Source organism: Eschrichtius robustus, chromosome 7 (genome assembly GCF_028021215.1).
Source record: "Eschrichtius robustus isolate mEscRob2 chromosome 7, mEscRob2.pri, whole genome shotgun sequence".
Lineage (NCBI taxonomy): Eukaryota > Metazoa > Chordata > Mammalia > Artiodactyla > Eschrichtiidae > Eschrichtius > Eschrichtius robustus.
In genome coordinates this window covers 119,975,741-120,036,688 of record NC_090830.1, presented here as the reverse complement: position 1 = coordinate 120,036,688, position 60,948 = coordinate 119,975,741, and the positions used below count along the sequence as shown (strand labels likewise).

Sequence of the window (60,948 nt, the reverse complement as noted above, 5' to 3'; positions counted from 1 at the left end):
CCTGAGTTGGTCACACTCATCTTGGGTCGTGGCTCTTGGCTTTCAACAAAAGCTCCCCAGAAACCTCAGGTGTGCAAGGAAAGTATCAGGGCAGCAGGGAGCAGCTGTCAGGCCCTCTAGCTGCGTCCACTGCAGCACCAGGGCGGTGATTATCCCCCGAGGGTCACCCTTAGAACTGCTGGCAGCAGGCACGGACCCTCAGCTGGGAGCCTCCAGGCCCCTTCTATTGAGGAAGCCCGTGAGTCAAGCTGGTAAGTTTAAAACTACTCTCCGCTCAAGACAGGAATTAGTTTAAAGCGCCCAAGTCCAGTGGGGGAGGTGGAATGGTCCTGAGGCAGGTCGGGACGGCGGCGGCTCTGGTCTGCCAGTCGTAGGGACCTCCCTCCCACCCACCCCCCCTGCAGCCAGCTGCCACCCACTCTTTACCTCGGTTCAGATGAAAGTTTCATTTTCCTCTTTGGATGAAGCATAACCAAAAAAGTCTGCTGCTTTCCTTTGCATAGACGCCTTCAGAAGGATTTCTCCCAGGTCACCAGCCATTCTTTGCTCCAGAGGTCAAGGCTTTCAACAGGCCTGAGCCCACTCTGTGAGGCCCGTAGATTTCCCCAGTTAACAGGCAGGACCTGAGGCCTTCCTGCGCCCTGCCCCAGACCTGCTGATTTAGAATCTCCAGGGGGAAAGGCTGGAGAAACGGCATCTTCCAAAACCGCTCCAGGTGGGGAGTTCCCTGGTGGTCTAGTGGTTAGGATTTGGGGCTTTCACTGCCATGACCCAGGTTCAATCCTCGGTTGGGGAACTGAGATCCTGCAAGCCGTGCAGCATGGTCAAAAAAGAAAAAGAAAAAGAAAAAAGGGGGGGGGGGGCGGGATTAAAAAAAACCCACTCCAAGTGAATTTGATGATGAGGCAAGGCCTGGGTAATATAGGTTTCTGTTAGAACTCCGCCAGGATATGGGGTATTCATACACTTCTCGTCAAACTTCTACTAAATTATTCCAGCTTCTTCCCCAGCCACCAGGTTCACCCCTAGGGTGGGGCAGAGTGGACCCCACAGAGCATAGCCTTGCCAAGCATCCACGCCCCCTTCTCCATGGGGAAAACCCTGTCAAAGGGAACCAGGGCGATGATAGAAGTAGTCTGAGGGAGAAGTCGGAGGGGAGAAGCAGCCTGGGGTGTCCCAGGACACGGCCCGCAGGCAGGAGGAAGTCTCACTGACGGGGAGGCACCACGTGCCTGTGGACCTCAGAGGAGGACAGACCTGGGCTGGGGTCCGGCTGCCCCCATGTAGAGCTGCGTGACTGGGGTTCGGGGTGGGGAAATAGCCTCTTTGAGGCTTGGTCACCTTCTCTGGAAAACGAGGACAGCAGTTCCTCTCTCAGGGTTGTTGTGAGGTTTGTCTGCCATAAAGAATATAAGTCACTGAGCACAGAGCCTGGCACATAGTAAGTGTTCAGTAAGTGCCAGCTGCTATTATCAATCGTTCATTCTACAAACGCTCTCTGCATAAAAACGGCAAAAACAAACAGCAAAACAAAAACTTAGACATGGCCCCAGTCCTCATAGTGCTTACAGGGTAGAGGGTTTTAAAGGGATTTTACTCTAAAGTAAGGCAAATAAAAGGATTTGTTAAAGTGACAGAGGAAAAGAACTTTGGGGAAAAGCACAGGTTTGATTCAGATGAGAGTTCTGCCCTTGCTCCTGCTTTCAGATTCAATCTGTTGGAGCAAGAATAGATTGTGGAGGTCCCAGAAAGGGGGCCTGACTTCCTGAGACTGGAGAACCTTTTCAGCCTTGAAGAACAAATAAAACTGTTACCCCCGTGCCCTGCCCCTGCACTAGTGTGTCTAAAAGCTTGGTCACCGGGAACTATTCTTAGTTCTATCAACTTCCAAGTCTGCCTCTACCTCAAATGTCTAAAGTTACTGCTTTAAAACCTTCCTGTACCTGCAAACTACCAAGTGAAGACTAATTAAATGGATTTGAGAACCAAAAGAGAAAAGGGATGGTGTGGGAAGGGGCACAGAATCACACACAGTCCTGCTCTTCAGAACTGGAAGATAAGATGAATGAAGACTGAACCCAGGCTCTCCTCAGGGAAAACTGAGCTCTAAGAGGCTAGGGAAGAGGGGTGGCAGTGGTGGCAGTGCTCAGTGTGCAACCTTTGCCTTTTTCAAATTGGGAGCAGAGAATAGGGTTGGGGGATTTAAGAGGAGTTGATGGTTAACTGCTAGAGAATACCAGAGTCAAAAGCACTCAGCCAGCATCCTCCTCTGCAAAGATGCTTGTGTGATACAGAGTCGGGGGAAAAGGGGGCTCCTGGTTTTGGATTTGCAGTTCCTTCCCGGGAACCACCTAAAGCTAAGAGCTTGCAGAACGCAGGATGGTGTTTCAACAAGACCTTCGGCTTTTGTGGCCTTGCATCCCTGGGAGACGGGCTGGGGTGGGGGAACAAAGCTGCAGGAAAAAGCAAAGCTCCACAAATACACGTCAGATTTGCAGACGGGGCTCTGAAACCAACCGGTCCAGAGGTGCTTTCACGCTGCTCTGTGGCTGCTCAATCTGCAAGTGTTGGCACCAACTTTGAGTTTTAAAAAGGGTGTCAGAGAGGTCTAGTGAAGTAGGAGAGACCAGGGCTCTACTCTCAGCCCCACTACTTTCTAACAGGAATTTTTCAGCAAGTTACTCAACCTCACGGAAGCTTTATTTCCCTTTTCGCAGACTGGTTTACACCACCCACCTCAAAGTTGTTGCCCTTAAGTGAGATGATAGAAGGGTCTGTCTGGTACTTAATAGGTAATTAATTACTATTAACTCACACAAAGTTAAACTGTGTAAATCAATATCTGGCAAAGATGCTGTCTCTGAAGACTGTAATCCCCATGCTCTGCCCCAAGGCATCAAGTTGACCACCTGAAGTTGAACTTTTTTTTTTTTGCCGCACTGCGTGTCTTGCAGGATCTTAGTTCCCTGACCAGAGATTGAACCCAGTGCCTGGGCAGTGGGAGAGCAGAGTCCTAACCACTGGACTGCCAGGGAAGTCCCCAAACGTTTCTTTTTAATACCCAGCCAAGGGCAGAGGTTAAACAGACACCCCAGGAGCGTGTCCACAAGAAAAGCAAAGAGTCACTGGAAAGACCTCTTTGGCATGCAGCTTCAGTAATTTCTTTCTTGAAGGTTCCAGAGCTTTAATCTCACAATTGAGATGAAAGACAGACACTCTCACCTCAGAAGTGAAACACCATGTGCTTATTTCTCTACTTGTACCTTAAACTCCAGTGCATCATAAGGCCACGCTTGGTGCCAGTATTTGCATCAGGGTCATGGATGGAGTGTTAGGGAGGACAAGATTTAGGCCACTGTGTGACTCCAGCTGAGGAACAGAGGCAGGGCCATGCATGTGCACAGGCAGGCACACGTGCTCCTTCACACCTGCTCACCGAGAGGATGAACACTTTATTCTTCAGCAGTACAGAAACTGGACTTCTGGGAAAATCCTAAAGAGGACAATAGTGCTTTCTCCAAGGCTACAGCGGTGCTAACTAGGTTTCTAACAAGAAAACAAATCATTAAGTATTGTCATCACTCTGTGAGAGAATGTAAGAGATCCTAATTCTGACTCAGAGTAGTGTTGGGGAGATGATGCTGAAATGCTAAACTGAAAAGCAACGTAATAGGTGAAGGTGTTTCCATTAAGGGATGCAAGGTGTGAGTCAGAAATAGGAAACAGGGAAAACGAAGACAATCTCTTCTGGGTCTACAGAAGGATTCAGAAGGCACCGGCAGAAAAAAATGCTGCTCTGAGGAGAAACAAGTAGGGCTGTTGGAAGAAAGTGTTGCCATTTTGTTAACAAGATCCTATTAAACAGCTGCTGTATATCTTTCTAAATAGCAATACAACCTGTTGCGAGCACTAGGTACCTTGGCTGAAAGCATCTGCTTTATGACTGAGTTGCAAGCGGTTATAACACTTTGCTCATAAACTCCAGCAACAGGGCAATCTCAAGAATATCACACCTTGACCTTCTCATTGCTCCTGGAACTCTACTAATGAGGAACTAAAGCGGAAACTAGTTTGAAAACTAGACTGGAAAAATGGAGGGGTTGGCATGCGTCAAGGGCCCCCTCTAGCGGTTCTGGAAATAAACAAAGTAACTTGAGATTTAGAATATCAGGAGAAAAAAACAGCTGCATAGACAAAGCTGAAGCAAGCCTTTGCAGTCATCATTTCTAATTCTGAGGGCGTATGATAGATTCCTGTTTGAAAAACCTCTCCTAGCAAAGGCTTCTGCCTTAGAAGTGGCATGACCCTTTTACTATGTCACACATTAACTGCCTCTGTGACCTTAGTTCCAAATGATTTGGTCTCACATCCATGTCCATCAAATTCAACTTTCTACTGTCTGTTTTTCTCTCTCTCTCTCACCTATATGTACTTCTGTGTTACCAGTCTTTATAACTATCAATTTTAATGAAGGAAAAATTTCAGACTTATGAGGCTAAAGCAGGACTTGGTATCACTGCACACTTGACTGCTTGTGTATTATATAATCAACATGCCATGCACTGGTCTGAAGCACACAGAATACATAAAAGATGACATTCAAATGTTAATGTCCTCTTTGCAACAGACTTATACCAACCAATGTGATGACTCGAGAGAGTAAATATATCCACATTCTCCTTGAAAACCTAATCTCTATGCTGCCTCCTATCCCTGTGCAGTTACTGGCTGCCACAAGGGCTCTTACACCCAGGAGACTCTCTGTCTCTAGGAAGGGGAGACTCGGTGCCACATGGTGGCAGATTTATGGAGCAACACTGACATCTTACATGCAGAAGTCTGGCAACCGGGCGTAACCCAATCCCCCTAGGACATTCAGGGACACAAGTGATCAGAGTGTACCTAAATGGGTGAGGGCGAAAGAAAAGGGGAGAAGGGTGGGGAGGGAAAAGGTAAAGAAAACTAAAGATGGTGGTAACTCGCCCTTAAAATCTGTTACTGGGTGTAACGAGGAGGACCAATCAACACTGTACAATTATGGTACAAAATATCTCTTACTTTCATAGTTAACCAGGGGGAACAAAGAGCTAACCATTCCATATTTTACATTTTTTAAAAAGGTGCAAAAATTATACAAACAACTTTCTATCTTGGGAAAATAATCCCAAATTTCCACAGTTCTGTGTAAAAATGCTCAGTTTAAGGGGGTTTGTTTTTGGCATTGTAGCCAAAAGGAAACAATCTAAGCACCCAATAGGAGGTATTTTAAGTAAATTAGGCTACTTCTATTTGACAGAATTTTGTGGCTATTAAAATTTTGTTTCTGAAGAGGTTAAACAGAGGAATATTTTATATTGTATTACTAAGTGAAAAATTCAGGATATAAAATTATATACGCACTTCAAATCTACTAATACTTGGTAACAATATTAACAAAATCTCAAAGTGGAAAAATCAGGACAGGACTATCCAGCCACAGAGAAGCACTTTTTAGATTTATCTATCACTGGCTAATTCCTTTGGTGAATTTCTGTCCTTCCTCTAAGTTTCTCAGTTAGCCGGAATAGAAAAATGTGACAATCCTGGACATACTTGGCTAAGTATGTCCAGGATTGTCACATTTTTCTATTCATTTTCATTAAGAATTAATAATTTATAGGGAATTTCCTGGCAGTTCAGTGCTTAGGACTCTGCACATCCACTGCCGGGGCCCAGGTTCAATCCCTGGTCGGGGAGCTAAGATCCCACAAGCTGTGCAGCGTGGCGCAAAAATAAAAATAAAACAATAAATGTATGACTGAGATATAACAAGGAATATGGGTTTTATATTTATATTCTATGTTTCATTATCTAGGTGCTTATTGTTACAAATTCACTGGAGTCTCATTTATACTGATATTCTTGGGGAGATGCTTTAAGATTAGTAGGAAGTTCTAGAATGATGGCATGCAGGTAACATCCCTTGCCAAATTCTTTATTATAGAGGGTGGGTCATATCAGGGCAAAGTTATAGATCATAAACTATATACCATTTCAATCTCCACAGGTAGTGACTCATAATGAATATTCTTGGGGAGATGCTTAAGAAACATTTTCGGAATATCACAAAGATACTGTGCTTACATAACCCTTTGAATGGGGTCTTAGAATATTTCTTATACCAAATTCTCTGTTAGGGAAGATCAGTTATATTATAGCAAAACTACAAACAATATACTGAACATTTAAACTCTACAGAGATTCAGCTGGTCAAAATGAAAACTCAAAGTGAATGTACATTTTAAATTTAAAGTCACAATACTTTTTCCTCATTTTAGAAGTGCCTCTTTAGGGATTTCTGGCTCCCACCAATGGAGACTCCTAACAAACCAACCCTCTGGTAGATAACAACTATAAACTCAGGGAAAAAAAAAGTCAGCAAGAAATAAATGGTATATATATTAAAAAGGAAGAAATAAAACTGTCTATTTGCATATGACGTGATTATGTAGAAAATCTCAAAGAATCTACAAAAAAGACCTAGTAGAATAAGGGAGATTTCCAAGGACACAAGAGTATTCAACCCAGTATAGGCTGTACTGGTGACTTGTTTCCAAAGGAGTGTCAAAGGGGGAAAAAAGTAACTATAGTGAAGAAACCTGACAATCTTGGGCAGGTGATCGAGGTAAACATCACCAGTGATAAAGCATGTTAATAACAGGCACTGCTGATGTGAGGTGATGAGGACATTTCACCTCTATGGTATTATATATTTAACTCCAGTTTAACCATGAGAAAACTAGCAGACAAGCCCAAATTGAGGGACATTCTACAAAACATCTGAAAAGCAGTCCTCAAAACTGTCAAGGATGAAAAACAGACTAAGAAACTGTCACAGACCAGAGGAGACATAACAAGTAAAAGTAATGTAGTATCCTCTGTGGGATCTGAGAAAAAAAGGCATTAGTGGAAAAACTGGCAAAATATGAAGTTTAGTTGAAAAACTAAATGTACCCACGTTGGGGGAAAAATGTACCACGGTGACTGTTATGGGCTGAATTGTACCCACCCTCCAAATGCACATGTTTAAGTCCCAAACGCACTACCTCCAAATATCACTACTGTTCTGGAGATAGGACCTTTTAAAGAGGTGATCAAGTTACAATAAGGCTGGAGAGAGTGGGCCCTAATCCAATCTGACTGGTGTCCTTAGGAGGAAATTTGGACAAACAAGCTTATTTCTTTTAAATGTTATGCTTCAAGAGATACCATTAAGAAAGTAAAAAGACAATCCAAGGGCTGGGGTATTTACAAGTCACACACCTGACAAGGGTCTTTCGCATCCAGAATACATAAAGAACTCTCACTTCTGTTATTAGTATTCTATAATAATGCAAACTATGATTCTATAATAAAAACACGAGTAACAGAATTTAAATATGGGCAAAAGATATGAATAGACATCTCACCGAAGAAGATATATAAATGACCAGTAAGCACATAAAAAGATGCTTAACATCATTAGTCATCAGGAAAATGCAAATTTAAACCACAATGAGGTACTACTTCACACAAGAATGGCTATACTAAAAAGACAGAAAAATAAGTGTTCGTGAGGATGTGGAAAAATCATAACCCTCATACATTACTAGTGGAACTGTAAAATGGTGCAGCTCCTTTGGAAAAGTTTGGCAGTTCCTCAAAATGTTAAACATACCATATGACCCAGCAATTCCAATCCAGGGTAAATACCCAAGAAAAATGAAAACATATTCACACAAAAACTTGTTCATAAATAGCAGCATTATTTATAATAGCCAAAAGGTAGAAACAACCCAAATGTCCAACTAATGAATGGATAAACAAACCATGGTATACAGTTGACCCTTGAACAACATATAGGTTAGGGGTGCTGACTCCCCTTTGGAGTTGAAAATTCATGTACTGTTATCTCTGCCTCAAAAACAAAGGAATTGATAAATTACTCACCCAAGGGCAGGAAGCTAAAACAGTTTGGATAGAATAAGGCCTCAAACCCTAGATCTTTTGATTCCACATATTATGAACACAATCTCTATCCTCATACTTAAAGATCAATAAAATGACAGTACAGGTGCTATACTGAAAAAAACCCAAGTATAAGTGGACCTGAGCAGTTCAAACCCACGTTGTTCAAGGGTCAAAGTGTATATTCATACAATGGGATATTATTCAGCAATAAAAAGGAATCAAGTCCCGGTATGTGCTACAACATAAATGAACCTTGAAAACATGCTAAATAAAGGAAGTCAGTCACAAAAGGTCCCAAACTGTATGATTCCATTTATATGAAATGTCCAGAATAGGCAAATCCATAGTATGAGACACAAATTAGATTTGTGGTTGCCAGAGGAATGATAAGGGGAGAGGGAGATGTAGAGTGACTGCTAATGGGTACAGTGTTAACTTTTGGGGTAACTGAAATGTTCTAAAATTAGATGGTAGAGATAGTTGCACAGTTCTGTGAATAAACTAAAAAGCACTGAATTGCACCATTTTGATGGGTGAATGTTACGGTATGAATTACCTCAATAAAGCAATTTTAAAACACAATAAGCAGCAAAGCTCTAATCTGGGAAAAGACCAATGTTTCAATAACAAGGTTTTCCAAACTACTTATCCAGAAAAACAAGGAAATTTTATAGCTCAATTTCTTGGATACTCTTCCCAACTTCTATTAAACACACTGCCATTTTAAATTTAAAATACTTTTTAAAGGACTGTTACATTGAGTTAAAGCAGGGGTTCTAACCCTCTCTGAGGGTCAGAATCACCTTGCAGAACTTTAGAATTAACAATGAACAAGACCCTATCCCTTAAAAGATTTCGATTCAAGTGGTCTAGGGAAAGATTTCAGCAATGTTATATTTTTAAAAGCTCCCTTATGGATTTAAAAATGCAGCCAGGACAGTGAGGGGCCCGCGCACCGCGATGAAGAGTGGCCCCCACTCGCCGCAACTGGAGAAAGCCCTCGCACTGAAACGAAGACCCAACACAGCCAAAAATAAATAAATAAATAAATAAATTTTAAAATGCAGCCAGGATTGGGAATCACTGCTGTAATTCAACAGAGTATTAAACTGTGTTTTAAAAATCTTCTTTTAGGTGAAGGCAGACCTTTTCTTAAGCAAAACAAAAGGTAGATATTTAAGAAAAATTTGTTTCTAATCATAGAACCATAAATAAAAAGCCACATAAAACACAAAGTTAGTCATAAAACCAATTATTTAATTGAAGCTATAAAAAAGAGGCAATATAATTGATAAAATAATTAGGAAAGACTATTTAGCTCATTTTAAAAGATTTAAAATAGGAGGACACTTTACAAAAAGTTGTGTGGGAAATAAAATTCTTAAACTATAAGTAGAAATGTAACATTACAGAGCATGTTATAAAATACAATGACAGAAATATAAAAGGGCTATGTATGCTCTAAGTCTGAAAACTATTAATAACGACCAGATATTTAGGTTTAAATTTACAGTTCCTGGGTATGAGGATATTACTATACACATCTTCCAAACCAATGGGAAGTATTTTCCAATTAACCATGAGTGGTATCATCTTCTACAAAGTCTTTGGCCATCTCTGCTGTGATCACATCAATATGACTAACCTGAAGAATAAATGTTAAAAACAAAATCTGTTAAATCTTAAAGAAATATATCAGTGTTCCCCTGTATAGGGTAATATTTTAAAAATACACCCTATCACCTATAAATTTTACATACCAAGTCAAATGACTCTAAAACACTGACTGATAAAACCTTTATTTACAATGCTGTTTGTTCAATGCATGAGTTTAAAAAATATTCTGCATTTTAATGCTCTGAAGATATAGGTAAGTACTAACATCTAAACATTTGAACCACATTTTTGTTCAGTTTTTATTACTTTGCTATTTTAAAGAATCTTAAGGCTGAAAGCACCAGAAAGAGTTGTGTGGTCTAACCAAATATAAATGAATTTATGTAACTGTTTAAGACTGTGCATTAAATAAGCACTAAACAGATAGACAGGAAGATAGTGTCTCTTAATGCCAATAAAAATAAAACCAATGCAATGAATGCCACAAAAAAACCTGATAACCTTCATAGGCATTTTAAGTTTTTTTCAATAACTTTCTAAATTTTCTTTCATGACTTAAGTAACATAAAACAAGAATTCAACAGATATAATGGATTATATACTACGTGAACTTAAACTTCATATAAAAAAATTACCTTATTTCTGAACTTTACACCATAGAATTTGTCAGCTGACTCAAGCAGTTCAGGCCTAAAAGTAGTTGTAATAAATTGAGCATGTACAGCAAGTTCCATAATCATATCTGTAAAAAGAAATAGTAATCTAATAAAACCCTTTTTTCAGTTGAAGTGAAAATTTAGAAAGCAACTATCTTTACTCTTACCTAAAACTTAAAACTGCCTGCATGCATACATCTACAAAAAATATCAACTTGTTTCTTAAACTAGGGATAAATCTTTAACACAAATAACTTAGTTACAGAATATAAAGAAGCAACACCTTCTAACACAGCATTAGAAATAATGTCAGAGCAAAGTAAATTTTCTCACACAAAAAACCAAAAGCAACCTTTTCCTGCTACCCACACCCCCAACCTGTATACTGCATTTGTTTGCATAAACTTACTAAAGACCACATATAAATTATTTAAACACAGAATCAACATTGTTTATGACAGGGACTATTCAAGCATTGAGAAGAAGTGTTAAGAGACGTTTGTATAAAAGTTTAACTGGAGTAGGATTTTCAATTATTACATCTATTTCTCACAGAACTAAACTTTGTAGTCTAATACTAGATTTTTGAAAACCTGTTCAAAGAGAAATTATTTTATTTATTGACTAATACCCTGTCCAGTCTCCCTGGATATCTCAGGCAACAAGAAATATACTATAAAAGAGGTAAGCTATTGGGGCTTCCCTGGTGGCGCAGTGGCTAAGAATACGCCTGCCAATGCAGGGAACATGGGTTCGAGCCCTGGTCTGGGAAGATCCCACATGCCACGGAGCAACTAAGCCCGTGAGCCACAACTACTGAGCCTGCGCTCTAGAGCCCGCGAGCCACAACTACTGCTGCCCACGTGCCACAACTACTGAAGCCTGCGGGCCTAGAGCCCATGCTCTGCAACAAAGGTTGCCACCTCAATGAGAAGCCCACGTACCGCAACAAAGAGTAGCCCCCGCTCGCCACAACTAAAGAAAGCCTGAGCGCAGCAACAAAGACCCAATGCAGCCAAAAATAAATGAATAAATTAAAAAAATAAAAAAGGAAAGTGAGGGAATTTAGTGGAGTGGAGATGAAGGGAAAAAAAAAAGTAAAAAAAAAAAAAAAAAAAAAAAAAAGAGGTAAGCTATCATTTCTACCAAGTTACTATGAAACCAAAACTGTACCTGACACAGCCTTTCTGTGCTGAGCATCCAGAGCCTGGTCAATCTCATCAAACAAGTAAAAAGGAGCTGGGTCACATTTCTGAATGGCAAAAATCAGAGCAAGAGCTACCAAGGATTTCTGTCCACCTGAAAGCTGTTGCATTTCTCTCATTTCACCTTGTTTTCCTGTAAATGACACCTAAGAAAATATTTAATGAGTTAATATCTCAAAGGGGTAAAATCACCATCATCTCTTAAAATTAAATTGCATACAATGCACCAATTTAGATTTGCAAAATAGTCTACAAATTCTACTATGATAATGCTCTGGGGAAAATTGAATGTAAAGGTACTTTACCCTAATTCCAACTCCAGTGAACTGGTCAACTGATGGAACACTGCTCTGTGACCCAGAGCCCCTCTCACTTTCACCACTCCCTTCTCCTTCATCCTGAGACTGACTGCCTTCCACATCTCCTTTCTTCATCACCAAAGTAGCTTTGCCACCAGGTACCAACTTCTGGAATACTTCACTGAAGTTTTTGGATACCTTAAAATAAACAGATAGATAGATAGATAGGGTGTCAACTGGAATATGTATTTTTTTAAAAAAAGATAAAAATTATTTAAAAGCAATCAAAAATAGTTTTATTTTTTTAATCTTAAGAACAAGAATAACAGATTGGATCTCCTTTAAGAGCTGTATAAAACATTCCAGTTACTATATTTGCAACCTATATACTGGATTTGTTTGCATGTTTTAGATCCAATTATCAGTGGAAAAAAAGTTTTAAAATCTTTACAAATTGAATAAGAGACTGAATAATATCCGAAGATTTTAGCGTGTGTGTGTATTTACTACAAATAGAAACATACCTGTTTGAAAGTTAACTGAATAGCTTCATATTTTCGAAGTTCAAGTACATTCATCAGTTCCATGATTGATTTGTACCCCCTATCCAACTCTTCCTGTCGCTTTATTAACTTTTCTTTCTGCTCAGAGAAATTTACAAACTGATCTAAAGCTTTTTTGTTAACATGGCTGTACTTCTTCAATTCTGTGTTGCACTGTTCAAGTTTTCGAAACAACTATAAAGAGGAAAAAAATGTATAAATAAATCCACATACAGGGAAATTTGCAACGAGATTTCAAATTTAAAACCAATTAGGTTTACCTGTTTGAGGCTCAGTGTTTGGTATTTTTCAAATGCTTCCTGGGGAAGTGATCCAAGTTCTCGAATTTTCTTCATACACTCTTCTTTCTTCTTCAGTAGCATGCCTTGTCGATTTGTCATCTTTTCTAGTTCTTTAGTGTCATGATTTATAGCATCCATGTGTTCTTTTTCCATATTTTTCCAGCGCTCCATACTTTTCTGCAACTCCTTAATTCCAGCTTCTGTTTTATCAATGGAATTGTCCAGATCTAAAATGGGGGGAAAACCAAATTAGGCCATAACACCTATTTTATTATTCTTTTGACCGAGCCGCGTGGCCTGCGGAATCTTAGTTCCACGACCAGGGATTGAACCCAGGCCCTCAGCAGTGAAAGCACAGAGTCCTAACCACTGGACCGCCAAGGATTTCCCCATAACACCTGTTTTAAAGCCAGAGTGTTAGCTGACCAAAGATTTTAAAGGTCAAATCTATCAAAATAAATAGGTTTAAATTTTACTGTGAAAACTTATGAAAAACTTCAGAACAAAATTGGGAGTGTACATGAGTCAAAGTATACAGTTTATATTTAATGTTTATGTTTATAAAAGCCTAAAATAATTTTCTTCTCAGCAACTAGTGATAAGAAACTTGATTCAGCTATTTCATACTTTTGTCAATGAAACTAATAATGTATGGTCTCTCATAAAATTGTCACAAACATTTCAACAAAACAAAGGTTACTATTTATAATCAACACCCTAAACTCTGTTCACTATAAACTGTTTATGATGATGGAAAACACATAAAACTATTGGTACATGCTTTTGCCTATTTGGATATTTAATTTTGTAATCAACAATCCTATAAAACCAATAAGCTAAATTTAACTAAATACCAAAAATATCTTTACTAAATAAAAATTCACCTTCTGATCGTGCCATAGTATCTTTTACTCTTTTATTGATGGCTTCAAGTTCTGAGGTTGTAGCAGTGAGAACAGTACCCCCTTCTGTCTCTCTCAGTTCATTGAGTTCCTATAACACAAAAGGAACTTAAGAGCATTAAACCACAAAAATATGAATTTTGTTAGTTTCAAAATGTTATAACTGCCAACGTTTATATAGCTGTTGATATGTCTGAATAAACACTTAAGAAAACCAAAACACATACTTCAAATAATTGTAAATACTTAATGTATCCATTAAAGGGGAAAAACTTACTAGAAAATTTCTCAGCATCTGACTACTGATGAGAAAATATTCATAACTAATATTTACTACCTAGAATGTGCCAGATAATCATACAAAACGGGTACTACTGCTATGCTTATTTTACACAAGAGGAAACTGGAGCTGAGAAATATTAAATGACTTGCCCAGTACCGTACACTAGGTGGCAGTGCTAGAAGTCCAAGCCAGGGCAGGTGGTCAGACTGCTAGGCTTTCTGTCCCCAGAGCCCATACTCTAAATCAGAGTCTCTCATATAAGCATTATCAAAAGGTTATGCTTGTCAAGGAACCCTCGAAAAAGAACATACCTGTTCTACTTGGTCCAAGCGCTTTCTTAAATTCTCATTGAGGTAAGTCTCTACTCGAGTAATAATACCTTCTAGCTTAATTCTTTCATTTAGCAACTGTCTATTTTCCTAGAAGAAAAAACAAAATTCTTTGTCTACACAGCCATGCACATTTCACATACAGGAATGCTATCAATCTGTTGTTTTCTCCATTATTTTTGTTCAAATGAGCTGAAATAGAGTTTTACACCTTTCCAAAAAGCCCTATATTTTCTTCATTTTCCCTCTTACCTATTCAGAATGCTGTTTCTGTGCCTGGTTCTTTTTATAAGGCATGTTACCAAAAATATTTTTCTTTTCCTGCTTTTCATTTTTTGAACTTAGTATTAATTGCTTACATCTCTGTATTTAAAAATCAAATGTTGTTAAAATGTTTAATCAAAACAGTATTATTAAATATGTAAAGGTGGTCAGGTCAATAAATACAGCAAAGCTAACAAGCTCCATCTTACTAATGACAAATGGGCATTAAGTAAGATGAAAGAAAATAAAGATTTCTTACACAATCCCAACGTATGGTTTGGAAAAACTTATTAAAACCTCATTTACTTTTATGGATATTAGAAGTCTAATAAATCTTATATTTTCTCAATAATCTCTTTCACATTCCTTTATTAGCGAGAAAGACACTTTTCACAACAGCGAATTGTCAACAAAAAATTTTTTTCCTGTCAACTGTACTTGCCTGCTGAAGTTGACGAATTTCATCATTCAGTGCATCTACTCTCTTCTGATCTTCCAGACTAAGTTGAGAAAGCAAATCAGTTCCAAGTTCTGCTTTCAGTGATTCTCTGGTGGACTCCATAGCGTGCAAACTTGCCTCCAAACTTTGTAAGCTACGTTGCTATATGACAGATTATCCATTTATTAATAAACGTACTAGTCAGTGTATCACTTATAATAGTGAAAAATTGGAAACTATATCTGATATTAAAGTGAGCTAAGTAATCATACTAACTCAATTAAATATTAGATATCCATTATATTTGATAATTAGAACTATGTAGCAACAAGAAAAATATTTATGATGCAGTATTTGCAGGATGTGTGTAACACATCATATTCCATGGTCAAACTATAAAAAGAAGTTGCTAGAATGTTAGGGTGGTATAATTGTTGGTATATATATATATTTTAAACTTTGTTGTTTTAGTACTATTGATGTACAAAATTAATAGTTTTGTGTCAAAACTGCTTCATGTTTATGACACCAATGTGTATTATCATTTGTAATAGCAGTAATAGTTTACTTTCTACTCATTTTAGCACAGTCTGGACAGAATGCAATCAAATAAATCCATAAATGGTACTTTATAGACAAAAATGGATATTGGCTGACTACTCTCAGACAGTACTATTATGCCGTAGCTCAAAATGCCTGTTTGTTTAATGAAGTTGGAAAGTCTGAATGAGGCCTACAAAAGGAGCCTCTGAGTACTCATGGGTAAAAGTGTGATAAAGATACATGTAGATTCCCAAAAGTATGGGCCTAAATGAAAATGGAACAGAATGTATATGTTATATAACCTATATAATATATGGTCCACCCCAAATCTTTACAATTAAAGCAAATCTATAAAAAAAAGCATACTTAACAAACCTTGGGCATAAAGGTTTTCTCTGACTGCTGCCTCTTCTCTTTTAACATCTTCATTTCTGATAATATACTATCTCGAGATGCTTTAAATTTCCTTTGCTGAGTCTCTATCTGCTGCATTTGGTTCATGAGCTGATCAATTTCGTTATTAATCCATATACAAGGCTAAGGAAAATTCTCTTTGGTGCCTGTTAACAAAACATTGTGTATCCCCCTTCCTTTTCTTTATCCGTAAATAAAGCTATTTCCACAAATTTATGGACCATAACAATGCTGAATTAAATACTACACTGTGTTCAGTCATAAAAGAAGCTTAAAACATTTCACCCCACTTCTCTCTCAAAATAACACACATACTGTTTTACTAATTGCTATACAAAAAAATAAATAATAAATACAATCCTGGGAAGTCCTAAAGGAAGTATATTTTTTCATTCAACAAATATTTACTATATAATCTATTATGCTTAAAGCACTATATAAGGGAGTCAGATATGAAGAGGAGGCCTTGCCCAATGTAGAAGAATAACTCCATCTAGCTGGATTATCAAATACAGGAAAGTAGTTGGTGCCTGCTGTCAACCTCTTTTTTATTAGTATTTCCCCATGCTTCGTGCTCACATCTTGCCAAATTTGGGCAGTTCTCAAAGTATGCTATGCAGACCCCTGCAAAGTTAAAACTAAGATGTTTATTTACCTTTTTCTCTGTGCTTTTGCTTGCAACTGATGACAGAAAAGCTATAAACTCACATTTTAAAAAATGCCAGTTCCAGTAAAGAATATCCAAGTAATTATTTTCGCTACTTGAGTACCTGTATTTAATATTGTGTGACATAATGCAAAGTACACATAAAGCACTTCTGCCTTATACCATGGCTGTTTTAAGAAGATGCATGTGGAGGCGGGCGGCTGGGCGGCTGGCTCGGCGCGGGCCGACGGGAGGCGTATTCTGGGCACAGGGCGCCAGGCCAGTCTGGCCATGCCGGGCGGCAGTAGTGGGAGGCTGCCCAAGGCCTCGCGCGGTGCCGCCCGTCAAGGGGCGGGCGGCGGCATACAGACCGGGCCGTCGAAAGGCTCAGAAGGCTGGTGGGCCGGGCTGGGCCGCGCGGCGCAGCCATGCCTGGCTTTACGTGCTGCGTGCCAGGCTGCTACAACAACTCGCACCAGGACAAGGCATTGCACTTCTATACGTTTCCCAAGGACGCTGAGCTGTGGTGCCTTTGGCTTAAGAATGTGTCCCGTGGCGGCATCAGTGGGTGCTTCTCCACCTTCCAGCCCACCACGGGCCACCGTCTCTGCAGCGTTCACTTCCAGGGCGGCCGCAAAACCTACACGGTGCGGGTCCCCACCATCTTCCCGCTGTGCAGTCAACGAGCGCAAAGTACTGCGCAGACCCGCGGGGGCCGCAGCCGCCCGCCGCAGGCAGCAGCAGCAGCAGCAGCAGCAGGCGTCGCCGTCCGCCTCCACTGCCCAGACCGCCCAGCTGCAGCCGAACCTGGTATCTGCTTCTGCGGCTGTGCTCCTCACCCTTCAGGCTGCTGTGGACAGCAGCCAGGCTCCGGGATCCGTGCCTCCAGCGCCCACCACTCCCACGGGAGAAGATGTGAAGCCCATTGACCTGACGGTGCAAGTGGAGTTCACGGCCGCAGAGGGCGCAGCCACTGAGCTTGAGGCTGCTACAGCAGGGCTGGAGGCCGCCGAGTGCCCCACGGGCCCCCAGTTGGTGGTGGTCGGGGAAGAGGGCTTCCCTGATACTGGCTCCGACCACTCGTACTCGTTGTTGTCAGGCACCACAGGAGGAGCTCTTGCGCAAGCTGAACGAGCAGTGGGACATCCTGGTGCTGATGGAGGTGAAGATGAAGAAGATGAAGGGCAGCATCCGTCACCTGCGTCTCACCAAGGCCAAACTCCGTGAAGAACTACACGAGAAGGATCAGCTGCTGGCCATGGCTGTCATCCGCAAGAAGCATGGAATGTGAACGAGTCCCCTTTCGGCCTTCGGGACTCCCAGACTCCTGCCAGCTTAGAGAGATCTGAGGCCGCCACTGTTGAACTCCCTCATACTCCTGGGGCACTGGTTGGCAGTACTGAGCCTTAGGGCAGCTGGACTCTTTTGCTGGTGACCAAGCACCCTCTCTTGTTTCCTCCTGAAGCAAGGTCCTGAAGTCTGGGATCTCAGACTCTGCACTGGTGACACCAGCAATTATGACTTTGTCTACCCCTCCCCACCTTCACTCCCCAACCCCAAGTTTATGTTGCAGGTTCTGGTTAAGCAGAGGCTTCAGAACCACTGAAACTTGAAACATCCCCTAGGGATGCAGGCGAGATGCCCAAGGACTATGGCTTTGGGAAAACAACTAAACCTTGAGTTTGGCCGGCAATCAGAGACAACTCTTCTGTGTGTAGTGATAAGAGATCCAAGTAACATCAGTTCTACTTTTTGTGCTTTTCCTTCTCAGGTGCAGCCTCTGATTCTGTTGGGGACTGGCAGATCTGTGCCTCTGCCTCCTAGGACCTCCCTCCCAGGAGGTCATCGACAAGGGGATCTAGGTGATCTGTTGATGGAGATCCAGCTTGCCAGGGACTTAGGTCTATCCTGTTATGTTTGCTACTGGTTACAAATTCTATTTTCTGTACAATTAGTCAGACTAAAGTTTTCACTGTGTTTGTTTGGCAAAACAGATTAAACAGAAAGTAAGGCTTTTTAAAAAAAAAAAAAGATGCATGTGCACAAGTGTCTCACACTTGTGAATCGAACTAGTCACTCTTCACAGAACACCATTTTTATTTGAAAGAACTAAGAGAACTATGGTTACTAAGACTTGCATTTTGATGGACATTTCCTCCACTAATACTAAATCTGAGCCTCAAGATAATAACCTCTAATGGACATTTTTCAACCCTTATATATTTAACTTCTATGTAGTATGTGGCATTCCTGATACTGTCCACCCTTCTTCCATTGAAATACTATCCTGGTTTTCCTCCTATAAAACTGTCTGACAAATACTCCTCAGTTCCCTCTATAACCTTAAATTTTTGTGTTCCTCAGGTTCTTTTCTCTCAGAAGTAGATTTATTGCTATTAGCTATTTAACAGCTAAGCAAAGGATGTTAAAATAGTTTTTAGTTTTCTCCCTGTCTTCAGAAGTTAAAGACATACTACATAAGCTCCTGTGCTTAAATAAAAGTCAAAGTAAAACACATGGGATATTTTCCCCCACTGCATATGAGAAAATACATCTAACATGCAAAAGATTCTATAATCCCAACCAAAACAGTTATTTCTCTACAGCAACACAAGACAAAAAGATATTTTCAATATTTCTGCGCAGATTTTCATTGAGCTTTGCTTCAAGCTCACCTAGTTCTTCTTCTGCTTTTCTAACATCTTTTTGTAATTCAAGTCTAGACTTCCTTGTATCATAATAGCCTCCAGTTAAAGCACCCCGATGACTAACTTGGTCACCTATAAACAAAACATAAGAAAATTAGTAATCCTGTATAACAACTTCTTTATTCAACAATAAATTGATTAATAATCAAATGACTAATCTAAAGCCTTTACCTATTTAATAAGAATGTAAAAGTTAAGAGTTTAAGTCACTCTGGAAAAAATTTTGCTTTACAATATTAACATTTGCATTTAAAAAAATATACCTTCTAGGTGAGCCTGAACATCTGCCAGAAAGGAAAGAAGTGTTAAAGACTAATAGGAACATATCGACAGGACACAGAACCTAGCTTGAAATTCCCACTAGCCACAACTGGGAAAATCTGAAAATCAAAAATAATGATGGCAATGTGATAACACATTGAATTAAAAGAAGAAGTGAATCATAGCAATACATAAAAAAGAAAAAAGGAGGGGGCTCTTTACAGAAGAGTGACAGCTAATAAATATAGAAGCAATCACAGAATTTTAGAACCACCATTTAGAAACCCCCAATGTATTAACTTGAGTCAGGCAAGGGTCACCAAAGGATACGAAACCACTGGTGAAGAAGTTTTGGGGGAACCTGATTTTCATGTATTCTTAAAGGATAATCCCACATATCACTTATTAATTACAAAGGGGATAAGGCATCTTTACAACCAAGATTTGCTAGTGGTCAAACCTGGCATCAGTAACAGTGGGACACATTGTGTGGTGCAATAAGAAGTACACATCACTCATGCCAAGAATGCTTAACCTAAACCTAATGAAGAGAAAGCAGTAAAATAATCCAGAACACAAGACTTTCTTTGAGAAAGTGAATTTCTTGGGGTGGGAGGAAAACAGGAGACCTGTCCTATACTGAAACTGAAAGAATCTAATGAAAAGGCATTGAATGCATCCTTGATTGGATCCTGGATAGAAAAATATTTTTGGACAACTAAGAAAACTTGAGGCCTTCCCTTGAGGCGCAGTTGTTAAGAATCCGCCTGCCAATGCAGGGGACACGGCTCTGAGCCCTGGTCTGGGAAGATCCCACATGCCACGGAGCAACTAAGCCCACGTGCCACAACTACTGAAGCCTGTGGGCCTAGAGCCCGTGCTCCACAACACGAGAAGCCACCGCAATGAGAAGCACGTGCACTGCAACGCAGAGTAGCCCCCGCTCACAGCAACTACAGAAAGCCCGTGCACAGCAACGAAGACCCAATGAGGCCAAAAATAAATAAATAAAATATAACATTTTGAGAACGGGTCCAGAGGCTTCACCAAAGAACCAAAGGAAGTCCATGGTGCAAAAAAGGTTAAGAAACTCTACTATACATCAAATGATTATACTTAAGAGACATCAACTAAATATAAAGAGGTGACCCTTTTTACATTCTGACTTGAATAAACCAACTATTTTAAAAATGAGAAATAAATGGACATGAATTTTCAAACACTCTTAAAACTAAAATGGAATTTATTTGTTCAAGGCTAAGAATTATTACAAACCTTCCAGGGTAATGCAGTCCATAGTGAAAGCACGGGCCAACTGGGTTGAAACTTCCATACTACGACAAATAAGTGTTTTTCCAAACACATGTTTGAAAGCTTTGTCAAATCTGGGATTGTACCTCAATTTACTTATCATAGGAATAGCATCCTAAAAATGCATATTTTGCAAGCAAGAGATCAAAACACAGTTCATTAAAATGTGTTAGCAGAATCATGAATTACATCTTCCTGAAATACAAATCAACAAAGTACCTTTATATTTCAAAACTGTTGGTTTTTATACTGAAAAAGTTAGAAAAATCATTCTACTGAAATACACTGGAAATTGTGCTCATGTAAATCATCCAGGTTTTCAATACTAGAGCACAGTGATAAAGAGCTTAGTGGCTCTGGAGCCAGACTGCTCAAGTTCAAATCCCAGTTCTGCTATTCAGATGTGTGCTCTGGACAAGTTGCTTAACTTCTCTATATGACAGTTACTTCATCTATAAAACTGAAATAACAACAGTACCTTCCTGACAAAGTTGTTACATCTAGGCAAGTTATATATGTGAAACACTTAGGATACCCTCTGTCACATAGAAGGGCCTAAAGTAAACTAGTAGTATTTCCTCAAAATAGTTTCATTTTATTTTATCTCTATCTACAGATATATAACCTAAGTTAGATATTCAGAAAAAATATTTTTCAGATAAAATATATTTTCCCTTTTTTCTCTCTCAACTGGCAGAACAGAATTTTTAGAATTTTTAAATTAAGAAATACATCCTACATACAGAAAAACGCAATAACATGTTAAGCTTAAATTAATAATTACAAAGCAAACACCAATATAACCACCATGCAGGACATGAAACAAAACACTACTGACACCCAGAAGCCATGAGTGTAACCCTTTTCTAATCATAGTGGTTACCATCAATGGTTACCTGCTGGGGATGACCACTATTAAAAGTTCATTCGGGTTTTTCCATAACCTGTTATGGAAGAACCCGAACGAACTTCTTGGCCAACCCAATATAACTTTTGTGGTCACTACTTCCTTGCACTTCTAGTTCTATCATCTAAGCTTATTTTGTTCAGGTAGTGTAAAGGGAACCATACTTACATGCATTCTTTTGTGTCTTGCTTCATTCACACATCACATTTATGACTCAATTTCTCCTCCCCAAAACTTCAAAGATAATTTGTAGATTTAAAAGAAGAAAAAGCTAACCACTTAAATAGCTTATAATATTCTCACTGTTCCTCTTAAATTGTAGATCATTCTCATAGGGTTTTAGCTTTAACCTTAAAAAATAGTGAAATAGTTGCTACTACCATCAATATTCTGAAGCCAAACACCTCAAAGCAATTACATTTTTTTCAAGAATGATGTCTAGGGAATATTTTTAATCTGTTTAAAAATATACCAGCTAATAACAAAAGCAACAGTATGCTTTCTGAGCCTGTCATTTTGCTAGATATTTTTAATCTAATTTATAAGCTATTTAAAAAAAGTACATTCAGAAAACTTTAAAATATTTACTTTAAATGATAGTTCCTCAGGAAATTCCTCTCCAGCTATTTAATCTTAATTTTGTCTCCTTGAGATACACTCTCAAAGTATCCTGTGCTTATGTATGGTTTGGCCAAAAAGTTGGGGTTCTTCCGTAACATCTTAAGGAAAAACCCAAATGAACTTTTTGGCCAACCCAATATTTTAACACTTTGCACATTTTGCAATGGTTTATGTCTTGGCTGTGACCTCTGTCTCCCTTCCTTTCCTCATCCAGCACTATGCTCCTCGGTTAAGACAGGAATGTTTATCTCACAGACCACGTGAATCCCAATGTACAGTGCCTGTGCACTAGGATGTGCTAAACACAAGAAAAAACTTATTGAAAGAAAGATAGACCTTAACACACATCAACTCACATTGGTTTCAGGATAGGCAGTATCCCTTACATCTAATTTGTTAAGAGGCAGAAAAGTAACCTCTCCAGGTAGGTTCATTTTATTAAACTCCATCAAAATCTTCGTGCTGACTTCATCTGAATCAACAATGTGATAAAACAACCTACATGTAAAGAGAACAAGACACACCTGAAGTGCTATAAACATTTAAGCAAACAATTCACTTTTTTTCTATGCAATCCAATTTGTATGGAGAGGGCTACTTAGAAAATTTCAATGGAGGGAGAGGAAGTACAAAAAAGGGAAATTTCTAGCTTCTACAATTAGGAACAAACACTTAACATCTACATCTTTAATTAGAAAGTTAAGTAACTGAGGATACGGGATGATCATGGGAGACATTGTATTAAAACTACAAAAAGTTGTTTTCTTAGGTTACTCTTATTCCCTCTTTCCTTTAAAAACTCAAAATATCAAGCAAAAAAATCTCACCTATTTCCAGCAGTGACTTCCACGCATGTGTAGAAAGCAGGCTCACATTCAAAGTTATTCATCACGATACCATGATAGCCATTCTGAACATGCTGGTTTATTCCCTTTCGACGAAAGTGGTCTAGCACTTTGTTTATACTATCTATTCCATTTAAAATGGCCTGTTTAGAAGTGAAAAATATTAAAATAGTGCCAATGGCACTCCTCCATTACTCTAAACATTAAAAAATATACCAAATTGGGAGAATGGGATTGACATATACACAAAATAGATAACTAATAAGGACATACTGTATAGCACAGGGAACTCTACTCAATACTCTGCAATGGCCTATATGGGAAAAGAATCTAAAAAAAGAGTGGATATATGTGTATATATAACTGATTCACTGTGCTGTACACCTGAAACTAACACAACACTGTAAATCAACTATACTCCAATAAAAATTTAAAAAGATAAAAAAATTAAAAATATACCAGAGATTAAACACTCTCCAAAAACAGGTCACTCCTTGAAATATGCCAACTATGTGCAATACTTTACATCATGGATTCTGTTCTATGACATCAGCATTAAAAATGGACTCGCCATCTAAAAATCAAAAGTGCTATCTTTAATAGTATGGGTGCTTAAATGATACCCATTGTTCCGTATTTATAAGACAAGTAATTTGCACTCTACTCTTGAAAGCTAATAAATTCTTGTGCAATAATAACTGACAATGCAAACTGAGGTAACGAAAGAACCTGCCCACCTTTCCTGTTGCAGCTCTAAGAAGTTGCTGTTTCTTTTCAAGATCTTCTCTTTTAGCAGCAAGTGCTTGCTGTTCTGCATTCTCCTCTCTCCATAAGTAACTAATGAATAAAAATTAGACTGTCTTTAATTCTAAAAATATTAATACTCTAATAGTATACAATTTTGAATAAATACTGAAATTAAACTTCAATACTTAATTTATAACTTAAAGACTGTTTAACAGCCAGTAATTACATTACTCAAAAATATTAAGACATATTTTAGGCTATACTAACTTTCTTTCACTTTGTAATTCATCTTTCTTATTTTTTACTTCATAGTATTTTCTGTCCAGTTCTTCAACTCGAGCTTTGACTTCATTAAGATCCTGATCCAGTTTCTATGGAAATAAAAATAATTCAAATTTAAAATCCAATTTCATATAAACTAATCCATAGTGACAGAAAGCAGATCAGTTGTTACCAGCGGATGGAGGAGGAGGACAGGAAAGGAGGGAGGAAGGAATTACCAAGGGGTATGGGAAACATTTTGGGGTGATGAACATGCTTGTTATCTTAATTGTGGTGATGGTTTAACAGGCATATACATATATCAAAACAATTAATTTGTTCATTAATGTCCTTACTACTTCTATAATACAAACCCTAGAATTTTAGAAGAAAAATACATTAATAAATTCTCAAAACACTGCAGTGCATACTTTTCGTACTTCCCCCTCTAAACACATACACTAGAAAATAAGAGATGTAGGAATATACTAAGAAGCAAAAAGGCTGTTTTGTACAATTAATTAGCACTGTAAAATCATCTTTATCCATTATAAAGCACAGAGTTCACCCTCACAAGTGGTCATTTTGATACACTTAAGTGTGACTAAAATATTGAAAAATAACTTCAAGCTTGAGAAAGAATGAATAAAACCTCTCACTGGAAAATCTTGGTTTATCACTAAACTTTTTCAAAAAGGGCATCTGTTGAGGTTGATATTTCCATGAACTCAAGACAAAATGCCTTTTCTTTATTTCAAGACAGGACTGTAGCTATCGCAGCTGAAACTATACTAACAAATTCCCAAATAACTGACTACCTCGATCAACCTGTGTTTTCCATTCCTTCCATAAAATATCCTGACCAAAGCCCAAAGTACGCTGGACTCTCAAGGCCAGTAGGCTGTCTATTACTCCTGGTCACTTTTCCTATCAGTTGAGTTGTTTATGGTTACAGAGTCAGTTCTGTTTGCTCCCTACTATGTTTTTGTTTTTGGGTAACTGATTACATTAAATATTAGATAAACTGATGATATGAGTACAAGGAAGAGTTGTTTATTTAGAAAAATTGACTTAGTTTTGGACAAACTCAAAGGTGACTCACTAAAAACTGGATTAAATGGGCAAATCAACTCTAAAAGACTAGGGAAAATAATTATTTAATATATAATACGTAAGTTAATAGATACTGTGCACTTTATAACAGTAATTCAAAATGTCAAGTCGCAAAGTCAAGGAAAGACTGAGGACCTGATCCAGAATAAAGGAGATGACAGAAACATGACAACTAAATGCAATATATCTTATACTGAAACCTGAATTCTGTTCTCATCCAACTTTAAGAAGAACTGTATTTACATGTGTGGTTCATAACATGAAAGTCCCCTAGGAACTCCAATCACTACTCATATTCATAAGAAATATCTTGGGCTCTACATCAAAAGATTGGTACACACTCTGCTGGAGGATGTTGATAAAGAGGCTGTGCATGTGTGGGGGCAGGGGGCATATGAGAAATCTCTATACCTTCCCCTCAATTTTGCTGTCAACCCAAAGCTACTCTTAAAAAAAAAGTCTAAAAAATAAAGACTGGTACATAAGCATATATTTATCTATTTAAAATTAAATACTTATGTTTATATATGTGTAAAAAATACATATAAATATACATAAAATATACATTAAGTATACACATTTAAGATTTTATGCTTTTAGTGGCTTTTTTTGATAAACCAACCATACCAACTGGTACAGATCTCATGGGGTAAGAAGGTTCCTTCTGGGCATGTATATATATATTCTCCTCACCCTACACCTGTCCTACACACTCCCTTCTCATCACTTCCAATCACCTATATATATCCACACATATCACTTAAAGAATTTTTCTCCCTAATTTTAAATAATGTAAGATCTTTCTTGCTCTGAAAGTAATGATTTTATCTTCTACTTCACTTTTTAAGAAAATGCTAACTAAACATGCATAGTAAATGTTTAATTCATTTAGAAAATGTTATAAAATCACCAATGCTTTAACAAAATATATATACATTCTGCAGTAAGTTATTACTTTGACAGAAAATTACATTAGAATATAAAAATGGAAAAATTTTAAGTTACTATAAAGTCACGTTTTAGTTAAGGGTAGAGTTCAGGTACATATTACCAAGTCATAAAAATATATTTTAAAATATATTCAATCTATATGGACACTCACTGACATGCAAGAACTCTTCTTTGAAAAAGAGAACTACCATATGTATCATATTAAATTGTGCTGGTCTTGCCTAATTAAGTATCTGGTCTTGTATATTTTAAGATAAACCATTTACAAATAAAACTTAAAGAAATAGATAAAACTGCACATGTTCACACTCTTCTGAAAGATTTCACAAAGCAGCTATGAAAGTTCTTACATTATACTGCTCCAGATTTTTCTCTTTATTTGCCTCAGTGTCCTCCAAATCCTTATGTATAGCAGCAATCTGTCTTTTCTTGTCATTAATAGCCTGATCTAAAGACTTGAGTTCCTTTTTAATCCACTTATCCCTTTCTTCTTTTGATGTAAACTGGCTTCCTCGACCCTGCTTTGCATAAAGATCCGTTCTTTCCTGCGTAGCTTGGGCCAATCTACACAAGATAGAAGAGAATGGTTTGAAAAGGACAACAGGAAATAACCAAGTTTAATTGCAATCGATACCTCAAGAGTAAACACAGACAATAACCATTTCTATAATTCCATAAAAGAAGGAATTAAAGGGAATTCCCTGGCAGTCCAATGGTTAGGACTTTGCTCTCTCACTGCTGAGGGCCTGGGTTTGGTACCTGGTCAGGGAATTAAGATCCCACAAGCCGCACGGTGTGGTAAAAAAGAAAAGAAAAAAAAAAAAAAGAAGGAATTAAGTATAAATAAAGCAACTGTTAACTAACAGAGTTCCTGGGACTAGTTCTATATAACATTAATTTAACTGCAAAATCACAGTTACAGTCAGGTAAAACAGCCCATCCCCTAAGGATTTAAGGTCATTCCAGGTCTGGGTTAATCAGTAAACCTACACAAATCTAGTACCCCATATCTCAGCAATTTTCAAAAATGCTCCAACTATATTTAACTATTTGAACATTTTCAACTCCTTACAATAAAAGACACTATAAAGGTTAAAAGGCAAGAGAAAACACTTACAACATACAGAACAAATACTAATGCCCAGATAACATAAAACAACCCTATAAAACATAAGAAAAAAAATCAAGGGGCTTCCCTGGTGGTGCAGTGGTTAAGAATCCACCTGCCAATGCAGGGGACACGGGTTCGAGCCCTGGTCTGGGAAGATCCCACATGCCGCGGAGCAACTAGGCCCGTGAGCCACAACTACTGAGCCTGCGCGCCTGGAGCCTGTGCTCTGCAACAAGAGAGGCCGCGATAGTGAGAGGCCTGCGCACCACGATGAAGAGTGGCCCCCCTCTTGCCCAGCTAGAGAAAGCCCTCACACAGAAATGAAGACACAACACAGCCAAAAATAAATATAAAAATAAATTTTAAAAAAAAATCAGAAAAAATGGGCTTCCCTGGTGGCGCAGTGGTTAAGAATCCGCCTGCCAATGCAGGGACACGGGTTCAAGCTCTGGTCTGGGAAGATTCCACATGCCACGGAGCAACTAAGCCCATGCACCACAACTACTGAGCCTGTGCTCTAGAGCCCATGAGCCACAACTACTGAGCCCGCGCACCTAGAGCCCGTGCTCCACAACAAGAGAAGCTACCACAATGAGAAGCCTGCGCACCGCAACGAAGAGTAGCCCCCGCTCACCACAACTAGAGAAAGCCCGCGCAGAGCAACAAAGACGCAACACAGCCAAAAATAAGTAGGATAAAATAAATAAATTTTTTTAAAAAGCTGAAAAAAAAATCAGAAAAAAATGGACAAAAGATATCAACAGGCAATTCATTAAAATGAACATAAGTGGCATAAAAACATGACAATGTACTAAATTGTGAAATCAGCAAACGTTGGCAAGTCCAATCTACGGATAGATACTAAAATGTCTAGATGTTAAAATGACATAAAGTGGGAGAGTGAACACACAGCAGAATACAATTTGGGTAAAAAAAGAACAATCATCATGCATGTTTTTAAATGCCCAACATTTAGTTATATTATCTTGGGCAAGTTATTGAACCCCCCCAGAGCCTCAAGTTTGTCAAATTTACAGTGGTGATACTGTGGATCTCCTAGGGCTTTTCAATAGGCAATAAGCATACAATAATGCCTGGCCGACACTGCCTATTACTTTGAAATGGGCATTTAACTTTTGCCCTTATTTACTGTACCTTCTTAACCCGTAACTATTTAATAAGGTTCTATAGAGGAACAATGTAGAAAATTAGAATTGTTGGTAAAAAAAATCCCAGACCTAGCAATTCCTCGCTCTTCTTTTTCTTTTACACTGTTGAATTTAGGTTCTGTTTCTGCCAGTTCTTTCTGCTTTTCTTCTATTTTTTCAAGCAGCTTCTGCCTTTCTTTTAATAAGCGTTTCTGTAAATGAAGATAAGTAAAAATGCAATCTGTTTAAAAACTTTTGTTTAACTTATAAGTCTAGCATAAAATATTTTCTCATGAAAAAAAACTCATGAGACTGATTCTGCAACACAAAACTAATTTTTAAACTGATCCTGCAACACAAAACTAATTTTTAAATGTAAGTAACAAAGATAGTACTCAGTTGCAACTTGAATGCAAATTATTTTAATGTGCCAAATCTTTTACAAAAATTCAAGCACCCGTGCCACAGAAAGGACTGTCCTCTGCAGTTCCCACTCACCTGAACATTTATATCTTTCATTTTTAGCACTTTAACTCACCCTCTGTTCACTATTGCCTGCCAATTCATCTTGTAAATCCTTGGCTTTAAGCTCCAACTTAGTCCTCTGCTTAATCTGTTCTTGTCTTTCAGCACTGAGCTGCTCCTTTTCTTCTTTCATAGCTGAAATTTTTGTTTTCAGTTCTCTAACTTGGCGCTCAATATCCTACTCAAAAAGTATCAAATAGAAACAAGTTAGACAACTAGATATACAACAGCAAAATCAGGACACCATTGATTTGTCTCTTCTTTTTCTTTCATTTAAACTTTCAGTACTACTGTCTTTCCAATACTCAATCTCAGTGACACCCCACTTGAAGTTACCATTCTATAATTCTGGTACAAAAAGTTTACTGTGGTCAAAAATATGACTTAACCTAAACCTGGTTTATAACCTTACCTCCATTTTATCTCTTGCATCCTGCTGGGCGTCTCTTAATTGTCTGGATTTTTCTCCGCTAGTCTCTCGCTTAGCAGAAAGCTGGAAAAAAAACCAAGCTATGATTTCTAACTCATTTCGAATTTGTTCAGTATTTAAAATTTTTAAATATCTGCTAAATTTTAAAATATCTGCTAAATATTTTTAGCAAAATTTTTAAATATCTGCTAAAATAAGCATTCACTTAAAAAATTTTTCCCAAAAATAATTGTAGTGGTTTTAAATAGAAAACGCCTGTAGTTTTCAGCATTACCTAAGATAAATTTTTGTACAAAATGTCAGCAATACTAATTACAAATTACACCTTAAAAAGCCAGGAAAAAAATCCATGAAACTTTAAAGGTGGCTTCCTCTCATCCTGGTCTGCCTGACACCACCACCTAATTATATTTCAGATACAACTACAGCAAGGACTATGTGGGTCTAGGCATTTTCCTTGGAGTAAACTGATAGTGTAAATTTGCTGAGTAATGAATTCACTAAGAGGTTTTAAAATTTTGAAGTTTGTGTTTAAAAATCATTGAAAAGTATAAATATAGAATGAGTTTAATATATTCGTAAAAATAAAATTAAACTGAAGTGGCAAAGTATTTTACCTCATCAAGTTTAGCACGAGTCTCGTTAAGTTCCTGATTGTAAATGGTGTATTCCAGGGCTCGTCTCATCTTATCCCACTTCTGATACTGAGCTAGTTCTTCCTTTTCTTCTTCTAAGGTATGTAATCTCTCTTCAATGTATTTTAACAACTCATTGATTTTTTCCCGTTTGCCCTCTTAAAAATAAATGGGAGAGGGGTGAAGGAGTTGAATAAAATTTTTATGTAACATCAATTCTCAAATATACCATGAGTTAAACTTAATCTTAAGAATGTTAGCATTATTTCTTTGATATTATGTGGTAACCAAATCCAAGATGCTAAAATGGCAATTAAAATGCTTTATTATGAAAAGCATCAGAGAATAAACACATGGTGACACTGATTCTTTTATTACATGTGGTAAAGGCCTCTGTTTAAACTTCCTTTAAAAGCCAGTGTGCCTTCCCATGACATTAAAAAAAAAAAAACCGTATTTAACATCACTGGTGTCACTGATTCTCAATTCTTACAACAGCATTATCTATAGCTGCCATATACTGAATACCAACTATATTCCAATCATGGTGCTACTTTGCTCCTCTACTCACCACTACAAACTATAAAAAAGGATTTCACAGATGGGAAAGTTATGGACCAGAGAGGTCAAGTCTAAAGTCACAATATCAGGTAATTATTAGTCAGATTTTGAACCCAAAACTGTCTGACTCTAAGCCATGAGAGGGCACAGCACTTGAAAAGCAAAGTAGGGTTTCCACAATAAATGTACTAAGGAAGACTGGAAGTTCAAAATTTCACATTTACTTGCTCCTGAACAACTTAAAGCCTAATGCCAACTGACAGTCCAGCAATTTTTTTTTTGAGGAATACATACATTATTATCCTCACTAATAATAAAAAGGACATTAGAGGCACAAAGTAGGTGACCTAGAAAAGCACTATTATCTCACAGTAACAACTCTTTATTCAAAGAGACAAATTATTGGAACTCTCAAACCTTAAACCTCCTGAAACTAATTTTTTCTCCATTCAGTATATAGGCAAATTATCATACAATATACTTCTGAGAATAGACAACTCCTCTCAAGTATCATAACACAACGAAAAAGTAATTCACAACAAAAAGAATAAGGTAGAATCACATTTATTTTACCTGTTTCCTTCATTAAAGAGATGCTTTCTTCTTTTCGTTCATCATACACTCTAGTACCAGCTACTTCTCTTAATAGTTTTAGTCTCTGAGAATCTGGTGCTGTTGCCATCTGGTTGATCTAAAAGTTTTAGAAAAATAATTATTTACAGAGCTACAGACTGCTCTTTAAGAGCTCTACCCTGAAAGTTATTCACATGCTAAGTTTTAAGTATGAGTTTGCACTGGGAAAATAGCAATGAACAGAAAAGGTCTTGCCCTCAAGGAACCTACTTTCCAGTGGAAAAAAACAGGAAGTATGCATACCATTACATTATAATTGCTATGAGGAAAAACAAAACAAAATAAGAAAATATAGCATAAAGAGTTGGAGTGACAGTAATGTCCTTGTAAAAGAGGCAGACACAGATGGCTTATATGAAATGACATATGAGCAAAAATTGAAATGATGTAAAGGGACCTATGTTGCATGTGTGCAGGAAGACTCAGATAACCGCTTTAAAATCAGCCTCCTTTTATTTTATTTTATTTTTTAAAGTTTTTTTTTTTTGATGTGGACCATTTTTAAAGTCTTTATTGAATTTGTTACAATATTGCTTCTGTTTTCTGTTTTGCTTTTTGGCCCCAAGGCATGTGGGATCTCAGTTCCCCGACCAGGGATCGAACCTGCACCTCCTGAGTTGGAAGGTGAAGTCTTAACCACTGGACCGCCAGGGAAGTCCCCAGCCTCCTTTTAAAGAAATTTCTCTTATAAAGACAGTCTTTTCAAAATCTTGCTCTTAAAGTGAAACTCCATATCCTTTCTAATCACTTCTTCTGAATGCTAACTTTCCAATACATACCTAAAAAAGCCTCCAACATGAAATAAGAAGTGGACATTTTAAAAGGATTTTCCCCTAGTTCAATATAGCACAACAGAAAACTATCAGGACACTGCAGGTATGTTCTAAGAAAAAGAAATTCTTTTAGATATATATAGTTAAAACATACGAGGAAACAGTAGAACAATCAGATAAAGTATATAACTCCTAAAAACTATAAAGAATATAAATTGTATTAAGGGAAAACAATATGTAGCACTATGGTAGATTTCTGGTAATGTAAGCTTTCTAGCATTTTAACTCTGTGATATACTAACAGAGAGAGTATTAATTTCAGAAAGTAACTTTTTTCAAATGTGATTTTTATAAAGTTTCTACAACATTCTTTAATATGATTGTAACTTCTACAAACCAAAAATGTCTTCCAGTACAGTGCACCTTGGTAAATGATACAGATCACCAAGAAAACAAGATCCACTTAAATAATTCTACTGAAATACTTTTACCCCACTATGCAATGGATCTATTTTGTACATAAATTTATGGCCACAAAAAAGGTAATACAAACTTCAGTGCAAAATAAATCAATGAAAACAGAAGACAATAAGGTCTATTTTCACTCCAACTTAACCACTAGAATGAAATCAAACTCATCATTCAATGAATATACTCAGAAAACAAATTCCACTTAAAAAGATACATATTTCTTACCTTTCCTTGTTTAACAATATAATAAGGATTGCTTCGAGAAAAACCAGCACTTTCAAGGAGATTCATCACATCATTTTTCCTGTTGATAAACAATTAAAAAAAATTTTCAAATACATAACAATCCAACTATAAGCAAAAAGAGTACACTAACTCCTAAGTTAAGGTGCATGAAGGAGTACAGAACAGTCATTTAACCCTTCTGTTCTATCAGCCTCAGAGAATCTTGATTCTTATATTTATGCTCTAAATTGTGATTTGTTGAACATGAGGCAAAAGTACCTCATACATGAGGCAAGTAAAATACTTTTACTCTTTTGTGTAGAAATTACAAACATAAAGAAAAATGCGTACGTGACCATTTTCTTGTCTAAGAAATACTGATCCTTTTTGGCACCAATAACTCTTCGAAGTGAAACTTCCTCTTTGTCGATCTAAGAAAGAAAAGGAAAAGCCCAAAGGTAAATCTAATAGTAAAAGTGGAAACTTTATAGTTAATAAGGTCATTTCAGAGTCCCTCATCATAGCAATTATTTTGAAACTTCAATCATCTCACTAAAGATATGCCACGAATACTCAATTCTATGACAAAGACATTTTTTCACAACAGCTTACACATTCCCATTTGTTTACCAGAATATTCATTACAACTTTAAGACAAAATTAGTATGTAAGCTGTAGTTATTTTAGTATGAACTAAATTATAAAAGCCGAAGTACAACTATAAATAAGTGTTTCAAAGCATGAAAAAAGTCAGTTGCATCAATAAAATTCTCAATGTTACTACTGAAAAGAAAAAGCAGTTACTCACTGGCAACCTGTTGTCTGAATTGTCAAAAATAATCTCCACAAAAGCAGAAATAACACGAGGTCCTGTACCCTCCTAAAACATGAGAAAAATTAATGTGTTGCATAAGTGGTGTTTTCATATTCTTTAAATACTTTTAAAGTTTAGTGCATGGTAACAAGCCTGATTCAATGGAGAAAAATTTCTATCAGACTAATATATATCCCTCTTGCCAAAGCAGCAAACACTGGATTAGGATAACAAAACTCAACCAAACAGCTTTTGATTCTGAATTTTAAAAATGGGAACTATACAAGAGATGTCAAAGTTAGATTTACATAGGTCTTGTTCTGCACATCACTTCATTAGAGCATAAGACCCCATAGCCACCCAATTTTACCTATTTGCTAAAATATAAAACACTTTGAGGCTTCTCTCTTATAGATTCATCTTAATGCTAGAAAGGAACCCTAACAAGTCACATGATAAAAACTGTCTTTTTAAACATTTGAGATATTCTATATAGTTTAAAATCTGCTATGAAAACATATGCATTTAACATATGGGTCACATTTAGACCGATTTGTGACCCAACTACTTACATACCAAGCCCAGATAATTTCTAGATTGTGAAAACTGCTATTATGTAGTAGTTCAATACAATGAAGAATGATACCTAAAGAAATTATTCTTTTAATGCTAATCTGAGAAACCTAGAGAGAGATTTTTCTATAGGGAATCAATCCTGATTACTGGACTAAAAATTCAAATGTAAGAGTTGGGGGAGGGAATTCCCTGGCAGTCCAGTGGTTAGCACTTGGCTCTTTCACTATGTGGCCCTGGTTCAATCTCTGGATGGGGAACTAAGATCCTGCAAGTCACACGGCGCAGCCAAAAAAAAAAAAAAAAATAGGGGGAGGAAAAGATAATGGTTAGAAAAAGAACTTTAAGTCTGAGAGATACTGTGGAGATATATTGAGGAATCTCGCTTTCTGGTCTTAAAATTAATTATAAGCCATATTTAAACAAGACAGGGACTTCCCTGGTGGTCCAGTAGCTAAGGCTCTGCGGGGGCCCAGGTTCGACACATGGTCAGGGAACTAGATCCCGCGTGCTGCAATGAAGATCCTGCATGCCGCAACAAAGACCCAGTGTAAGTAAGTACGTAAGTACGTAAGTAAATAAATAAAGTTACATCATTTTATCATAGCCTTTTATATTTTATCCTAAAATTAGTTTTTATTCATAATTATCTAAAGAAAAATTCTAACAATTTTCATTACTATAAATATACTGTCTTTCATATTGGATGTTAACCATTGTTACCAAATGATGTTACCATTTAAGTATAAATACGGCTAAAAATAACTTTATGTTGTTTAGTTTGTAATGGTTGCTTTTCTATGCTCCCAATTAACTTATTTATTTATTTACTATTTATGTAGGCTGCACTGGGTCTTGGTTGCAGCGCATGGGCTCTAGAGTGCGTGGGCTCAGTTGCTGCAGCACGTGGGCCTAGCTGTGGTTTGTGGGATCTTAGTTCCCTGACCAGGGATCAAACCTGGGCCCCCTTCATTGGGAGTACGGAGTCTTAACCACTGGACCACCAGGGAAGTCCCCACAATTAACTTCTGATTCTGAGTCTCAAAGTTTCTAATCCCCAACCTAACTTTCTCAGCAAACCTGCTTCCAGACCGTTACCAGGTCATACTCCTAATAAAGAATTTATATGGAAGGCATATCCATCCATAGGGAACTCGCACAACTTTCTTACCATTATATAAAATTTAAGCCTTTATCCTGCATTAATATAGTAAGCTAAATTTCACAGCAGAACAACATACATAAGAGATACACTGTGTCATGTTCACAAAGGATCTGAAACTTGAAAAAATAATTTTGTTTACCAGAATTGACAATGTATTTTTAGAAGTATTTAATATCCATAAAGCAGTCTCACTCACATGTAACAAAGCCAATCTCTGTTCCGGACGAAGATGACTAAACTCATCACTGAGAACAAACTGAATTGCTAGAAATACAAAAACAACTATTAGTAGGATCTAAAAAAGGATTTATGCCTTAGTCATAATTTCCCATACCTTCGCAGAATACAGTATATCAGGTAATGAACAATGCAGATAAAGTAGATTACCTGTTTCATATAGACAAAAGGAATGCAGAAAATATGCCTGTACTTCAGATTAATCAGCTAGGAAATGATGATATTAGAAAAACATTAAGTTTTCACTGAAACATTTAAGGTAAGAAAATAAAAACACTGAAATACACGAACAGACAAGTAGAACTAAGGTGTACCTCTTGATCAAAGTATACATGGTTAGGTTTCACGCTATAGTTGCTTTTATCCACTAGATATAAATAATATAAATTAAAATATTTAACAAAATAGGATATATTCCTATAATATCCTTAATTGCATACTTTGTCAAAATAAATAGCACTAAGTAGGAAATGTTTCAGATTTCCACTTTCTACTGCAGTACTTACTTACCCTTTGTCTTCTGTAAGAAGAAGCCATTCCTGCTTCCACAGAATGCCTAACTGGACCACCCTCTCCTAGAAATGGAACTCTTTACTCAACTGTTCTATTCCCAGTCCACCCAAGAGAGCTCTGACACTCTGAAAGAGGGAGTATGTATATACGAATGTGTATGCTGGGGGTGGAGGTGGGGATTGGTTTTCTTTTATAATCACCTTGGAGGGGACAGATGCAAACTGCCCTCATCCCCCCTGGAGATCATGAAATATTAATACTTCCACTCCAATCCTACTCTTCTCACCATCCCCAAATTACAACCACTGATAGGGTACAGAGTACCCCTTAGATTTATAAGCAAAGGGATAGAACCTTTGCTATTACTACACCATCCTTTTCCTCAAGCACTACTCAACTAAGAGGTTCAAAATTTTTTCAATCTACTCCTTGTACAGTCCAAATCTGTTAAAATATTTTTTCTCCCCAAAGAATTTAACAGAGGCATTACTATTCTTAAACGCATTTTATCTTTAGAGATAGTTTTCAAAGCTCTACTTACTATCTTCTGACAACCAACAACTGTCTTTGTTGAGTCTAGTTTTTTACACCCCTCCATCTTTTATTAAAATAATTGATTTGGATGAAACAGATAAGCCATTTTCCATAACAATATTAACTATTCTACTGCACTTACATTCTTTGAATCTCTCTCTCTGCATTTACAACATTTATATACAGCACTCAAGTTTAGAAAGCACTTCCATACATATTATCTCATTTGATTCTCACAACCCATCTAAGGTAGGCAGGGCAAATATCTCTGTTTTTAAAGTGAAAGAGTACTTTGAGAAGTTAAGTGTTTTGCCCAGTCTCACATGGCTAATCACTAGAGTAGAGCTCAGATTCTTATACTCTAAACCCTCTACATTAAATTGCAACCTCGTTTGAAGAAGTATTTCTTGTGTTTCAGGCAGACATAACCTCAGATAAACTACCGTAAGATACCTAGGTCTTACTATGTTTAGAATTCAAAAAACAATACCTACCATAAAAAAAGTTACTTTTTCCAGATCCATTTCTGCCCACTACAAAATTTCAAAAAGTCCATGTTATTTTGTATAAAAAACATTAAAACTTTACAGAAAGTATTCAAAAAATATAAAATCCAATTTTCTAACATAACATCTTAAAAACTGAAATTAAGTACAACAGAACAGTGAACAACAAATCAATAAACAAAACAGCTTTAATTACCAGATGAGTGCAATTTTTGTATAGTCTTCAGATAATTTTTTTCTTAAAGAAATTTATTTCATTGTTTATTTTTTTGCTCTTTCCCAATAGTTTAAAATTAACAGGAATAACTAAATATACTACCTGGTTTTCATGATTTATAATCATTACAATGGACATGTAATTCTATTTTAATTGTATATAATAAAATATATTTAACAATTTAAAGATTCACATAATGCTAAAAATTTAAAATACTTAAACAATCATTTAAAATTTTCAAACCATTTCCATGTTAAACAGTTTCTGATCAGCCCTATACATCATGTATAGTTATTAGAATCACAAAAATACAGACAACTATAAGGCACTTTTTTTAAATACCTGAATTCAGAAATAAGCAATTCTATACATAAAAGGATATCAAATGTTTTAGATTTAATGAATTCATTTGAACTTTTGTTTAACAAAATTTTAATTGTTAAGAGTCATGAATAACCATGCCACTCTCTCTCAATCTTGACCAATATCCTGAACAAATTAGCCCCAAAGTCATCACCTTTAATCCAATATAAATTCTAAAGAAATCAGAAAGTAATGAAGTGCTTTAAAAAAAAAAAAAAAAAAAGGCATACAACAGACACAGAGGCCAGCCTGATGGGGGCTTCTATTAGCTAAATCTAGGACAATTTGAGCACCAAAATAATTAGATGAATTATAAATTATTGCTGGGGAGGGGTAGGCGGGAATAATCCATGAGTCCATACTGATAATAAAAAGATAAATAAATAGCTAAGGAGTGAAGACGTTTGATTACAGTAGAATACCAAGTGGTAAATGTGAAAGGAGTGCTGGAAATGGAACATCATCATCCTGTAACCATCACAATAAAGGCAAGAATTATCAGTGAATGCTAAATCTGAGGGGGAATTTTGATAAGGAGCACAATATGTGCATGGTCCATAAGTCTCTCCCCATCTCCATATTATTCATTAGTTGCAAGGGAGAAAACACTAACTATACAGTGGAAAAATTGGACAGAATCTCTACTCAGTGATCAAAACTATCATCATCAATAAGTAGATGGATATCATGTGCCTCCAGGTGGAATACCCTGAAAAGGACACATCATTTACGTAATATTTTTCAAAAATAACACTGTAAAAGACAAAGGAAGGCTGTGGAAATGATCCAGATTAAATGAGACTAAAGAGGCATGACAACTAAATGCAACGCCTGATCCTAAATTAAATCTTGTACTAGGGGGAAAAATGCTACAAAGAAAATCTCTGGGTCAGTCAACATAGCTCGAAAATAAAATATTATTGTATTGATGTTAAATTTACTGACATTGATAACTACACTGTGATTATATGAGATAATATCCCTACTCTTAGAAAGTACACATTGAAGTCACAGGTAAAGAACCATGATGTACATAACTTACTCTAAGAAAAAATAAGTGTGAGAGTGAGTGCAAATGACAGAGCAAGTGGGGAAATGTTAACAGTAGATTTGGGGGACTTCCGTGGTGGCACAGTGGTTAAGAATCCGCCTGCCAATGCAGGGGACATGGGTTTGAGCCCTGGTCTGGGAAGATCCCACATGCCGCGGAGCAACTAAGCCCGCGCGCCTAGAGCCCGAAGACCCAAAGCAGGCAAAAATTAATTAATTAATTAAAAAAAAACCCAAAACAGTAGATTTGGGTAAAGGATACACAAGTAGTGTCTCTGTACTGTTCTTATTTATGCAACTTTTCTGTCAATTTGAAATTATCACTAAATAAAAGTTTTAAAAGGTAATTTATCATTAAAAAATTACAGAAAATTATGGTTCAAACCATAATCCATTCATAAATAACTGAAAAATTTATAATTTCCCTAAGAATTACTCCTACCCACACAGTGGAATGCTACATAGCAATTTTAAGGATGTTGAATACTTAATGATAGGGAAAGATATTTCAGTTTATTCTGAAGGAGAAAAAAACAGATTACCAACAGATTACTACAAACCAATTTTTATTTAAAAAGGCGTACTTATATATATGCACACGAAAACTGAAGGGGTATTGAGATAGACCCAGTTTATGTGTGTCCCCAGATTCACCTGCCCTAACCCAGGCCTTGGCTGCCTGTCAATAGAGAGGCTAGTCTCCCAACACCTCAGGTTGTTTCAGCCTACCCTGGGGGTGCATTCAGATCTGTGAAAACCCAAAGGAGGTTACAGTTCCCCAACCACTCCAGGGGGGTTAGTCCCCAGAGTAACACAATCCAAAAGCACAGTTGGGGGGTGGGGGAGGTGGGGAATCAATGCCCTATGTGGTAAACTTTGACCAAAGAGAGACAGAAGGTAGCACATAAAACCTTCTCCATACCTCTCCCACCTGAGCTTTCCAAGGTGTGGTGGGTTTACAAAGTCTGTCAGTAAGTTATCCAATGTGACTGCAAACCAGGTGTATCTTCTTTATAAAGCTATGACCACTACCCCCCCAACCCCTTGCCCTCAGACTGCACCCTCCCATTAACGCCTTAGCAGCTAAGCAGGCCTCGGGCTCTGTTCTCCAGGAAACCACAAGCTAGCTCGGGGGAGAAGGATTACAGTTTAAATTTTTTCCTTTTAGCTTTTATGCTCTTTATGTTCTATAACTTCACGTATATTTCTTTTGTTAGAAAGCCAGAAAAAAGGTAAACTTAAAAAGGTTTATGGTTCTTGCACTTAAAACATCAAACATTCAAGTATCAGCACATGAGGTATCTGCCTTCAAATCCTGTGTTTTTTTTAAGGGTCAAAATCATTAAACAATCAAAGTGGTAAGCTTTCAAAAGACATTTTTAGGAACAATCTCACTGTATACTATTTTTGGTCTTTCTTATACAATTAAGGGACCTATTTTTAAAATATGTTAAACAAAATCATATTATGTTTTTTCAGTTAAAAGGAAAGAACATTTAGATAACGTCCTTTGTAACTGTGACTATTAACAATCTTAATGTTGCAACCAAAGTAGTAAAACAGCTGTCTGATAATAGCTAAAACAAAAATACTTGATAGGCCCTAAAGATATAATTTAATCATTCTAGGTAATAACGGCCATCATTTTACAGTTCATTTATAAAATTACAGTCAGTCCTCTGAATCCCACATCCCTGTGTTTCACACTTGGGGATTTAACCAACTGCGGACTGAAAATATTCCGGGTGGGGGGGGGGGGGGGGTAGGGGAACTTTCCAGAAAGTTCCAAAAAACAAAACTGGAATTTGCCACAAGCTGGCAACTATTTACACAGCAGGTATATTATATTTACAACTATTTACATAGCATTTACATTGTATTATAAGTAATCTAGAGATATGCTTAGGTTATATGCAAAAACACTAAGATTTTATAACAAGTTTTATACAAGCATTCAGGATACCAAGGGACAACTGTATACAACTGACATATTAAGATATTTATCGACTTTTAATTTGTAAGTTAAGGAAATAATATAAATCTAGTAATTATTCATTTTTCTCCGTTTCTAAAGATTTTTTTATTGATGAACATCAGAAGGCACTTATAATCAAAATGTAAGTAAAACTCTAGTACAATCAAGCTACCCTTATGGCACACCAATTCAATTAACGATTCTCTAGTAGGCAAGGCAGAGGGAAAAGTGTGTTTTCTTTATTCCCAACTACAAAGTTGCAATTGATGTACCAAGGGCAGGTTTTTTCCTTGCCCTCAATTTTAAAATTTTATTATTTATTTATTTCAAAATAAAGTATGATTCTCCAAGTTTCTCTGGGAACATCAGTATTCACTGTTCACCCTTTACTGATTTCTCTATGAATCTCACCTCACCCATGCTATGGACTGAACTGTGTCCCTGCCCCACCCAATTCATATGCTGAAGCCCTAACCCCCCCATGTGAAGCTTTTTGCAGATGCGGGTCTTTGGAAGGTAATTAATGTGAGGTTAGGAGATGCGGGTCTTTGGAAGGTAATTAATGTGAGGTTAGGAGTGTGGGGCCTTTATGGTGGGATCAGTGCTCTTGTAAGAGGGTGAGGGAGAGGCTCAAACAAAGAAGGTCCTGTGAGCATGATGGAGAGGGAGGCCTCCAGAGCAGTGAAAAAATAAATCCCTGTTGTTTGAGCCACCTAGTCTACGATATTTTGTTATGGTAGACCAAGCCGACTAGCATGCCAATAAACTCTGTAAGGACACTGTAGCAGAAATCTATGTCAATAGCAATTCTTTGCTTTTCTGGTGTCTAGAAGCACTCATTTCACCTACCCTTTAAAAACTCAGCAGACTGTCAGAAAACACTTTTGCTGTCTGTACCAGCAAAATGAAACCTTATCATCTGAAGAATCTATAGATTAACTATTATACTGCAATAACCATTAGCCCCTTGTCCTCACACAACTGCTTTCTCATTTAATCTTCCCAACAGCCCCATGAGATGTATATCATTATTTCCACTTTGCAAATGAGAAAACTAAGCAGCTCAGGAAGTCAAGTTTGAAGAATACATGGCAGAATTGGGATTTGAACCCCATTCTGTTACAATTCAGTTTATGCTCTTCCCACCAACCTGTGTAGTCTGTCCTTAGACATTATAATAGGACATTTTAAAAAAATCTGAGAACAATCTAATTTGTGCAAAAAGAATGGTCACCTTTGAAATAAGGCAATAGTGTCCATTTTAACTAGAAAATGACATACCAAGAAGAGCTGAAACGCTAAATTTAGTCATTCACTATAAACTTAAATCTGTCAAAACATACACATACAAGGCTACCAAATAAAAATGAGTAATTTATGATTGTCTTATTCAAGTATTTTAAACATATAAAGGAAGCAATTTCATCAGTGCAGATAAAAAAACAGAAAAGTAATTTCATATAGAAAAAAATACACATAAATTTATGTAATATTCAGAGACAATTCCTGTCTCCTTAAGCCTAAACACAGGCAGGATTTAAATGGCTGTAGAGACATAAATCTGGTCTAGTAAACCATGAACACTTACCAATAACATTATGTTTTGAACTGAAGGGATCTACAATTGTTTGATCTCTATAACTTCGAAAACCCTGGATAATAACCTAATGAATAAAAGAGAGATTTTTTTCAGAACACACCCCAAAAGAAATAACTTCTAAGCTAACATTTTCCTTTTGCACTCCTTCCCGTTCTGGTTTCTCATTTAACGCAAGACAGAAAAGCTTCCATGTCCTAGAAGAAAAACTCATTTTGCAAAGTGATTAAAAAAAACTCCTGAAAACAGCCCGTTTATCAGTAACCATTGCCACTGTTGCATTTTTAGGAGTTATAATTAGTAACCTGTTAGGGAACTCTCAAAATCAAGCATCCCGTATACGGTTCGTTGGCACACTAACCCTTAGAGGGCCGTATAAAAGTCTATCAAGTATGCAGACTGGCCCGGCTTTCCTGGGCGCCCCTGTCAGTCACACACTCGGGCCAAAAAGAGCCGCCGTTCCAGGACAGGACTGCCTGGAGTCCAACACCTGCAGCAGAGACACTTCTCGTGAAGAGTGGGAAGGGGCTCATCTTTGGGGTGGACTCCAGCGCGGGAAGACCACTCTGACAGAAATAACAACGGAATGAGGAGGCGCTACACATTCTGCAGGAACGAGGAGCCCTTTCATTTCTCCGGTTAAGTCGGGAGACACCCCAGCTTGGGCCTCAGGGGCGTCCCCGGGGCCGGGGAGACCCTCTCTCCACACCCCCCACGCCAAAGGCCCGCGGGGGGCTAGCCGGTCCCGCAGGACAGGGCCGCTTCTCGCCCTCCCGGGAAGGCCCGGTTCCCTCCAAAGGGCCCGCCCCGCCGGCCCCTCCACCCCTCTCCCCGGGAGCCCGCCTCCCTCAGGCGAGCGCCCTGCGGGGAGGCCCGGGCTGCAAAGGGGCGCCCCAATTCCCCGCGGCCCCCGCGCTTGCGGGCCGGGGCCGCACCTCTCCCACACAGTCCCAGTCCAGCCCCGCGCCCACCCTGCGGGGAGAAGCGACACCCCGCCTCAAGAAGCGGTCCTCACGGGCCCGTGAAGGGTGCGAGGGGCGCACAGGCCTCACCTGCTTTATGTACATGGTTCCTCGCCCCGAGCCGGGGAGAAGGCCTCCCGCGCAAGAAGCAACAACTCGCCAGCGGGCTCAGGTGAGGCGCCTAGGAGACCCCTCCCCCCAAAGCGCCGCTCTCTCCCCTCTAGCCAAACAAAATGGCGGCGCCCATGGAGGCGGAGTCCCCGCCTCGGACGGAACCACCCTCGCAGCCCCCAAGGAGAGTAGGGGGAATCAGGGTCAGATCTGCTCTTTCTTTTTGGCAAAAGGAGCCCTTCTTCGATGTCTTTAGGTGAACTTCATTTGATTCCTCAATTTTTAGATGAGTTTTTCCTGAGAATTAGTCGGAAGCTTCACTCGGACAAGAGCCTTGATCGTGATGTTGGCCCGTATTCCCTCCGAGCGTGGAGCCAATGGTTTCGACCACAGGGAGGAAAGCTTCGGCGCCAAAGCTAAGACTGGGAGTCTAAGGGCCAGTAGCGGTGCGTGCAGGTGGCCACGTGGTCTCGGGCTGTTTGGAAATGCGGTGCTAGCGCAGGTCCCCGAACACGCAACGTACTGGACGTGGGTGGGATTCAGTGTGCAGAATCCCTGCTGCTCCAGTATTCTCTCGCTCTGGGAACTTTTATAAATTTAGAATTGCCCCCACTGGGTCTGGACCGCCCACTCGCAGGACACCCCAAATGGACTTGACGCTCGAAAATTAGTTTTAATAATGTCATAATTATTAATACCCCGGGCGATTTTTACTGCTCTGCCATCTGCTATAAATCTAGGCAGATTGGACAACTGCAACAAAAAGAGATTTAGGTAAGATTAAAAGCTACCCCCCCTCCCTTTTTATAACAGCCTAAGAGATACGAGGTGCTAGTGGCAACCCTGGGTGTTATCTGATCTGTTATCAATCGTAGCGGAAAAACATATTGTTAGAAATTGGATCTCTGGGTCGCTGTAAAATTACCTGCCACTCAGCAGCTACTCAGGTTGGTCGGTCCTCGCCATCCCTCCCGCTGCGGCTGGCAGTTCTAGCCCTTATTCTTTCTAGATTGAACTATTACTAGTAGCCTCTTAACTTCATCCCTGTCAGCGCCTCTTAGTGCTGGCAGAATTCTTTATATACCGTTTTAATAGATGAGGGGAGAAGGACACTTCAGGGAAAACAAATGACTTATTTGAAGGTGAAAAGGGGGAGAGAAAGAGCACATAAGGGAAAACAAATGACTTTTATGAAAGTCAAATGGGCCCTTAGGAGAACAGATGGGAGACCTGCTAGTTTTTGTGACTTTGTCTGTTTGGGTGTTACTCAGTGATAAGAGTCAGACTTTTCTGTGAGTTCCCAGAGAGAGGATTTATAACAGTTGAGTTACTTTGAGCTCTTTTGGGAGGCAGATAAGAGATTTCAGGAACTCAAGTACTTTCAGCTCAAAATAATTTTTATGCTACAGTAGTGGATTCTGGAGCACTTCAAGAGGGTATTCAGAGTATACTTGCCACTTCCTCCCTCCCAGGTCTGAGGAACATGGTGTCAGTATAGTGGACCAACATGATAATCTGTTCAATGATGAAAGAATTAAGGACTCTAGACTATATTATGACGGAGAGCAAAGAAGTAATGTGGCATTGAATGTGAATTGCTGCAGGCACCGTGGGAATGCTCCACTCCTTCCAGATGAAGATGAAAAAGAATACATTTTGCCAGATAATAACTGCCAGTCTGTGTTGATCTCTTCTAGTAAGGATTCTACCTCCAGCCTGCAGCTGAGTTACCTCTCGCTTAAGTTCTGTTAGTCCACTGTCTGTCAGGATCAATCTGGTTTTTGCAAGGACCTAACTGGTGAATTAAATGGAGATTTAATGGGGACCACCACCCCTCATCCTTTAAACTTTTGAGAGTGGCACTCATTTCCACCATTCTGTCCAAGATGTGGTACTGCTTCTAATTTATTATCTTGGCTGGCCTTAAGGCAGTTTTAGGGAGTCTGACTTTTAGATGAAAACATAGGAGTAAATCTTTGTGACTATGGATTAGGCAGTGGTTTCTTAAATATGATACTAAAAGCACAATGATGAAAGAAAAAAAATTATACTTTATAAAAACTTTTGTGCCTCAAAGGAAGTAAAACAACAAGAAAATGTGAGTTATATATTTGACAAGGGACTTGGATCCGAAATATATAAAGAACTCTTACAATAACTTAACAACTTAATAACTTAACAATAATAAGACAAATAACTCTGTTTAAAAATAGGCAAAGGATTTGAATACACATTTTCCCAAATGGTCAGTAAACTTATGAAAAGATGCTCACCATCATTAGCCAGTCAGATACCATTTCACACCCAACAGGATAGCTAAAATAAAAAAGACAGACAATAACAGGTGTCAGCTTGGATATGGAGAAATTGGAACAGTCTTATATTATTGCTGCTGGGAATGTAAAATGGTGCAGCCACTTTAGCTATTCCTCAAAAAGTTAGACATAGGATTACTATATGACCCAGCAATGTCATTCCTAGGTATATGCCCAAGAGAAATGAAAACTTCCACACAAAAATTTGTGTATGAATGTCCATAGCAGCATTATTCATAGTAGCTAAAAAGTAGAAATAACCTAAATGTCCATCAACTGTTGGATGAGTAAAATGTGCTCTATCCATACAATGAAATATGAGTCAGCAATAAAAAAATAATACCAAATCATGCTGAAGACTGTACTGCCACATACACTCACTGCTATGGTCCGGGTTCTATCCCTGGTCCAGGAACTCACGTGGCACAGCCAAAAAAAACCCCACAAATAAACATGGATGAATCTTGCAAATGTTAAGCTAAGTGGAAGAATCCAGTCACAAAAGAGCACATATTGTATGATTCCATTTATATGAAAAGTCCAAAACAGACAAATTCATGGACACATAAAATAGATTAGTAGTTGCCTGGGGCTACAGATTGGGTGGGAAGGTTGGGAAACAGGTTTTGGGGAAGGGTTTTGGGAAGGGTTTTCAAAATATTCTAAAATTAGATTGTAATGATGGTTGTACAACTTTTTAAATATAGTAAAAACCACTGACAGCATTGTAATTCAACTATACTTCAATAAAAAAAATTTAAAAACTGTACACTTTAAACGGGTGAATTTTATTATATGTGAAATATATCCCAATAAAGGTAAAAAAAAAAAACTAGAAAAATTTTCCATTATGGATCTTTAAACCATACCCAGGTCTTCCCTCGTGGCACAGTGGTTAAGAATCCGCCTGCCAATGCAGGGGACACGGGTTCGAGCCCTGGTCTGGGAAGATCCCACATGCCACGGAGCAGCTAAGCCTGTGCACCACAACTATTGGGCCTGCGCTCTAGAGACCGCAAGCCACAACTACTGAACCCATGTGCCACAACTACTGAAGCCCTCACACCTAGAGCCCGTGCTCCGCAACAAGAGAAGCCACCGCAATGAGAAGCCTGTGCACCTCAATGAAGAGTAGCCCCCGGTCTCTGCAACTAGAGAAAGCCCATGCGCAACAAAGACCCAACGCAGCCAAAAATAAATAAATAAAATAAATAAATTTAAAAAAAAACAAACAACCATACCCAGATTTAGGTCATGTGCAGATTTATATAATGTACAGATTATCTGAGTCATTCTAGAACCATTCTGTAAAAGTCACCAGTGATATATATATATAAATATAAAATTATATATGTATATATAATTAAAATACATTATAATTTCAAATATGCTCTTGAAATCTCATGTTTATATCATCTTTACTCAAAACTTTAGCTATTTAGGTTAGTGCAGAAATTCAAATTCTGGCTTGGAATCAAATATGCCATATTCCAAATTCTCGATTTTGCATTCTGTAATAAATATCACTACAGAGTTAAGCACAAAATTACATTCTTTAACAAATAAGGTAAGATGATAAATCTTCCAATTTAATTGATATTTTTAAATGTTCTACAATTTGAAAGTTATTTAATGCAAAATCGCCAAATTTAGTATAAGGGTTTTTGGTGGGGGGAGGAAGCAACACAATGCAAAAATGAGTTATTTACTAAGAAGCGGGAGGTTTACCTCCTCCCTGCACCTTTTCTAGAACCAGAGTTTTTGCTATAGGCAAGATTTAAAAACCCTAACCTCAGGACAAAGATTTTTTCCCCAATTTTTTGGCCTGTAGCCCAAAGTTAAATTTCTTTTTCCAGGTTGAAAGTCAGCTGGAAAAAAAGAATTATTGATTTAAAAATCATTTAATGCAGACATTGTATCATCTGTTTTTCTGGCTAAAGAACAAACAAAACCTCATTCAATCAATTTTCTCAAAAGCAACTTCATATTTTATAGTTTTCAACATACAGACTTCAGCTGTTTGGCACCTTTCCAAAGAGACAATTCTCAAGACCCTGAAATCTCTGATCATTTTAAAATTCAGCACACTTAAGATTTGTTTTTATACCATTATACACGCATCAGAATGACTAAAATTAAAAATACTGGTAACACTAAAGGTCTTAGAGCGAGGTCTTAGAGGAACTGAAACTCATTCATTCATGATAGAAATGTAAAGTAAGTGGTAGAACCAGTTTGCAAAAAGTTTCTCTTTTTTTTTTTTTTTTGAGGCAAGTCAGTTGACAGCTTTATTGCATTGGGGAAGGGGGTAGATCGCTCAGGAGCTCTTCGTGGGGCGGGTCCGCTTTCTCGTCACCATCACAGGCTTCTGGCTGCGCAGGATGGCGCTGGCTCTGCGGATGACGGCCATACGCAAATCCGTATGTCCTTTCGGATCATGTGCGGGATTCTGCGGAGGGTGGCCCGGGCGTTCTTGTTGATGGTGGTCCGCACGAAGGAAGCGGCTGCCTTTCGCTGGCCGGATCCCCGCTTCATGACCAGCACGAGCCCTTTGCCGTCCGCCGCCGGCTCCACGCCCACAGTCTTGCGGTGAATGAGCCCGTTGTAGCGAAAAGGAGTTGCGGGCCTTCAGGTTATTGGGTTCGGTGCTGTACGTCTGCTGTTCCTCTTGATCAAGAAGCTGGAGCAGTTCCTCACGACCATCCGTTGCAGATGCGCGGACATGACGGCACCTTCTCTCGTGGCAGCGGCCGGATACGGAGTTTCTTTCTTATAAAACTAGACATACATCTACCCTAGGACCTAGCAAGTCCATCCATAGGTATTTGCCTAAGATGAAAAAGAATGTCCAACATGATTTGTATAAAAATGTTCATAGCAGCTTTATTCATAATGGCCCCAAATTGCAAACGACCCCAATATATATCAACAGATGACTCAATCAATAAATTGAGGTATATACATTGACAGCAAAGAGAAATGAATTACTGATACGTGCAATGACCCTTGATGAATCCCAACAATATTATACTGAGTGAAAGAAGTCTTATCTACATGAATACATACTGTATACCTCTATGTATAGGAGGTTCTAGAACAGGTGAAGAAAATCCATGGTGGGAAAAAAAATCAAAAAAGTGATTACTTAGGGGAGGTTCCAGGGGAAATGAGAAGGAACATAAGGGAATGTGGGGGGAGGTTATGGTAATTATATCTTTATAGGAATTTTGGTTCCAAGGTTTCTACGTGTATCAAAACTCCATGACTATTCACTTAAGAATTTTGCATTTAATTGTATTTTCGTTTTACATCAGAAGAAAGAACATACTAAATATAGAATTCTAGGTAATGATAATGAATGCTGAAGTATTTAGGGGGAGGTGTATTGTTGTCTGCAACTTACTTGGAAATTTATCCCCCAAAAATTAGCTGTGTAGACAGATGGACAGATGTGATGAAATAAGTGTAGTTAAAACATTAATGGGAAAGTTGAGTGGAAGGTATACGGATTTCATTGTAAAAATTTTTAAACTTTTTTGTATTTGAAAATTTTCATAAAAACATTCTGGGGGGATAAAAGTCCTAGAAGTTTCCCAAAAAAACTAGCCCATTTTTGCCTCTCTGATCTCATCTCCTGCTACCTCCCCTCTCTGTTCTAGCTGCATTTAAGTGTGCCAGGTATCCCCTACCTCAGGACTTTTGCACTTGCCCTTCCTGATGCCTGCAATTCTCTTCCCTCACATATCTATTTGACTTTCTCCCTCACCTTCAGGCAGATTTATAAGATTTCTGTCCCCTGGTGTACATGCCCTGTATAATCTCCTCCCCTTGGGTGTAGATGGGACTTGTGGATATGATGGGACATCACTCCTGGGATTAGGTTACCATATATGGCAAAGGGACTTGAGGGGATTTTGAAGATGTAATTCAGATCCCTAATCAGGCAATTTTGAGTTAATTTTTTAAAAAAGATGATCTTGGATGGGCCTGACCTAATCAGGTGAGCCCTTCAAAAGAGGGCATCAGAAAGGAAGTCAAGTCAGAGAGATTCCAAGCCAGAGATGCTCCCCTGCTGGTCTTTTAAGCTGTGGAGAAGGCCATATGGCAGAGAATAACAAGTAGCCTCTGGGAACTGAGGGCCTCAGTCCTACAACTGCAAGGAACTGAATTATGCCCCAAACCAGTGAGCTTGGAAGAGGCCCCTGAGGTTGAGATGAAATTGGAACCTGGCTGACACCTTGATTTCAGCATGATGAGACCCAAAGAGAGGACCCAGTTGCATTGTAAGAGTTCTTTATATATCCTGGATACTAGACCCTTATCAAATACATGATTTACAAGTACTTTCTCCCGTTTCTGTGCATTGTCTTTTTTTTTTTTTTTTAAAGTATTTGTTTATTTATTTATTTATGGCTGTGTTGGGTCTTCGTTTCTGTGCGAGGGCTTTCTCCAGCTGCGGCAAGCGGGGATCACTCTTCATCGCGGTGCACGGGCCTCTCACTATCGCGGCCTCTCTTGTTGCAGAGCACAGGCTCCAGACGCGCAGGCTCAGTAGTTGTGGCGCACGGGCCCAGCTGCTCCGCGGCATGTGGGATCTTCCCAGACCAGGGCTCGAACCCGTGTGCCCTGCATTGGCAGGCAGATTCTCAACCACTGCGCCACCAGGGAAGCCCCGCATTGTCTTTTTACTTTCTTGATAATGTCCTTTGAAGTACAGAAGTTTTAAACTTTAATGTCACCTGATATATCTATTTTTTCTTTGGTTGCTTGTGGTTTTGTTGCCATATCTAAGAAACTATTGCCTAACTTTTAGTCCAGTTTTTTTGGGGTTTGTTTGTTTTTGTTTTTGGCCATGCTGCATGGCTTGTGGGATCTTAATTCCCCAACCAGGGATCAAACCTGAGCCCTCAGCAGTGAAAGCACATAGTCCTAACCACTGGATGGCCAGGGAATTCCCTAGTCCAATTTTTATAATTGATATCTGTGAAAGGAGTCACCTGACCACTTCACACTACCTGGAAAACACTTCTACCAGACATCCCCAAGACTTACCCCCCACTTCATTTAGGCCTTTACACAATTGTCACCTTATCAGGAAAGTCTTCTTTGATCATGTTATCTAAAGTAACAGTACCCTTTGGTCACTTACCATACTTTACACTGCTTTATTTTTCTTTAGAGGACTCCTTATATGACACACACTCTTTCTCTGTCTCTCTCTGTTTCTCTTTCCTTCTCTTTTCCATTTTCATGTACTGTATGTATACCCCTGTTCCCATATTGGAATGTATGCTCCTGGAAAGAAGGAATTTTTGTTTACTTTGTTAACTGCTGATTACTCAGTGTCCAACATAGACTCATAATAGGTGATCAATAATAATTTGATAAGTTAATGATTCCCCCAATCCAAGTGTTATCAAACTTTTTCATCTTTGCCAATCTGAAATATGTAAAATGATATTTTAATGTCTTTTTATTTGCATTTTCATTTCTGTGAGTAAGGTTTAGCACCTTCTCATACATTAAAAAAAATATTTCTTTCTCTGTTAGCATCATTGTTTTCAATAGATGCTATTGTAATAAATGAAATATACACATCCGTTCAAAGGGATTATAAATGTTATAGTAGTTTTTGGTCATTCTATTCTCTATCAGGGTTTGAAATAATGCCTTTTGTTGAATGCATGAAGAATGAACAGCTAGAAGGTGAAGACAGGCCCCATGAAACTTTTTGATGTTTAAAATGAGTCCTCATAATTGAAGGGTATCCTGTAGGCTAAAATATGGAGAAGACACATTTAGCTGTGGCAAAATACACATAACATAAATTTTACATATCTTGACCATATTTAAGTGTACAGTTCAGTGATATTAAGTACACTCACCTTGTTGTGCAACCATCACCACCATCCATCTCCGGAACTCTTTCCTCTTGCAAAACTGAAACTTTACCCATTAAACAATAACTCTCCATTTCCCTCTCCCCCAGCCCCTGGCAATCACTCTACTTTCTTTCTCTATGAATTTCACCACTCTAGACATCTCATACAAGTGGAATCATACAGTGTTTGTCTTTTTGTGACTGGCTTATTTCACTTAGAATAAAGACTCCAAGGTTCATCCATGTTGGAGCATGTTGCAGAATTTTCTTCTCCATTGTGTGTGTGTGTGTTTCTCCGCAACTGGCCTTTTTTTTTTTTTCAGTTGAAGCATAATTGACCTACAACACTATGTTAGTTCCAGCTGTACAACATAGTGATCCGATATTTCTATGCATTTCAAAATGATCACCACTCTTCTGTTGCCTTTGAATGTTGCCCCATGCTTTTGGCCCACCTGCATTTCACATTCCTTAAAGGTCAGACTATTGGCTGCTTCAAGGTGTATCATGCAGTCCCTTGGAATTACATTGTAACTTATACATTCAGGTGTTGATTGTTTTTCACTCATTCATTCATTAACTAAAAAATGTGACAATCATGGTTCTGCAAAAAAGTAAGGAAGATATGCTTAAGCACTTTGAAGTTTATACCTAGCTGACCTTGCCTCTTGTTGCCCAGGGCACTGGGTTTGCCTTCATCCCGTATTTTTATGCATCCCAGAGAAGGAAACTAATCAAGTGCTACCAGTCCTGGACCAGATATCCAAGTAAACATCAACTACAGGTATGTATTGGGCTAAAGAATCGGAAGTCACAAAATAAAATCTCTGCTCTTTGCAGATCATGTCTGAAGTCACAGTTACCTTCTGTTGATTTGTGAAAGGAGTAAAGGACGGTCATTGGGATCCTGATTATATTATGTTATCTAAGCTGGTTTTATAGTCACCACAATGACTTCCCTGGGAGGAAAGCTGGTGAATCTATTACCTGGAAGAAGACTGTGTCCCAGTGCCAAGGCTTGGTCCTGGCTGTTCTAGACAATGCCACCAAGTACAACCATGTATACAGCACTGCACAGCTCCTGGGGACACCATTCCTAGGCTTGTGTCATATGGAGAACTGAAGATAAAGATCTCAAATGGAAGCTCCTTCTCAAACAGGAAAGGACTGGGAAAGAGAACATTGGTGGGTATCTGTGCTGATTGAATGGTGCCAATGAACTGACCCCTCCCCGCATGACTTTGTCCTGAGGAAGAAAGTTAGGGTTAGGAATCTGGTTGGTGAGATACCAGTCTCGCTCACACAGTGAGTTGATAATCATAGTCATAGCATCTACTCTCCTACAGACTCTGTGCAGACACTTCATGGATAAATCTCATCCAATCCTCTCAAAAACCATTTAATGGATGAAGAAATTGTTCATTTCCTTAGAGAAGGAAATGAAGAGGGCATTAGACTAGGAGAAAGGTGGTTCACTACTTACTCACCAGTGGACTTTGGGCAACTCACTTAGGTCTTCTGGTCAATACTCAGTTCCCTGCAGCCCACGAACTGCTTGTTGCAGCGCACGAGGAGAGCAGTACAGGATGAAGAGTAGGTGTTTAGAAACTTTCATGCAATTTGACATCCAGTGCACGATCAGGGAACTTGTTTCATTGAACAAGGGATAGAAAAGGTGCTGTCCATGAGTTATATGTATTGAGAGCTGTATGTACAGTAGGACAATGTTACCATGTGTGATATTTTAAGGGTTGGTTGGTCAACTGTAAACCAGATGTATATAAAAATCTGAGAAAATAAAAGCATTTAGGTCTTTTTATAATTTGTTATTTTTTACTTATTAAATATAACTTTTTTGTAAAAGTTTTTGTAAAAGTGTGTCTAAAATTTGTAGATATTAGCTAAATTAGGAAGGCAAATTTTCAAAGTAATATTTAACTATAACTTACAGTTGTCAAAACACTCTTCACTTGACTTCTTTTAATCAAGAAAAAACATACTTTTCCTAACACGCAACAGCAGCAGTAATAAAACAAATGATGACTGTGAAAGTGATTCTGAAGAAATTAAAACCAAAAGAATTTGTATTAGTTTTACTTGAAAGTATAAGTCTTCATGTATTAAGCTCACTTTTGTGGACATAACTGATACTAAACCACTAAAACTGTGGTATGTTATCTGCAGAGATGTACTAGCAAATGAAGCTAATAAAGAAAGTCATCCATATAGATCAGTGGAACAGGATAGAGAGCCCAGAAGTAAACTCATGCACTTATGGTAAATTAATCTACAACAAAGGAAGCAAGAATTTACAATGGAGAAAAGACAGTCTCTTCAATAAGTAGTGCCAGGAAAACTGGACAGCTACATGTAAAAGAATGAAATTAGAAATTCTCCAACACTGTATACAATAATAAACTCAAAATAGATTAAAGACCTAAATGTAAGACCAGGTACTATAAAACTCCTAGAGGAAAACATAGGCAGGACACTCTTTGACATAAATCACAGCAATATTCTTTTTTTGATCCATCTCCTAAAGTAAGGGGAAAAAAAGCAGAAATAAGTAGGACCTAATTTAACTTAAAAGCTTTTGCACAGCAAAGGAAACCATCGACAAAATGAAAAGACAACCTACTGAATGGGAGAAAATATTTGCAAATTGTATAACCAATAAGGGATTAATATCCAACATATATAAACAGCTCATACAACACAATATCAAAATACAAACAACCCGATTAAAAACTGAGCAGAAGAACTGAATAGACATTTTTCCAAAGAGGAAATGCAGATGGCCAACAGGCACATGAAAAGTTGCTCAACATCACTAATCAGGGAAATGCAAATCAAAACCACAATGAGATATCACATCACACCTGTCAGAATGGCTATCATCAAAAAGAACACAAATAACAAATGTTGGCAAGGATGCAGAGAAAAGGGAACCCTCCAACAATGTTGGTGGGAATGTAAATTGGTGCAGCCACTGTGGAAAACAGTATGGAGGTTTCTCAGAAAACTAAAAATAGAACTACCATATGACCCAGCAATTCCACTCCTGGCTATATAGCCAAAACAAACAAACAAACAAAAAAACCCACCAAAAACACTAATTCAAAAAGATTCATGCACCCCAACGTTCATAGCAGCATTATTTACAATAGCCAAGACAGAGAAGCAACCTAAGTGTGCACAAACAGATGAATGGCTAAAGATGTATTTTATATATATATAAATGTATGTAAAATGGAGTACTACTCAGCCATAAAAAAGAATGAAATTTTACCATTTGCAGCCATGTGCATGGACTTGGAGGACATTATGCTAAGTGAAATGTCAGACAGACAAAGACAAATAATGCATGATATAACTTATGTGTGGAATCTAAAAAATACAACAAACTAGTGAATATAACAAAAAAGAAGAAGACATGGATATAGAGAACAAACTAGTGGTTACCATTGGGGAAATGGGGAAGGGGCAATATAGGGGTGGGGTGGTGGGAGGTATTGGGTGTAAGATAGGCTACAAGGGTGTATCGTACAACAGGGGGACTATAGTCAATACTTTGTAATAATATAAATAAAGTGTAACCTGTAAAAATTGTATAAATAAATAAGTAAAAAGTCATCAAATTTAGGTAGCATTTACAAAGAAAACAAAAGAATAAGTTTAAAACTTAAAGAACACTTTGCAAGACTATTGAATTTTTAAAAATTGATAGAAGCAGAGGTTCAAAATTTCCCATATAAGCATTGTTAATTGTGTTTAATAAAGTAGGACTTTGGGATGCTAAAATTAAAAAAAAATAGTGCAAAACTGTATCAAAAATCTTGCAAATTATGGGTGAATTTGTGGCAAAGAAGGTAGGTCAAATATCATTCTTCATAGCTGGACAAATTCAGCAACTAGCTAATGACATGGCAGATTAACTCACAAAACAAATACAGGTAGCAAAGTATTTTTCCTTCTTTTCATTGCAAATTGTTGAATGCACACATACTGCTAACATGACAATTAATTTGAAATATGTATATGCAATTTGAACATGGTAGAGATATGAGGAAGAATTTTTTTTCAGCCTCATTGATGACAACACAACTAGCTCTGAACTACATAAAACTGAAGGATTACACTGTTAAGGAATGTGGTTTGAGTTTAAATTTGTGTAGGAATATGCTCTAATGGTGCAGCTGCGTTGACAGAAAAACATTCTGAAGTTATTACCCAAGTTAAAGAGTTTGCGTGAGTATGTAAATCAACACACGGCTTCCCTCATCAAGAAAGCTTTGCAATGAAAAAAATTTAGCTTATCTAAACAGTGTCTAGTTACATAGTAAAAAAATGTGAATTATGCAAAAGCTGATGTATTAAGTTTGAGATTTTTTTCTCTTGATTATGTGATAACAAGGAAGCTGATAACATGGAAACACCTATTATTGCATACGATATGAGGCAGGAGATTCCATGCTTACTGAAGGGGAAAGTTCTATTAACAATGTCTGAATATGAAACAAACTTTCAGTGTTCCTAGCAAGTGAAAAACACACCTACATAAGGTCCCCACCTTTTAAATATGTGGTTTGGACGACAGACTAGTTTATTTGTGTAATATTTTTGGCATTTTTGATGATCTTACTACTTCTAAGCAACGAAAGACTGCAATATGATTTTCAATGGCAGATAGGATCGAAGAGCAAAAATAAAATTGAGAAGCTTGGAAGAACAGAGTTTCCATAGACTGTTATAACATGCTCCATAATTTAACAACAATTATCAGTAAAGTAGGTGATGATCTTGATAGTGCACATCTGGGAAGTGTTATGGCCAAATGCCTTACAAATTTGACAGAATTGTTTAAATTTTATTTCCATCAAAAGAAGATCCATGATGGGAAATTTACAGATCCAGAAACCTTTGCTTTAATCGAAAGATAATTTGATTCAACTTTATAACCTTGCAGGATAAATTGGTGGAAATGGCAATGGATTGAGAATTGAAGATGGATTCTGAAAATCAGAATCATTTGCTTCACTTTGGGTAAAAGTGAAAGATGAAAATCTTGAGCTTCCTGGAATGGCTTTAAAATTTCTTCTTCCATTCCCATTAACAAACCTCTGTAATACTGGTTTCTCCACTAGAGCTCTTATTAAAACAAAATTTAGAAACAGTTTCAACAGACATTGTACCTTGTGAGTAGCATTATATTCCATTCTGCCTGCATTAGATAGACTAACAAGCCATAAGCATGTGTATTTGTCCATTAAAAACACAATATTGATATAGTGTTCATTCGAAGTAGGGAAACATATTTTACTTATAATTTTTGTTTAGTTATGACTGAAGAATGACAAAAAAGTTATTAGCATAATAGCAATTGTCTATATTAATCGGTTATAACATGCACAGTCAATGAACAACACATACAGATTTTGCAATTGTTTTACTTTTTCCTTTGTTATGTTTGTTCTGATTATGTTTATTGAAATGTAATATTGTCTGTTGAATCTGATAATAACAATTAGGTTTTTATTTTGTATGTCTTTGTTTTTAAATGTAATTTATCTAGTTTTTTATTTTTTATTGAATTTTACAAATAGAATAATTTGCAACAGATTAAAAAAATATATAAAAACTGGTCCTTCACCACATTTAGTTTGAGGAGCCCCGTTCTACGCGTCAGCTTCACCTGTAACATGAGGATAAACTGCTAAATTTGTTTTTTTTTTTTAATTATTATTTTATTTATTTATGTTTGGCTGCGCCGGGTCTTAGTTGCAGCATGCGGGATCTTCGTTGTGGCATGTGGGATCTTTAGTTGAGGCATGCATGCAGGATCTAGTTCCCCGACCAGGGATCAAATCCAGACTCCCCGCATTGGGAGGTGGAGTCTTACCCACTGGACCACCAGGGAAGTCCCTAAACTACTAACTTTGGATAGATCACACTTTTGCTTTTCCTTTTGGCTTAAGCATGGAGAAGAATTTATTGGCTCTTGTAAATCAAGCAATTCAAAGACATACCAGCTTCAGATATGACTTAACCCAGGGCCGAAATCATGTCTCCAAAATTCAGTTTTTCTCTATACATTTCTCAGCTGTGTTGCCTTGGTGTTGTCTCCATTCTTCGTAGTTCCCTTTGGATGGAGCATGAGAGCTGCAAGCTTCCATGTTGAAATTCAGTGAAAAATAGTGAGTGTCTTTATCCTAGTAGTTCCAGGAAACGTTCTGAGGTTCATTCTGATTGGACTAGGTCAGTCCATGAGTTCATCTTTGATTTGATTACTGGTGCCATCAGGATGCTGGACTTTGGCCAGGTCTGAATCATTTATCCCATTATTATTTTTTTATTAAAGTATTGTTGATTTACAGTATTGTGTTAGTTTCAGGTGTACAGCAAAGTGATTCAGTTATAAATAAATAAACAAATAAACATATTTCAGATTCTTTTCCATTATAGATTATTACAAGATATTGAATATAGTGCCCTGTGCTATACAGTAAATCCTTGTTGTTTGTCTATTTTTTATATATGGTGGTGTGTAGGATTGATTACAATTTTGAGTGATGTGTAGTCCAGTAAGTTAGGAAAAAAGGGCCACTTTTATTCCAGTAGGAAAGATGAACATTGTTCTGAGTTTCACTTTTTCATCTTTCCCGCTAGAGGGCAGTCAAGAAGTACTTATAATTGTTGGGCGTATCATAAAGCCAAAATTGCTCTTTAACTAAGAGATTGAAGTACGGAGAAAAAATAAAACAGAGCAAGATCAATTACCCAGCGAACATTTATTGGTACCAATACTGTACTGTAATACACTAAGACTCGATGAAGAGCTCGAAACCCAGTGTCTATGTATTTATAGCTAAAATCCAAGATAGCCGATAAAAATGAGACAACACAAGGCTAAAGAGAGAGTTTTGCAAGATGTTGTTTTATATTATGTGTATTTTAGACAGCATGCACGTGCGAGAGAGAGAGACAGAGGGGTTGATTCATTCCTCAGGCCTGAAGCCTGGGTGGGCTGAAACCATCTATATTGACAGCTCCAGTTCATAAGATGTGGAGGAGAAGTAGAGGGACACAGGCTGCACATCACAGGCATTATTGAGCTGTTGCTCTGGGGCATACACACATACATACACTTACTTTTATTCTGACTGTCACTACAAATCTTAGCCCATCTCTCTATTCCAGTTTTCTAGCTGACTTCTTTAGGGAACTGCTTTCAGTAATTAGTTCATTCAACATTTGCTGAGTACCACCTTGTTCCCAGCACCTTGTAAGGCTCCGGGTACAGCTGTGAATGAGCTTCTACTCTCAAGGTGTTTAGAGAATATAGCTTTTTCTGTTTGGGGCCTTGAAGGTCCTGGGAACTGTTTTTATTTCAAGTCAGAACTCCTTCAATCAGTGACAAGTGGGCCACTTGGAGCTGCTGTCTCTCAAGTGTTCTCTTGCAAAGGTAGGAAGACAAGAAAGAAAAAGAGAGAATAACTATAGGACCATAGAGTGATCCAGAGTTGCCTTGATAACAAGATTAGAGAAAACAGCCAAGCCTTTGAGGTGCCGGGGCTGGATTCAGCCTTGGCCAACTGTCCATGGAAGCATGTCACCTTTTGACTTTAACAGAACTTCACTGAAGTGAGTCTTTGAAATCCAAAGGAAGAGGGGCCCACGCATTGAGGAACTCATCCCACGCCTACTCCAGCCTCGTTCCGATTCTGTAGGAACACACGATGTTCTCACTTTAAAGACTGTCTGGGGCTGCTGGAGGCAGTATAGTGGATGGGTAAGAGTTTGACTTAATAATCAGACAAGCTTCAGTTAGAACTCAGGCTGGACCTCGTGGTAGCTGTGTAACTTCAGGCATTATTTCTGAGCCCTAGTTTCGCCTCTTGAAAGTGGAAATAATAATAATAGTAGCATCTCAGAAGGTGTCGTGAGGATGAAATCACGTAAGTGAAGTTCGTAGCACACTGCCTGGCATAGGATAAGCACACAGTGAATGCTGGCTTTAAAAAATAAGCTGAGCTGGAGCTCAGAGATCATCTCATCCAACTCCATTCTACAGATGAGAGAACTGAGGCCCAGCAGCCTAGTGATAGTGGAAAGATCATGAATTTTGGAGTTAGACAGACCTGGTTTTGAATCCTGGCTCTACCAGTGGACTTGAGGAAGGTCACTTAATTTCTCTAAGCTTCAGTTTCCTTATCTGTGAAATGGGACAATAAGGTTGCTCTGAGGACTAAATGGTATATATTATGTAAAGCACCTGGCACAAGAGCCTGGCACATAATAGTTGCCCAATAAAATGTTCCTTTGCTTCCTTCCTTCTCTTCCGTTGTCCAGAGTCATACTAGGTCCTAACTTTATAAATGTAGGCCTCAGGGAGTTCATGCTGACCTTCATGATGCAAATGTGGAAGTCAAGCTGGTCTCAAGTCAAATCCAGTTGCTGACCTTGGGCAAGTGACTTATCCTCTTTCTGTTGCATTTAACTTGTCTGTAAAATGACGTTAATAACACTACCTACCACCCAAAGCTGGTGTGAGGATCATGCTCTCTTTTGAAGTGTCCCATAAATGTTTATTTTCATGTCCTTCAAACATGGCTCTGATCTGTAGGAGACTCTCAGGTAGATAAGTAGTCACGGCCGTATTCATTCATTCAATCAATTGTTTTTGTTGTTGTTGTTCATTTGTGTGCCAGTTGTTATGAGAGCTGGGAGTCACAGAATTAGACAAGGCTCCTCCTCTTGAGTTGCTCACAGTGTAGAAGACTTAAACAATGGCTACATGACTATGGGTCAAGGGCTTTGAGAGGCTGGGTCATCAGTGGTGAAGAGTACAGAATCTACAGTCAGACAGCCGAGGTTTGACCTCAGCCTGCCACTCTGTGATCTTGTCAAGTTACTTAACTTCTCTGTGCCTCTATAAAATAGGGATTACCACTCCACTTCGTTCATGGTGTTGTTATGAAGGTTAAATGGTTTCATAGCTGCAAAGTGCTTAGAACAGAGGCTGGAACATAGTAAACACACTATGTGGGCTTTTTCAATCAATAGGAGCATAAGCAAAAATGACATCAGTAGCATTTAGAGGAGAGGAAGAAATAGGGAAACCCAGGAGAAATTCAGTGCAGTTTCTATACCTCAGCCGCCCTACATTTCACATTTCAAAATATTCCCAGCAGCCAAACCTGGAAGGAATCTGGAGAGCTTTTCGTCAAAGACTCACAGTTTGCAGATGAGAAAACTCAGGCCAGAGAGAGAAAATGGCTTGCCCAGGTGAGGTAGACAGAATAATGACCCCCAAATACATCCAAGTCCTGATCCCAGAACCTATGATTATATAGCCTTACATGGCAAAAGGAACTTTGCTGATGTGATTAAATTAAGGATTTTGAGTTGGGAGATTATCCCGGTGGGTAGGTCCAGGGTAATCACAAGAGTCCCTAAGGGAAAGAAGGA

The 60,948-nt window shown here is 38.1% G+C and overlaps 1 protein-coding gene and 2 pseudogenes across 1 annotated transcript; 1 reads left to right on the top strand and 2 right to left on the bottom strand.

Moving 5' to 3' along the window:
* Positions 1 to 9,308: 9,308 nt before the first annotated feature.
* SMC3 (structural maintenance of chromosomes 3) lies at positions 9,309 to 43,405 on the bottom strand. Its single transcript, XM_068548531.1, has 29 exons — positions 43,264 to 43,405; positions 42,203 to 42,278; positions 36,998 to 37,036; positions 35,416 to 35,483; positions 33,476 to 33,547; positions 33,019 to 33,098; positions 32,668 to 32,746; positions 31,139 to 31,256; positions 29,987 to 30,162; positions 29,352 to 29,432; positions 28,953 to 29,117; positions 28,505 to 28,626; positions 26,506 to 26,719; positions 24,098 to 24,201; positions 23,821 to 23,920; positions 23,066 to 23,226; positions 22,595 to 22,736; positions 20,675 to 20,825; positions 19,058 to 19,210; positions 15,746 to 15,897; positions 14,831 to 14,989; positions 14,107 to 14,214; positions 13,495 to 13,603; positions 12,590 to 12,837; positions 12,291 to 12,503; positions 11,773 to 11,964; positions 11,436 to 11,613; positions 10,242 to 10,348; positions 9,309 to 9,634 (listed from the first exon to the last, which is right to left on the bottom strand). The coding sequence occupies exons 1-29, from the start codon at positions 43,276 to 43,278 to the stop codon at positions 9,563 to 9,565; spliced, it is 3,654 nt and encodes a 1,217-aa protein (XP_068404632.1). The 5' UTR covers positions 43,279 to 43,405; the 3' UTR covers positions 9,309 to 9,562.
* On the top strand, positions 16,859 to 17,724 carry LOC137767455 (THAP domain-containing protein 11-like; annotated as a pseudogene).
* Positions 43,406 to 47,915: 4,510 nt separating the features above from the next.
* On the bottom strand, positions 47,916 to 48,323 carry LOC137767790 (large ribosomal subunit protein eL28-like; annotated as a pseudogene).
* Positions 48,324 to 60,948: the final 12,625 nt, after the last annotated feature.

What these genes read in the sequence shown, in the direction of transcription:
- SMC3 (XM_068548531.1), bottom strand. An exon ending in CTCGTGCTAAACTTGATGAG is followed by an intron (nt 29,433 to 29,986) that starts GTAAAATACTTT and finishes TTTTTTTTCCAG; the next exon opens with CTTTCTGCTAAGCGAGAGAC. An exon ending in TTAGAGCTGCAACAGGAAAG is followed by an intron (nt 23,227 to 23,820) that starts GTGGGCAGGTTC and finishes ACTTCTAAACAG; the next exon opens with GCCATTTTAAATGGAATAGA.